At 35.0% G+C, this 59,913-nt stretch overlaps 2 protein-coding genes across 2 annotated transcripts in view; one reads left to right on the plus strand and one right to left on the minus strand.

Moving 5' to 3' along the window:
* Nucleotides 1-11,984: 11,984 nt before the first annotated feature.
* Smp_044060 (putative camp-specific cyclic nucleotide phosphodiesterase) lies at nucleotides 11,985-42,065 on the plus strand (the record flags this gene model as incomplete). Its single annotated transcript, XM_018796189.1, has 12 exons — nucleotides 11,985-11,997; nucleotides 20,218-20,291; nucleotides 23,662-23,835; nucleotides 25,524-25,590; nucleotides 26,783-26,906; nucleotides 28,259-28,457; nucleotides 30,387-30,517; nucleotides 32,618-32,704; nucleotides 34,609-34,752; nucleotides 36,907-37,075; nucleotides 39,549-39,678; nucleotides 41,864-42,065. 12 exons carry the CDS (start codon nucleotides 11,985-11,987, stop codon nucleotides 41,998-42,000), a joined length of 1,449 nt encoding a protein of 482 aa, XP_018650426.1. The 3' UTR covers nucleotides 42,001-42,065.
* An 8,249-nt stretch (nucleotides 42,066-50,314) lies between these two features.
* The window catches only part of Smp_212430 (putative nuclear hormone receptor), a gene marked incomplete at both ends in the record, with an annotated part of 21,035 nt that continues 11,436 nt past the window's right edge, over nucleotides 50,315-59,913 (minus strand). Inside the window, 3 exons of the mRNA XM_018796190.1 lie at nucleotides 50,315-51,376; nucleotides 54,897-55,378; nucleotides 57,482-57,548. Of these exons, the coding sequence (XP_018650427.1) occupies nucleotides 50,315-51,376; nucleotides 54,897-55,378; nucleotides 57,482-57,548 (1,611 nt within the window). The remainder of the gene's footprint in view (nucleotides 51,377-54,896; nucleotides 55,379-57,481; nucleotides 57,549-59,913) is intronic.

The following is a 59,913-nucleotide window of genomic DNA, read 5'->3' on the forward strand; positions in this document are numbered from 1 at the left end:
GGACGAAACGCGCGTCCTGGATTCCACTGCTAGCCACTATCCATCTTTGCTTACAATGCTTGTGAATTAAGGCTATATCGAGGCAATACACACAGTATGCACGTATACCAATTACAGACTGACCAGTTGAAGTCCTAACACATAAATGGGAAGATTCAAATAAACAATACTAAATGAATTTATATTATAATTATGATTATGACAAACTGAGAACGATAAAACTTCATATGAATACAGCATGACAGCATACATTCACTTTCAGTATGTTGTTAGGGTAAATCTAACACTTTCTTTGAATATACTACTACTACTTGAACAATCATAAACTTAACTATGAATCTCCTTTTGAAGTACTAAAAAAAAAAGCGAAACTGAATAAAAATTTTTCACGTCAATTTTTTTCCTCGAAGGGAGGTGGTGGTGATGAAATAGAACATAGTGAAAGTTAAATAAGAAGACAAAATCTGTTGTTTGCTTACCTTATTACAACCAGATTTTAAAGCTTTGTTCATTAGTATTTTTCTTTGATCATTAGAGCTGTAAAAACATCGAATATAATAAGTGGGAGGAAGAATAATTTATCTAAATATCGAATAGAATGTTAGTACACTACATATATATACATGTGTAGTTATATTAGGACTATAATCATTTGGACGCCGGCTCAGTGGTCTATCGGTTAAGTGCTCTGGTGCGAGACTGGTAGGTCCTGGGATGTTTCTTGACTAAGTATATATTGTTACTTCAGAGAATAAATAATTATCAGTATAGGGTTGTGGAGATTATCGAGTTTAAATTGATATTATGAATAGATCAATAATCTCCACAACCCTATTACTGATAATTATCATGTGCTCATTAGTGACTGGATTCAAGATGGATTTCCAGGAGTTCTAGTGTGAAACCATGACCAGTAGAGTTCAACCGTGTCGAATGTGAGGTAGCCGCTAACTGAAGACAATGTTAAACGATCGTTCAATATCGTGTATTGGTTGAAGTTAGACGTTAACACCAATGAATGTTGGCTCAGTGGTCTAGAGATTGAGAGTTAGCGCTCAGGACTGATGGTCCTGGGTTTGAGTCCCGCTTGCGGGATCGTGGTTGCACACTTCAAAGGAGTCTCGTACTAGGACGAAACGGCCGTCCAATGCCTCCAGCTTTTCACTGGTAGTCTAACACTGATCCATTCATAACATCAATCTAAACTTAATAAATAATTGAATAATTAGTAAGAACAACGCAACGTTAATGTTACGTCCCTGATCTGTCTATCCACTTTCGTGCCGAGTATAACTTGTCTAATGTAGATTAAAACCTTGACGCGATAGGCTGACTGACCTAACCTTGAGGCTAGTATGCGTGAGTTCGAAGTGGAGGTAGAGAGACGAAAACTATTCTACCCCTGATTAGCTGACAAGCACGCGTGCGCGCCAGAGAGAGAAGACAAGACAACTGGAACACCAATTGCTTTGTTCCAATCCCGATCCGGTACCCGAATTCCGAATTCAAAATAGTGTAAAAAGATATATGAATAAATAGATGACTAACCTGACCACAACATACAATAATTAGAAAAATACAATTATGTCCAAAACTGAGGGATTAGAGTAGAAAATAGAGTACAAAAGGTCACGTTTAAATTACAATAGCTCTGAAACAGAAAAGGCTATGCCAGTGAATCATACATCAAACGAAAGCTTACAATCTTTAGAATAGACTAGGGACAAAAGTAAATGTTACAGTTTTACAAGCTTTGAATTAAATGAAATAACGTCCCTAAAAAGAGCTTCCGTAGTTTGTCAAGGCTTCTTGTTACGCTGTTCACATCGGTTAATTTCAACTTACCAGTTTAAACCTTCAAAAATCATAATCAAATTCTCCTTTTAACTACAATCAATTCATGATAAATAATCAATAAACTTAATGATCCTTCATAAAAAGTTAAATTACAGAATTGAACAATGATTTAAATATTGGTCAAAATTCAATCAGACTTTATGTCTGTATCAGTGTTTCGGAAATGATCTGATAGATTATTGATTTATTGGATAAAAATCAATATGCTGTAATGAAATCACTATTGATATGATCTGATTATTAAATAAAGATGTTTAATTGGATAGTAATATTACAGCATAGAACAGTTTTGAAAAACAGAGATCATTAAATAATGTTACTACTGTTGTGTTAGTATCTGGAACGGTAATGTGCATATATAAGCCTATACATGGTATAGAAGACGGAACATTCAGTTTTTTGAAAAGGGAGATGGATGCTATTAAGCCTTTGAACTGGTAACTAACTGCTTAAAGTTTTAAGTCTATTCTACTTGTTATATTGTAAAATGTAATGAATCGAAGACTTATTGAGATTAAATTAATTTATTAGAATTGATATGACTAAAGGCCCTACGTATTGACCATAGGGTTCTTAAACCTTTTGTGGCTACAGCACGACAGTGTGCAGTAGTTTTTAAATCTTGACTAATGATGACTCCTAAGTCGTCGTGTGGCTGCACAACAGATAGCTCACTGTTATTCACAGTGTACGTATCTGTACCTTGGTGACCAATGTGCACCATAATCCACATGGAAGCCTTTATCGCCAAATGTCAAATTTTAAAACATTCAGATGATTTCCCCAGATCATTTGGAAGATCACATTTTATCGCTCTCCATATCTTAACATCGTCATCATATAATAAAACTGATAGTGATAGGTGACTAGAAGGGTCGTTTATAAACAGGAGGAACAGCACTGGCACTCCTCTAAGCACAGTTTCCCAGCTAGACAATTTTGAGTTCGAGATGGTGGGGAAGATTTGTAGATCAGGTGAGTGATTTTGATGGAGTTTTGTTCTCTGAGCTAAGAGAACATTTAACTGACGAGTTCCAAACAGAATGAAATGCGATTCTTTGATTTTACTTCCAATCACTAAAAAAAAATCACAAATGCTTGTGAAATGCTACCAATATCAATACAATCTGCTCTGTACAGACATATATCAATAAGGATGGATCAAATTTCTATTCCTACGGGAAGATTTAAACTTTTTCAAATAATTTTTCATAGTTGGAACCATGAATCAGTTGAAGCTACACCACCATAGAAAACCTGGAAGCACTGGACGGCCATTTCATCCTATTGTGGGACTCCTCAGCACTGCGCATCCATGATCCCGCCTCGCGAGATTCGAACTCAGGACCTATCAGTCTCGCGCAAGAGCGCTTATCCACTAGACCACTGAGCTGTCCGGCATCCAACGGTGTTAATGTCTAAATTCAACCAATCCACGAAATTAAGCAACCATTCACCAATTGTCTTCAGTGAGTTGTTATCTCCCAATAGACCTGGTTGAACTCCACCGGTCACTGCTTCCCACTAGAACTCCCTGAAATGTCTCTTGAATTCAGTCACTTGTGAGCATATGATTATAATCAGAAGGGGTTTTTATGTAGATTTCAGTATTTTTCATAGCTTCTGAGGATTCCCACAATAGGACAAAACGGTCGTCCAGTGCTTCGAGGTTTTTCATGGTAGTCCAGCTTTTTATATCAGTTAACAGAATCAAGATGAACAAATGACGTTCCTTTATGATAGTTGACTATTTCCTTAGTGGTACTACTTTAGCTTACCTTTATTATTGTTTCTGATTTCACCCATTTTATTAAGTATATATATGTATATTTCACCTTATTTGACCTAATTTTATTTACAAATTTATCATAGTAATTATTTCTCTCATCTTTCAGTCTCTTGTAAAAGTACAAACCAAAACCAAACTATCTCCATGATACCCCCTTCTGATAAAAAGTAGCGGTTCAGTTTGTTATTCTATTTACAGTTCTGTTATATTTATCTAAAAAATACTTCTTATCTACATTTAGATTTCGATAATGTAATAAGAAAACGAAGATTATCCGTACTAGGTGACATATATATACTGGCGCAATACATTTCGAACAATCTGATCACACCCCTCTTTGTGTATTCAAAAACAATTTGTTCTCACCTTAAACTTACCCCGGTAACATCAACTTATTATCCAGAGGGATTAGCTTACAAATTGTGTTCACATTATTATTATTATTATTATCCTTGTCTATTCTTGCCCCCCCTCCCATTTCCAGTCTAGTTGACCTTTTATTGATATATATAAATGTTCTTAACAAGTATATAAGGTGTGATCCGATTGTTCGAAATGTATTGAGCTAATATATAAATGTCACCTAGTTCTGATAATCTTCTTCTCCTTAATAACACTATCGAAATTTATCAAAGGGATTAATTGTTTTACATTTAGATTGTTCATTAATATAAATAAAATTATGGTTATATTCTGTCATAATCTATTTGTTAAAATCATGAGTCAATTGAAGCTAGACCACCATGGAAAACCTGGAAGCACTGAAAGGCCGTTTCGTCCTACTGTGGGAATCCTCAGCAGTGCATATCCACGATCCCGCCTCGCGAGATTCGAATCCAGGACCTACCAGACTCGCGCCAGAGCACTTAACCGTCTAGTACTTCCAGGTCTTCCATGGTGGTCTAGCTTCAATTGACTCATGATTTCAACCATGAAAATACTGAAATCTCCACAAAAACCCCTTCTGACTATTTGCTAAAGTTGATTCTGATTAATTTTATATGAAAAGAAAATTTAGTCTTTATAGTATATTGTAGTACTGTGCTTCGTTAATCGTTCAACTCGATAAGTTGCGTTATTTATGGCGTAGGCGAGATATCCGTCTAGCGAAAAAAGGATGGGTTTACTGTGCAGTAGTTCGTTCCGTCCTACTTTATGGTAGTGAAACATGGCCGATAAAAGTAGAGGATATTCGTAGGCTACTAGTATTCGATCATAGATTTCTTCGAAGCATTGCTCGTATATCCTGGGACCACCGAGTAGGTGATGTAGTATTAACAGGAATTAATGAAGACAAAGTCTTTGTTTATATATAAGTTACATCTATCTACAGTGCAGTCATAGTGCAGTCATAATAATCACTGGGTGGTGATCAGTGTCATGCATGCCAAGTCCGTCTTAGTGCTGATCGAATGATATCGATCAAGTTGCAATGTGACTACTAGTCTAGGTGGCTCAACACTGCGTGCACTATGTTGAGATAAGATGGTGGTTGGAGATGGTCAACAGGAAACCCTGGACCCGAGTTTCATGCTACTTGGTACTCGTCAGCAAGTTGTACCTGTAATTAAGTAGTGTCGACAATTGCTATGGTTTTGTGATAGTTTCTCTTTAACAAGTGATATTATTCAGTAACACATTGAAAACAAAGAATCAATGAACAATTGATGTTTTGAATTTATCACTCCACTAATAATCATCCGTGTTCCTGCTAGGGTTGTAACACAATAGCTTGAGGCTGCAAGATGAATGGTTTGATTAATGCTTACAATGTTGAATAAGGAGATTCACTTACAGTTTTATAACTTAGTTTTAGATGAGATTGTTTTGACCCTCATTTATTCGATAAGTTTGAATACAGATAAGCACCAGTCCTAGAACTTGTTGTAGCTATCAGCCCGGCAAATTATCACCTGATTTATTTGCCAATTGGAATATGACTCATAAAATTTCAGCACTATACCACAACAATGACGTATTGACCTGTACGAGCAGCCTAGTGTCCTTATTGATCCTTTTTCTGCCTAGCCCTGCTTATTAATTCCAGAATGCCAATATCAGCTCCCACTATACGGATCATTTATTTCAAACATACGTGGTTTATATGCAGGCAAATCAAACCAAATCATACTGTAGTGAACGAGAACACTGTTGGGGACAATCGAATGTATTTAAGCACAAATTACAGACTATCTCACTAAATTCTGATAACCATACAGTCAGCAGTTAATTTGCAAAATAACAACCAATTGTCTCAATCTTAACTGTTCCTTCTACAAATATCAGTCCTTCTTCTCTGATTTCATTGTTCATGCATTTTCGTACCGATCGCGCTTCATTCCTATTATTTCCTTATCGATCTTTTGCCAAAATACATTCTATGCCTGACTATCACCATATACTACTTATGTGGATATATAAGTAGACCACACTACAATACTATAAAATAGGAGATAACACGGCGAGACTAAACTTTATGGATGACCTTTGAACGAATCTGAAATGACGTTGAGAAATGTTAGCCAATCAGAGGACAGTTAGTATACAGTAAAAATATATTACACAAAACTAAGAAATTAAAGCGGATACTGTTCTTCTATATGGCTCAAAAACTTCTCAAGGTTAGATATAGGTTCAGAAGTTCTAAAGTCATAGTGCATACGGTACAGGAACTCATTCATATGGCTCCATAGTAGTCGGCCTCTGGAGCCATGATAAGGTCTCAAAAACTCTTTTTGTCTCGACCACATGGCTTCAATGTTGTTGGTGTGCACCCCAGTTGTAGGGTCCACAAAACGGCGCTTGTGGATGACAACTTCATACACGTAGCCAAGTCTACTTAGGCATCTATATGCTCTCCAATCATCTGTGTACACCGTAGTGCCCAGCTGCACATATTGCTGTATAATCGGTATTATTGTTGATGCTTGTCGGTTCCTAATTCGTTGGAAATGTCCTTTTTGTAATGATCTGTCGTAGATTCCAAGGACCTGTGAGGTATATTTATCGAAGAGGTACTTACCCAATCTTCTTCAATACTACGGCCACGGTTGAATTTCCGTTTCCTTACTACTGTTTCGTCTACTTTCCCTACTCTTCCATACATTTGGTGTAAGCTTGTCAATTTTGCTGCACAAATATCTCGACAATACTCGTACCACTGAACTGCCGAAAATTCACTTGCATCGGCAAACGTGGCAGCAAGTGTAGCAAGTGCTTATATTATCCAATTTGCAACAAGTATCATAATTTGTCTTAACCTTAATCGTGATCGAGCGAAAAAAGTTCCCGTTCGAGCTGATTTCTTCTTCCAACGTGAACAACATCGAAAGATAATCTCATCACCGTAGTCTGCACACTGTACAGCGGTCATTTGAGTACCACAGTCACAAGTATAGGAACTTCTTAATAATCCCTTCTCTTGTGGACGCTGAATTATCACGTCTTCTCTAAAATCCGCTGTAAACCGATCGTACGTAAGCATTAGGTACCGAACTTAGCGCCGTGACCTTGAAAACCCTCGAAAGCTTCTGATTGGCCCGTCCATAAAGTTTAGTCCCGCCGATAACACTTGTACAAGATCAAGTCAAAAAGTAGCTGTAAATGTTGGAGACTCAATAATAAACTGGGCATAACTTAAAGATAGAAAATCGTATAATAACAATCTATATGTCAAAATAAAGCTTATAATGAAGGAGATATGAATATACATAATCTAGGTACTTAACAACAAGAATATATGTGTCGTATTAGTCCATATATAGATCCCAACAGTTGCCATTCATTATTCTCATAGGAATATATAATAGAACTATGATTTAGGTGATTTTCTTTTGTGTTGTTGGTTAGTTTGTACTTGGATTCAATGTTAAATGGGTTTTACAAAAATTCCATCTTTTTAATTCAGAAGTTGATTAGTTAAAGAGGTAGTCAATATTCTTTTTTTATCGTTTTTTTCGATATACTACTGTTATATTACTGAATTCCATACCCAGAAGAAGTTAGAAAATCGCCTTCTTCACTTTAAGTTACTTTAGGCGAGATGTGACTAAAGGTAAAATCAGTTTGATTAGTTTTCAGCTAAATCAAGACAGTACTTCAGTTTCATTGTTAACATCATATAATGACCCTTGTTAAACAACCAACCGACACTGGAACTCTATGATAGTTCACATCCACAATTCTCCCATCAGAGGTTGAAACTTCTGTTTTGGGCGTAAATCCTTAACCTCTAGACCACTGAACTAAGCGATTCCAAAAGTCTCCATATCTCATTGTATTCAATAATTTACTTGTTGAGAAACGAAGTGAATCCTAACAAAATTTCATTTTCATTTTAGTTATGGATTTTATAACTAACTGGTGTATGATTACCAGTTGTTGGAACCATCTAAGGATTTGCTTGTTTAGTTATTGATAAACCATACAAGTAAATGAGCAAATGATTGTTTATAGACATTTAAAGAGTGTTTTATTCTTATTACATAAAATTTGGTTCTATCTAGTCGGTCAATATCACTAACGAAGGTTCAACAGGTAGATATAGACCACTAGGTATTATGTAGAACAATAATCAATTTGACTACAAACATTTATCCTCTGAGCTGGATGGTTTGATCGTGGAGCACAGACTTTGGAATAATGTCGTTCAGAAGGACGATGAAAGCTCTACGAACTAAACCATCCAGTTCAAAGAACAAAACTCTATCGAAATCATCCACCTGAACAACAAATCTTCTTTACCATACAAACATTTATTTCTATTTTTAGTAATGTAACTTTTATAGTTTATTAAAATTTACATTATACTGTAATGCATTGATAATGTTCAATATACATCTCTCTATATATATGTGTTTACCTTTCAGTGTATATTTGAAGCATCAACTGTAGATGATTTCTATGAAGAATTAAAAAATTTTGCTAATAATGAATGGAAATTATTAAATCAATTAAGAAATTTTATTTATACTAACAATATTACTAACAATACTACTAATAATACTACTACTTCTCCTCCTCCTACTACTAGTACTACCACGAATAATAACACAATAACAACCAAAGCAACAAACATTATTACTACCTCTAATAATAATGATTTCATTGTAGAATCTGAAAATAATCAATCAAATTTAGAATTAAATGAGGTAAGTTCATTAAGCTATAATAATGAATAATTTCTATTTTTGTTTACTTACTTACTTACACCTGTTACCCCTCGTGGAGGAGCATAGGCCGCCTACCATCATTCTCCATCTAACCCTGTCCTGAGCAATCCTTCCCAGATCTTTACAGTTGTTATTCATCCTTTTCATATTTGCTTCTATTTTCTGGTGTGATGTGTTCTTTGTCCTTCTTTTTTTCCTTTTCCCTTTCGGATTCCAAGTTAGGGCTTGTCTCGTGATACAGTTTGGTGATTTCCTTAATGTATGTCCGATCCACTTCTAACGTCTTTTTGTAATTTCCTCTTCAGCTGGAAGTTGGTTTGTCCTCTCCTATAGAAGGCTGTTGCTTCCATTCTATTTGCCTCAAATAAAATAAAGTTGAAAAAACAAGTTGTGTTGATCGTAAAAATGGGATTAAGGTATCGACTCAATCAGTCTTCACAACTTAACATTATAAATTCTTCGTTATTAACGTTGATTTGTGTAATCGGTCCGTATAATCAACTATTAAATGGATATGTTACCAAAAGAACTTAAACGAATACATCATTTGAGTGCGCATCCACGATCCCTCATTCGGGACTTGAACCCAGGAACTTCGGTTTCACGCGCGAGCTCTTAATTTCTAGACCACTGAACAGACATCCAACGATGTCAATGTCTAACTTCAGCCGTATTTGTAAAGTAAAACCAAACTGGGTAACATTTGACATTGATTAATCAGTAACTTAATGTATTAGTACAATATACAATATTGTAAAATCAAAATGTCACAACAAGCAAAGATTAATTATTTACTGAGTTGTATAATTACTCCCTGTTAACACTATTCTCCTTTGTCATTGAACTGATGTGAGTAGGCCTTTTATTGTGCATCAATTGGATGTGGTGTTGTTATTCGTTTCCTCAATCATTTCATTGATGTAAGTTGTTATAGCTTGAATTGATACGCTAACATCATGGATTATCCGTCATCAGTGAATAACTGATCAGCTAATAAATTTTTTTCCAATGACTTAAATATGTTAAGATCACCTTTTCAGTTATAAATGACTGATCATTGGATAATTGTTTGTGTCATGTATATAAAGTCCTTCTTCGTGCAGACCGAGTTCTATCGATCAAGTTGCAATATTGCCAGTAGTCTAGGTAACTCGACAGAGCGTGCACTCTGTTATGATGTAGGTGTGCGCCCCGTACAGCTCAGTGTTATCGTCTCCTGCAGTGAAGCTGGATGACAAAGGGTCGAATCTGCCAGGCACTATCACTTTCTCTCAAGCACACAGGTACTCCTTGCTGATGAATGCCAATTAGCATTAGGCATAGGTTCAGTGTTTTCTGTCGATTATCTTCAACCGACTACTCATAACTTGTTCATTTTATGTCTCTTTGATTGTTACATTTTATCATTTTTAATAAAAGAAACTGAACAACACACATGATCTAATGTGAATAAAACCGCGTTTCCATATTTTAAAGTTCATTCTGCATAGCACAATTCTTCATATTTATCATAAGAGGTTTTGTGGATATTTCAGTATTATTCATAGTTAAAAAATCATAAGTAAATTGAAGCTAGACCACAATGGAATACCTGGAAGCACTGGACGGCCGGTTCGTCCTATTATGGGACTCCTCAGCAGTGCTTCCAGTGCTTCCAGGTTTTCTATGGTGGTTTATCTTCATATTTAACTTACAAGGCCTTTATTATCACCAGTAAGTGCCCAAATATTGCAATTAACCTGCCTGTTTTAAATTTGTTTTGAATGAGTAACTATGGATACTAACTGTAAGTACGTACACAGTATTTAAAAAAGAGGCCACATATTGCTGTGACACTAAATACTAGAAACTTGAAACACTTTATATGATGAGAAAAAAGTTTAGTGTAGCAGCTGAACTGGTAGAAAACTTTCATGATTGTAATAGGGTCTTGGTTATTGAAAGATAAAAACAATTTTTAAGTATTAATTCATTTTGTATTGTTTGTTGGAATGTTCCCATCGATGTTTAAGATTGCAGTTGATCAGTTTCTTGTTGGCATATGTGCATCCTGTGCGGTTTGCCTCTATATTGCCTTAAGTCACAAGAATTATACGAAAAGATGGATGGTGGCTAGCAGTGAAATCCAGGATGTGCGTTTCTTCCTATTTGAAACTCGTCAGCGGAATGTTACTTACTTACTTACGCCTGTTACCCCTCGTGGAAGAGCATAGGCCGCTCACCAGCATTCTCCATCCAACTCTGTCCTGAGCCTTCCTTTCCAGTTCTTTCCAGTTGTTATTCATCCTTTTCATATCTGCTTCTATTTCTCGGTGTAATGTGTTCTTTGGCCTTCCTCTTTTCTGCTTCCCTTCCTGATTCCAAGTTAGGGATTGCCTTGTAATGCACATTGGTGATTTCCTTAATGTATGTCCGATCCACTTCCAACGTCTTTTCTTAATTTCCTCTTCAGATTGAAGCTGGTTTGACCTCTCTTATATTACGCTGTTGCTGATAGTATCCGGCTAATGGATGTTGAGTATTTTGCATAGAAAACTGTTTATAAATACATGTACCTTCCTGATGATAGTCGTAGTAGTTCTCCACGTTTCAGCTGCGTACAGTAGGACTGTCTTGAAGTTCGTATTGAAGATTCTGACTTTGAGATTAGTTGAGAGTTGTTTTGAGTTCCAGCTCCGGCGAGGCGGAGCTGGTGGGGTCAGCGGGATGTACCGGAGTGAATATCAAGTCTGAGATACAGGTGTATCCAGCTAACAAGTGATAAGCAGGACGAGACGTGCGTCCTTAATTTCACTTCTAGCCACCATTAACCCTTACTTGTAATTTTAAAATATGTGTTGAATAATTACACTTTGGATGTATATATTAGAAAATTTGCTGTAATATTTGTACAGAGTGGGTTGGAGAATGCTGGTCGGCGGCCTATGCTCCATTGGGAGTAACAGGCGTAAGTAAGTAAGTAAGTAATTTGTACCAAAGTTTATTGTAGTGAATAAAGGCATAAATATTAATTTTATATTTTGCATTTCAGATTTCACCAAAAGATGAGTGTAGATATCAGATGAAATCAGAGACTAGACAGCCGACAATTAAAGAGTCGGTAGACAATGAAATAACATCAACGGATGAACTGAAAGCCAATGTTATTGACTCAGTCACTGTGTTACATGAGCAAGGAAAGTAAGTATACTGTTATTACCAAATATTGTATAGTATCTTAATTGAGATAAATGTAATACAACCTTTAACAATAATAACCGATTCAGTTTTGGTTCATTTCATCTAATGCGTGTATCTTAAAAGTACTAATATACTATATGCAAGAAGTGGTATATACATATGAAGCACCTGTTTATCGAATTTCATTGAAATCATGAACTAATTTATGTTAGACTACCATTGAAAATCTGGAATCACTGAACAGCCGTATCGTCCTAATGTGGGACACTTCATCAATTTCCATCTACGACTCCTCGTGCAGGACTCGAACCTAGGACTTTCGATCTCGCGCAAAAACGCTTAACTTCTAGACCATTGATTCTAAATCAAACTGTGTTGACATCTAATTGCAATTAATTTAAGATACTGTGTGACCATCTATCATTGTTTTAGTTGGTTAATTGTCTCACACCCTACACAGATTTGCTCAACTGGTCACGGATTCTCAGTGGAACTCCAGGAATATCCTTTCAAGACTGGTCACTAATGAGCACATTATAAATGGCAATAAAGGGTTGCGGAGATTGTCAAATATCCTTGGCAATTTTTTAAAAAACGATTGGTAATTAGAAATAATATTGATATCGTGAAGCGACCATAGATGGTTATTGTTACGTCCTTGAATCTGTCTACCCACTTTTGTGCCGAGGATAACTTGTCTAATGTAGATTAAGACCTTGACGCGATAGGCTGACTGACCTAACCTTGAGGCTAGTATGCGTGAGTTCGAAGTGGAGGTAGAGAGACGAAAACTATTCTACCCCTGATTAGCTGACAAGCACGCGTGCGCGCCAGAGAGAGAAGACAAGACAACTGGAACACCAATTGCTTTGTTCCAATCCCGATCCGGTACCCGAATTCCGAATTCAAAATAGTGTAAAAAGATATATGAATAAATAGATGACTAACCTGACCACAACATACAATAATTAGAAAAATACAATTATGTCCAAAACTGAGGGATTAGAGTAGAAAATAGAGTACAAAAGGTCACGTTTAAATTACAATAGCTCTGAAACAGAAAAGGCTATGCCAGTGAATCATACATCAAACGAAAGCTTACAATCTTTAGAATAGACTAGGGACAAAAGTAAATGTTACAGTTTTACAAGCTTTGAATTAAATGAAATAACGTCCCTAAAAATAGCTTCCGTAGTTTGCTAAGGCTTCTTGTTTGGTGGTTCACATCAGTTATCCTCTAAAAACCAAGAAGCACTTTATAGCTGTTTTGTACTATTAAATAGTTCTCATCAAAGAGACTGGAGATCATTGGTCAAAATATTATCTATCCCGTAATTTATGGAAGCACTGGGCGGCCGTTTCCTCCTATTATGGGACTCCTCGACAGTTTGCATCCAAAATCCTGCCTCACGAGATTCAAACCCAGGACCTGTCAGTCTCGCGCGCGAGCGCTTAACCACTAGATCACTGAGCTGACCGGCATCCAACGGTGTTCATGTCTAACTTCAACCAATCCACGAAATTAAACAACCATTCATCAATATCTTCAGTGATTCGATATCTCCCAACAGACCTAGTTGAACTCCACTGATTACTGTTTCTCACTTGAACTCAAGGAAATACCTTATGGAGAGCCATTCACTAGTGAGAATATGATCATTATCAGAAGGGGGTGGGGGTGTTGTGGAGATTTATTTTCATAATTTTGCATATGAATGAATATCTTTTTTTTGAATTATGCACACTTATAAATATTACACAAATGTCATTTACTTTCATGTCACTATGTTATGTGAAATGAAAATTTTGTTAAATTTCATTTTATGATACCATTGTGGGTATTTTTTATTTGTATTTGTTTGTTACTATGCATGTTTGTGTGTTTACCCTCTGTGTGTGTGTGTGTAAGTGATTGTTATTCTTTTAAAAATAAAAAAAAAATCTATTCCATGTTTCACCTTTAACTGATTTATATTCATGAATGTAGGTGTATATGTATATTGATCTATCCTGAAAATAGATTCTTCATAAATTATACATAGCAAAGTGATATTTCTGAAAATAATTAAAGAAAACAAAAAAATATATATTCAGAAGGGGGTTTTGTGGAGATTTTAACTATTTTCATAGTTGAAAGCATGAGTCCATTGAGTTGGGTCGTGGATGCGCACTGATGAGGTGTCCCACAATAGGACGAAACTACCGTTCAGTGCTTCCAGGTTTTCCTTGTATGTCTAGCATCAATTGACTCATGCTTTTAACTATGAAAAAGTGTATTATCATAAATTCAATTGAATGGGTTTCAGAAAGGGGTTTGTGAACATTTTAGTAATTTTATATAGTTGAAATCATGAATCCATTGAAACTAGACCATCATGGAAAACATGGAAGCACTGGATGGCCGTTGTTTTCAGTTATTTTAGAATTAATATGCACAAAATGAGAAGAGTAGCTTAATTGTGAAATAGATGTTTTATACTGTCCATTATATTTTAACTGATATGAAACATTTTAGTCACATGTCAGTCAGTCAGTCAGCTACAACGTAGGACCAGGCACATTTATGCATCGATCCAAGTTGCCATACCTCGTTAGCACAACAAGATGAACACCGGATTCATAGAAATAGTTAATTTAGTGGTGGTAGTATATAAAAGATAGGTTGTAAATAAGGATATAGTATAGGAAGGAGAACGTTATGAAGCAATTTTAATCTCAAGGTTTAAGGGAAGATAATGAGTGTATACACCTACGCCATTGTGATCGATTCTGAGCCATGTCACACAGAGTCTCCAACCATTGGTTACGATAGTCACGCGGACCCCAACCAGGTAGTTTGCATCTGCCAACATGGCTCAGACTAGAAGTTAGTGACTTCAAGCACTGATGCCACGTTTTGGTTTGGCCGCCCCTAACTTTCTTCCAACCATACCCTACACTAGTCAGCATAGCGCGTCGTGGTAATCGGTGTTCAGGCATACGTAACACGTGGCCCAACCATCTCAGTCGATGAAGATTCATGACCTCATCAACTGATTTACCATCATTCCCTAATACCGTGTGTCTAACCTCACTATTACTTACCCGGTGATCCCAGCAGATGCGAGCAATATTTCTAAGACATCTGTGGTCACATGTATTAAATCTTATTTCCATAAATGTTAAGTTGTGTGGTGATAGACTCCGTGTTCAATGAGTAGCAGAATGTAACTATCAACTAGTTAAAGAAATAAAACTTCTGATGCTAACCCAATGATCTGAAGGTTAAACTCATACCGAATGACCTTGTGGTCATTGTTTTGAACACAAGTGAATAAATGGGTGCCCATTACTAAGAATTTCAAATTCAAGTTTATATGCATATATACACACATATATGTTACGTAATTTCCATCACTTCAAATAATCCATTCCTTGTCTTATTTCAGCGGATGTAGTTTGTTTGAATTCACATGATAGAATGTTTTTGTAACTATTAATATACTACTTATATAATGAAATTCAGTAGTATCATATAAAATGTTTTCGTTTTTATAATAAAACCTGTCTGGATAACACTTTTACTGTACTATAGTGAATATAAGAATAAATTGACTTATTTTAAAAATCATTTGTAAATGAAATATCCTTTTTCTTCTTTTAATTGACTATCATTTTCTAGGAAATTCAGAGAATTTATATCAGTACGAAAAAATCGGAACTCAGGTATGTGATTAAATGATTATTTTATAGTTATAGATTAATATTTTAGTAGTTGAGATCATCAGTCAGTTGAAGCTAGACCACCATGGAAAACCTGAAAGTACTGGAGGATAGGCGTTTGCGCGCGAGGCTGACAGGACGTGGGCTTAAATCTCGTGGGGCTAGATCATGGATGTGCACGGATGATGAGTTCCACAATCGGACGAAACGTCCGTCCAGTTCTTCAGTGTTTTCCATGGTGGTCTAGCTTCAATTGACTCTGATCTGAACTATTAAATTTTCTATAATGTCCATAAAAACCCTTTCTGATATAAATTACTATATTTCTGTATTTCATGTTAAACAATATTAAAATTAAGAACATCATTTAAATAAGTCTACAAATTAAATTTATTTAAAACATAAATTCATTTCACCCCATTGCACAACCAAGTGACTAGGGAGAATTAAGTAGCTGAATGCATAACACGATGGTTATTGAAGCGAACGGTACTGAGTTTGAGTCCCAGAGTGAACATCAACTATGAGATGCAGGTACATCCAGCCGATAAGGACCATTTAGGACGAAAAGTGCATCCTGAATTATTTCGCTAGCCATCATCCATCTTTGGTTATTTAAACCATATTTTTAAAAGTTTATCCTGAAAGGAAATTATCATAATTAATTTATTCATTTTAAATATTTCACAGAGCTAGCTGTTATGATATGTTCTTATTCAAGTATGCCTTATAAGATGGTAAAATGTTATTTGTTTAATGTACAACTGAACAATTGAACAACTCCAAACTGACTTTGAAAATGTCCACCTACTTACCAGGATTAAATAAGAGTTATAGTTTAGTGTGAAGAATTAGGATTAGAATTTTCAGTTGAACGTTAGGATTACAAATGATATTGAATGTTTTCATCACGAATTAACGTCAGCTATAATGGTAAAATGATAATTTGTAGTGAAGAAAAACACGAGTGAGAGACAATCAAACGTGTTATAGCCCAATATTACAGAATATCTCATTAGAATATGAGAACCATATAGTGAGCAGTTAATTTGCAAACTATCAATCAATTGTCTCAATTTCACTGTTTCTCCTACAAATATCCATCCAAGGTCTCCGATTAAATAATTGTTCATGCATTTTAGTATCAATCGCTTGCCGTTCCCGTTCTCTCTTTATCGATCCTCTATTGAAATACATTCAATGCCTGACCATCACCATATACTACTTATATGGATATATATGGATAAAATTCAAGACTTATTATCTTAAATCTGATTGGTTCATCTATCAATTATTATCATATAGACTGATGATAATTAGTATTTTCACAGTTGAATTCATGAGTCAATTAAAGCTAGTCTACTATGGAAAACCTGGAAGCACTGGACGGCCGGTTCGTCCTATTATGAGACTCCTCAGCAGTGCGCATCCACGATCCCGCACTAGCGAGATTTGAACCCAGGACCTACCAGTCTCGAGCCCCCCCCCTCTGATGATAATTAGTTTCTAACTAAAATAAAAATAATTGATTCCATAGGATTCTTTATTCTATATATATATTTTTTATAGTATTTCCAAAGATAGTTGCTAAGTGAATAATCTGGGTTTTTGTTTTGTATTCCCTTTTTATAAAAAAAACTTCATTTTAAATCGAATAATCGATTCATCTAAAAAAAATTAAATTCTATACACATAGAAACCAAAGAAGTTTATTTAAATGTTTTTTTAAACTTGTGCACAATTTATTGATTTACATTGATGTCATAAATAAAAAAAAACAAAAAAAAATTGGAATTCATAACAATCAAGTCTCAAAATTCATCCTAACTTTGTTGTTCAGTTTTACAGAAAAAGTTTTTTTATTTTTATTTTTTTTTTTAAAAAAAATTTTTTTCGTTTTGATTCTGTTTTTTTGTTTTAAAAAAAATGAACAAAATCACACTTTGATTTTTGAAATTACAAAAAAAAAATGAAAAAATAAAAAAAAACAAACGAAGTTAATTATTCCTACATTAGGTAAATAAAATGTAAAAAAGAAAAAAAAGAAAAGATTTATGGAAGGGGGTTGAATGTCAAACAAATTAATTGCTCAAAAATATTGTTACAAGTGAAAAATACAACAAAATAAAACAAAGGAAATATGGATAGTGGTTAGCAGTGGAATCCAGTACGCTCGTCTCGTTCTATTTTGGACTCGTCAGCTGGATGTACCTGCATCTCAGAGTTGATGTTCATTCAGGGACTTGAACCCAGTACCTTTCGCTTCAAACGCCATCGTGTTATCCACTAAGCTACTGAGTCCTGATAGCCACTTGGTTGTACAATGGGGTGAAGTTTACATTCACTTAGTATTGTGAATTAAGGCAATATCGAGGCAATACACACAGTACGCACATATGCCAATTACAGTCTGACCAGTTACAGTCCTAAACATCAATGGGAAGATTCAAACAAACAATACTAAGTGAATGAAAAAACAAAATTATGAAAAGTATAATTCATATTGTGAGGGGAATTGAAATTCTTTTTAGTTTCTAGTCTCATAATTTTTGTATTGATGAGTTCGGATTTTAATGTTCAACTAAGCTGGACACTGTAACGTGAAGATTTTAATTCTAGTGTGATGTGGGTTACTGATATCCACATAAGTAGTATATGGTGATGGTCAGGCATTGAATGTATTTCAATAGAGGATCGATAAAGAGAGAACGGGAACGGCAAGCGATTGATACTAAAATGCATGAACAATTATATAATCGGAGACCTTGGATGGATATTTGTAGGAGAAACAGTGAAATTGAGACAATTGATTGATAGTTTGCAAATTAACTGCTCACTATATGGTTCTCATATTCTAATGAGATATTCTGTAATGTTGTGCTAAAACACATTCCCTTGTCCCCACTTGTGATCTTGTTCACTACACTAGTTAGTTTTTATAACTGAATTTTGTAGGTTAACTTTACCTAGGAGTTAAGATATTCTATGATATCTATGATATAACATGAATAGTTTAAAATTATGGTGTATAAACACAAAGACTGGAAATAGTTTTGACTAATTTCTTCTAATGTCCCATGTTTCTTTGAAAAGCTAGAGTATAATTACAATTGACTGATCACTGGGTAGTGATTAGTGTGACGTATGTCAAGTCTTTCTTTGTGCTGATTGAATTCTCATTATAATTCACATAGACTAGTGACTACATCAAAACTTGATAGATAGAATTTGATCACCGCTAAAAAGGATCGGACAAACATGATATTGATCATTACCTAATGATCAATTAGTTGTAGATATATCTCAGTAGGTCAATCACTGCCCGATTAGTTCAGTGTTAACTTCTCTGAATGTGAGACTGAGTGACAAGAGATCGAATCCTCCAGGAAGCATAATCTTTATCACGATCAAAAGTACACATATCTGACCAGTGCTAAATAACATGAAGAATGGATTCAGTGTTTTTTGTCACCTAATACTAACCAACACCGTAAAGTGGGAATGAAAGAACACGAAACCTGGTTTGTGAATGTGAAGTATTTTGATTGATCCAAAAAAAAACTAAGACCACGAATTCCATATCGTTCAATACTAATAAGAAATCCCATTTAAAAATAAAACAACTGTGTTTTTCCCTGTACCTGAGAAGTTCTCCAAAACCACTAAGCTAATTGCTGGCCAACTGTAAAAATTTATATTCCCAATTTTCAATGACAAGAGTAAAATAGGTAATTGTAAATGACAATGAATAATAAAGTATTCCGATATGAATAAAATTAAAATATATTTGAACTGTAAGATTGTGAAAGACTATTTGAATGAGAATATACTAACTGTAGAGCATAAGAACTCTGGGTACTATCTGGTACACAGTCAAACAATGATAAAGTCATGTCTGCCAGTTTTTAGTTTTTTAATGATTGTTATTCCCAGAAGGGGTTTTTGTGAAGATTTAGTATCTTCATAGTTGAAATCATGAGTCAATCGAAGCTAGATCATCATGGAAAACCTGGAAGTACTGGACAGCCGTTTCGTCCTATTATGGGACCCCTAGGCGGTGCGCATCCACTACCTCGCCTCGCGAGATTCGAACCCAGGACCTACCAGTCTCGCGTCAGAGCACTTAACCGATAGACCACTGAGCCGGCATCTGATGATGTTAATGTCTAACTTCAACCAATCTACGAAGTTGAGCAACCATTTATCAATTGTTTTGAGTTGATATCTCACAACAGACGTGGTTTGAACTCCACTGGTCACTGTTTCTCACTAGAAATCCAGGAATTGAAGTCAGTCACTAGAGGAAGTTACTTTTGCAAATTAATTTAGATAAATACTAGTAAGACAGTTTGAGAGTATATCAAAAGGATGAAGTGCTAGTCTGTATAGTTTTTTTAAGATTAATAATGCTTATCATTAGTCATGTTTTTAAACATTTTTAACTTGCATCAGTACTCTTTCTATATTCATTATGAAAACTTTGTTGCAATATTAACTTTATTGTAATTTGTTTTATAGATACAAACAATATTGTTAGTTTAAGTGCGTTATTACATTCAAGATGTCCTGATTTTTCATCACCAATGTGTAAAGTAAGTCTTATAAGATTGTTCTTAGTTATCATTTGTATAATTCCAAAGTTTGTATTGTAGTTATATTGTTACTTATAAAATAATCACTAACCTAACTTTTTAATGGGTAAGTCTCTATGTTCGATGGCATTCGATCAGCACTAAGAAAAATTTGACACGCATGACATTGGTCACTACGCAGTGATCAATCAATTGTGATTACATCTCAGTCCTACAGGAGGTTGGTCGCGGCCCGAATAGCTCAGTGGTAACGTCTCTGACTGTGAAGCTGAGTGACACGGGATCGAGTCCTTCAGGAAGCACTAGTTCCCTCAAGATTACAGGTACATCTTGCTGACGAGTGCCAAGTAGAACGAAACCCGGGTCCAGGGTTTCTTGTTGACCACCTCCAACCACCATCTTATCTCAACATAGTGCACTCAGTGTTGAGCCACCTAGACTACTGGCTACATTGCAACTTGATCGATAGCATTCGATCAGCACTGAGAAGAACTTGACACGTATGACATTGATCACCACCCATTGATCAATCAATTGTGATGACGTCACTATCAGTGTCAATAATTCATGTATAAAAGATAAAATTTTCAGTGAATCTGCGAACGACCTCGGGTTATATTTCGTCTCTCCTTTACATAGATGTAATTATCAGTGTACTTGAAATTATTCTCTAGGACAATTAGTTTCTTTTCATGACGTTATAATTTCTCTTATTTCGACCAAGCTACTCTTATTGCTTAGTAGTCTTGGATACTGCTTCACTCGGCAAGTCCTTGAATCAGAACACAGTTGAACAGGAACGTAATTGTATTCCAAATAACAAGGGCTGATTGAAGTAGGAATCATAGTAAGAAAAACGCTAGTACATTTTTGATTTTTAAATCACAATATTCTAGAGTCTCTCCCAAGTCTCCACTAGCGCTGATTGGTTGTGAAATAGCAAATCAATGTGTTTCGACACAATCCTGTATGGAACATGCTTTAATTCAATCTTTACCCCGCCAACATGTAACCATAAATGTTTCGTTGTAAGAAGGATGTCATCTCAGGCATTAACTTCTTAATCCACTCAAACTGCATAGAATGATCTTCGTATCTCATTTTAAGCTACGTTTATTGATCATGGATCGGTTGAAGTCAGATATTAAAACCGTTGCATACCGGCCAGCTCAGTGGTCTAGTGGTTAAGCGCTCGCGCGCGAAACTGATAGGTCCTAGGTTCGAATCTCGCGAGGCGGAATCATGGATGTGCACTGCTGAGGAGTCCGATAGTAGGACAAAATGGCCGGCCAGTGCTTCGAGGTTTTCGAAGGTGGTCTAGCTTTAATTTATCCATGATCCCAATTATTAAAATTACTATTTGTATTGAGTTTCCTCTAAAAAACTTAACTCATAAGTAGTAAGTTATACCAATATACAAAATAGTTTTACGTACCTACTGTTTAAATATTTTACCTTAATGATAAATGAATCTGCAGAGTGAAATTATAGTTTTTGATACGCCTGTATGCCATACAAAAGACGATTATACTCTATCCCTATTTCTGATATGAAAACGCGAATTGTGTGCACAAAGTAACTAAACCAACCATTGAATAAAAATCGTTATTTACCCGGAGAAATTGGTGGTGGAAGGCGGGGTGTATTATTTTACTAAAATGTACAAGCTACTGTTAATTGTATAAGTAGTATGTTTTGATTATTTAAAATCAACGCATTTCGGATGTAAACATTTCTGAAGTTAATGCATGAACGTGAAAACACACGAACCGATTAGTGCTGATAAAGGTAACTATTGAATTCATGTTAACACATTATGTAAATAGTCGACTATTCTTGAATACCATCACTGTCTTTTTCTTGAATGTTGGTATTTTTCACTTGATAATGTGTTGCGGTCTAGAGATTTTTAAAAATTTTTATCTGTATGTCAATGTAGCGTCCACTTAATCATTTGTGCCTCGGTAAATTTCGGTGTTTCAGTATCTAATGGAGAAATTTACTGGACAAAGCACCTTCTATTATAAAACATGAACTGAATATAACATTCACTGCAAGTTTTTGCAGTGAATTTTCAGATACACTATTTGTTGGCAGACTAATGATACGATTAAGCTGTCTAATATATAAGTCATAATATACCAATAAGAGACTGATCGATTGCAGTCCTAAACATCAATGAGAAGATCCAAATAACCGATACAAAAATGAATCAAACTAGGCCACATTGCAAAAGCCAGTAGTTATATGGACTCAGTAGCTAAGTGGATAACGCAATGACGTTTGAAGCGAAAGGTAATGGGTTCGAGTCCCAGAGTGAGTATCAACTCAAATGCGGGTACATGCAGCTGACAAGTCCCAAATAGGATGAAATGCGCTTATTAAATACCAGTGCTAGCCACCACCATCTCAGCCTATAATTCATATATATATATAAAATAAAAACTAAATTGAACGAAACTTCTTTGCTCCGTTCATCAGTTTATTAAATATGTAAAAGGGGATATTCATTATACCAACTATTAGTAAATAATACCTCAATAATAGTTAGTGTAATCATTGAACATAATATTTTATGCAATTTCGAAAACGTATCTTACCAATGAATAATGATAAGTGTAAACAATTGATTTATTTGGTAAGCAAAGATGGATAGTGGCTAGCAGTGGAATCCAGGACGCGCGTTTCGTCTTATTTGGGATTCGTCAGCTAGATGTACCAGCATCTCAGAGTTGATGTTCACTCTGGGACTCGTACCTTTCGCTTCAAGCGCCTGAGCGGTTGCAGTCCTAAAGCATCAATGGAAAGATTCAAACAAACAATACTAAGTTAATTTAATTGATTTAATTTATTTCTGCAAATCTTTGTAATTATTCGATAGATATAAACACGTCTTTGTTTTAATAAGCCTCTAACTATAAAATGACCTTTTGTTCTCCTAATTAGACAGATAAACCAATCACTTCAAAGTTCAGTCATTAATATTAGACTTTTGCATGTTAATATCAGAAATCATTTACTTTGGGTCTCTCTCAACTCACATCACTCACTAACTTGACTTGGACAACCAACTAGAACTGAACAGCTATTTTATCCTGATATGGAAGAGTCATATTGTTTATTATCTTTGACTAGTTTCTTGGCCGACCATATTGTGATTTGAAGGACAGTTACTTTTCTCGATTCGCTGGATCAGTCGTCTACATATACATTTCTAATTTCTTAATCCTACTAGTTTAAACGTTATACACTAGGCGGTTGTTCTAAAACTGAAAAGAAATCAGGTTCACTAGTCATAATATTGAAAACAGTTGAAGAATCGGTCAATCATTAGCATAAAGGTAACTTTTTTTCTGTTTTGTTATTTCAGGTCATCGGAATTTTGAACTCAGCACGTGTACGTAGTCCATTACCAGTGGCAAAAGACTTACAGAAAGCTATTAATTTAATATGTAGTTCAAATGTATTTGTTGATCAAATAATGAAACCATTAAGTCGGACAAATGATCCTATCACAGCAGATCTAATTGAAGGTTTGATTACTGTAAGTCATAATCATTAATCCTAGGAGATTCAATCCATTTGTTTTACAGATCTTTCTGTGAAATCAGATTAGACCCTTTTCTTTTATTATGAATAACCAATAATAGTCAACTTTCGCTTATATTATGTATGAATCTTTCAGTTTGACATTACGAGAGAGATGGTGAAGAAGATTTGTAGCTCAGATGGGTGATTTTGATGTAGGTTTGTTCTCTGAGCTGGATGGTTTGGTTATGGAGCTTTCATCGTCCTTCTAAACGACATCATCAGCACAAACTTCAGGTAGAAGTTTACGAGAGAGAATTTTAAGGCGTTCAGTTTTACGTGTTTATCGTTTTAAGGTTTGTTTATTTAGGTTTGACCTACTTCCTATGTTTAAATATTGATTAGGACTTAGTTATTTTATAGTTGAAATTATGAGTCAATTAAAGTTAGACCACCATGGAAAACCTGGGAGCATTGGACGGCTTTTTCGTCCTATTGTGGGACTCCTCACCAGTGCACATCCATGATCCGGCCTCGTGAGATTCCAACCTAGGAGCTATCAGTCTCGCACGCGAGTGCTTGACCTCTAGACCACTGAGCCGGTCGGCATCCAACGATGTTAGTGTCTAACTTCAACCAATCCATGAAATAGAACAATCGTCCACCATTGTCTTCAGTTATTTCATTATTCTTATTATTAGTTCATCTGTCCACTTAATATCAATTGTATGTTGTACCTAACAGGTGTAGTTACTGGATTTATTCCATTATGATCATTGACTAAGAAATTGCATTGATTAGCTTGATGCATTCATATATCTATATAAATATTCCTGTACATCTTGGTAGAGTTTGATGACGATCTAATCAAATACAGTATTGCTCACTTATATATATTTTCTTTATAGTTATGTTCTTTTCATGTAATTCAGTTAGTATTGTTTGTTTGAATCTTCCCATTGATCTTTAGGACTGCAACTGGTCAGTCTCTAATTGGCATATGTGCATACTGTGCGTATTGCCTCTATATAACCTAAACATCAATGGGAAGATTCAAACAAACAATACTAACTGAATTTACAATTCACCGCATTGCACAAGCAATTGGCTATCAGGGCTCAGCAGCTCAGTGGATAACGCGATGGCGTTTGAAGCGAAAGGTACTGGGTTCGAGTTGCAGAATGAACATCAACTCTGAGATGCAGGTACATCCAGCTGACGAGTCCCAAATAGGACGAAATGCGCGACATGGATTCCACTGCTAGCCACTATCCATCTCCTAATACAATTGTTTATCCGAGAATTTTCCCTTTTAAATATGTCTATTATATTATGTATCTGATATGCCTTTTGCTTATATAGCTGTTTTGTAATCAGATTCCAGATGCTCTTAGTCAGGTCGTATGTAATACATCGCTTTGCAGTCACTATAGTAGAAGAAAAATGCTTTTATGTAGCGTATTATTATGAAAGATTATTCTTTTTTTACCTCATTGGAGGACCTAGCTATGTTTAAGACCACTTTGGTCGACAACAGCCAACAATACAAGAATAGTAAGAGTACCACAAACCACCTACTAACCAAACTTTTGCTCTAATTTTCACAATGGGAATCTTTAATATTCTTCATTATTATTATTATTATTATTATTATTATCATATGATAAACTGGATTTGTAAACACTAACCCTTTTTTATTATTAGGGATCAAATCTAGCTAGAGAACCAGAGAACTTATTAAAACTTCGATCTTTGGCTAAATCTCTAAAAGGTAAGAAAGAATACCCATTTAATAGGATAATAGTGATATAACTAAATTGGTTTCTTTAAAAATATTACACAATACTGATAACTACTTCATGACTTGGGGGTGTAAACAATTTCATCTTGATAATGGTCAGTTACTACCCTAGTAACAAACTGATAATGTCTTTTACTGAGATAATGGAATATAGGTTCTATTCGTATTTGAACAATAAGTTTTGTTAAGCGTATGGATGTGGTGTGGGTTACTTATATCCACGTAAGTAGTATATGGTGATGGTCAGGCATAGAATGTATTTCAGCAGAAGATCGGTAAAGAGAGAACGGGAACGAACCGCAATTAATATGAAAATGCATGAACAATAATAATCGGAGACGATGGACTGGTATTTGCAGGAGGAACAGTCAAGGTTGAGACAATTGATTAATAGTTTGCAAATTAACTATTCATTGTATGATTATTAGAATTTAGTGAGATAGTCTGTAATTTGTGCTTAAATACGTTCGATTGTTCCCACTAGCGTTCTTGTTCACTACGCGGATACATCTTACGAATGTGCTCCAACCCCCAAAATCACACATCTAGGACATCCTTTCAATTACCTAACTATGTTTTTACTTTGTTTTTTCTATACCACGAACTTTGGAACAATAAGGAATTCTCAGAAGCGGCCCATCAAAATATTTCTTTCTAGTGTATGTTCGAATAGTAATAGTTTAATTTTGTATTTTATGTCTCACACCTATTCTTAATTGGAAAGTTTATTCTCTCGTTTCAGTGGCTGAAACTATTTTCTCCATCCATAAAATATTAATTCCATGAATTCCGATGAAATTCCACTTCGTTTATTCATAAGATAAACATGAGGGAGGTAGTCAATGGCTGCACTGCCGAGGTCCAGGCTTCCCAGTCTGTAACATTGTGATAGAATGCTAGCTTTTAGTGAAAGCTTGTGAATATATACAGTCAACATTCATAATTCATATGCTCGAAAAAAATCTGTAACAGGAAGAATAATTGCGATATTTACACAGTTATGAAATGGACGTTTTAAATGTTTGAGAAAGCCTCAAAGCACTTCGACGACAAGTCGTCTTGACCCTGGCGAAAACTGAAACTTAATGGACAGAGTTCAGTCAGTATTTATTCGTATAGTGAATTTAAATAATTTTTATGTGATTTTGATTCTCTTTTTCAGGATCCGAAAATGCTTCAACAACACTTTCAACTCTAAAAAATAGTCCAGAAATTGAAGCTTGCCTATCAAATTTTGATAAATGGGACTTCAATATATTTGATCTTGAACGGATAACTAATAAAAAGTAAACATTATAGAATTTTTAGACTTAGAATAATATGATATAATGAGTTATAATCAGAAAGGGTTTTGTGGAGATTTCACTATTCTTCATAGTTGAAATCATGAGTTAATTAAAGCTAGATCACCATGGAAAACCTGGAAGCACTGGACGGACGTTTCTTCCTATTGTGGGAGTCCTCAGAAGTGCGCATCACGACCTCGCCTCGCGAAATTCGAACCCAGGACCTACCAGTCTCGCGCCCGAGCAATATTAGTCATGAAGAAGATCAGTTTCCCCAAAGATTGCAAATGCACTTTGTTAATTGAGTTTCTGAAATCATTAAGTATTCATATAATTCAACGGAAGGTTATTCATTTGAGAAGTGAAAATGAGTTGAAAAACTATAGTCATATAATAGATGATTCGTCAATTGCACAGAATCTGTTTATTGAAGCACTCACCACAGAAAATTAAGTAAACTCATCCTTAGTTCAAAATTCAAACTCATTTAGTCTTTAAATTCACTTGGTATTGTTTGTTTGAATCTTCTCATTGATGTTTAGGACTGCAACTGGTCAGTCTCTAATTGGCATATGTGCCTCGATATAGCCTTAATTCCCAGGCATTATAAGCAAAGATGGATAATGTCTAGCAGTGGAATCCAGGACGTGCGTTTCGTCCTATTTGGGTCTCGTCAGCTGAATGTATCTGCATCTTTGCCTTAAGTCTATGTAAAATGAAAAAAGATGGAAAATGTGTTTTGGATATCATTGTTGCAAACCACGAGATTCTGATTATCTGAAAGTTGTGGTTAGAGTTCGTGAAAAAGTTTTAGTAATGGTTTGCTCTCAGTGACTTTTATGGATTCGTTATGCAAATTACTTAATATTTTAAGTGACGTAGTTATTATGTTATTATACTTCCCGTTTTTAACTTCACCTTGTTAAGTTCCTTACTAATTGTGGTCAGATGATATATAAAGTTTATTTAAATCAACTCACGCGCTGGTTGTGACCGACCGACGATTCTTATTTGTACAACAAAAAGTATATAATTATAAACAGAGATGGATGGTGAGGAGCAATGGAATCCAGGACGCGCGTTTCGTCCTATTTGGAACTCGTCAGCTCGATGCGCCTGCATCGCATAGTTAACGCTCATTCTAGGACTGAAGACAATCCTCACAGGATGCACATATTTCAACGAGAGACTGATCAATTGCAGTCCTAAACATCAATGGGAAAATTCAAACAACCAATAGAAAAATGAAAAAACGATACAAGTTGATTTCATATGAGCTCAACTTTACTAATTCATTGGCAACATAATATTTTCTAAAAATAGATCCACTATCTGTTTATCCTTTTTTTCAGACCGCTAACTTGTTTAGGTATGAAAATATTGGACAGTTTTAATGCTCTTAGTGTACTACGTATACCTAGTCAAATATTAGTCGGTTGGTTAACAGTCATTGAAGAACATTATCATGTTGATAATCCATACCATAATGCTACACATGCAGGTGATGTTCTACAAGCATCAGCTTATTTTCTACAACATAGTTTAATAAGAGTGAGTTTAACAGTGTCATTTAAAAATGTAAAGAATAACATTCATATGACTTCAGTGTGAACTTTCGGTTAGGTTTCTTGTATCTGAAACTGTATACACATAGTCGTCTGTTATCAACAATGAGAGTTGTTTTGTTGTTATATGTTGGAAGCGTTGGGTCATTTGAACTGTAAGCTACATAGTCATGCAATGAACATTTGGAAATGAGATGGTTTTGAATTCATCATTTCATATGCACTAAATCTTTCACAGTCAGTCAGTCACAACGTAGAACTTCGTACCTACGTACATCAGTTCGAGTTGCCATACCACATTAACATAGAGATGCAGTTGTCGATTCAAATCACACAGTGGTAGTAGTGAGAGTATAAGCATTATTGTGAAAGATTAGGGTTTGGAGATTTTATTGAAGGAGTATAATCCAGTGAAATAAATTTGAAAAGAGAAAAAAGATAGTAACATGTAGAATTTAGAAAATTAGAATTTGACAGAACACAAAGAGTGGATACACCTTCTCCATTGCAAACGATTTTGAGCCATGTCATTCAAAGTCTCTAACCATCGGTTGCTATCATCTCGCGAATCCCAACCAGGTAGTCTACAACTGCCAACATGGCTCAGTCCACTTGTCAGTGACTTCATGGATTTGTGCCATGTTTTGATCTGGCCGCCCCTAACTTTCTTCCAACCTACTCCTACACCATGAAACATTGCACGTCTGGGCAGTCGGTGGTTGGGCATACGTAACACGTGTCCCGACCATCTCAACTGATGAAGTTTCACTACTTCATCAATCAATTTCCCATCCTTATCTAGTACCCGTATCCTAACAACTGTATTACTTACTCGGTGGTCCCAGGATACACGAGCAATGCTTCGAAGGCACCTATGATCAAATACTAGTAGCGTACGAATATCTTCTACTCTTATCGGCCATGTTTTACTGCCATAAAGTAGGACGGAACGAACTGCTGCACAGTAAACCCATCTTTTGATTGCTAGACGGATATCTCGCCTACGCCACAAATACTCATAAAAACTAAATTTGTACAAATCATGACATAAACAGAGATGTTGATTTACATTGTAATGTGAGCAGCAATATATGAGGTATCGATGACTATAACCCAGTGGTAACTTATCAGTTCGGATGAATATTTATGACAACTGAACATATTGTTGATAATATCAAATGTTTGAATACAAGTATATAGTTTAATAATCGGAATGGATGATCCTATCAATACAGAGAAGCTCTATTCATTATCTTCTAGGACTTTGCAGTATTGCACACCTACAATTTTATACAAGATGAATCAAAAGATATCAAGAGGTTCAATGGTCGACAGTTTGGACATTAGTTGATTTGCTAATATAAGTCATGAGATTGAATAGTATTCACCATGGTATTCTACCATGGTTAAATAATTGTATTTTTACTGTAGACTGATTCCTTGAGGTAAGTCTACGAATTCTAGTAAAAAACCGTAATAGGTAAAGTTTAACCAAGTAGAGTGTGAGGTAGTTACTCATCAATTTAATTGGAATATGACGGCAAAATATCTCAAATGGACTAAATTTATAGTTGTAAAACAATGGATGTTAACTCAGTGTTCTAAATGTTAAGCGTCAGCCACTTAATTTAAATGTGGGTCGATTATTACAGTGCTGAGGAGGATTTTTACTTTTAAAGTCTTTCAATGTGACATACATCATTGTTGTTCACACGTTTGCTATTTGGACTTAACTTCATCACGAGTGGTTTTAGGGCAATTCGCTGAATAACTAGTTGGCACTATCGACTTCCTGACATAACAAAAGAATATGGTTTAAAGTCGTTGATAATATAAATGTACTTATAAGACTTTCCTTTTCACAGACATTCTTAAATAGCTGTCTCTGTTCTTGTTGCCTATTATTGAATTCCAGTCAATATGCACAAATATCGATGAAGTTGCTACACTTTTGGCTGCAATAGTACACGATGTAGACCATCCGGGGAAAACAAATCCATTTCTTGTGAACAGTAATGATCCGTTAGCCATCCTATACAATGATATGTAAGTGCTTTAGTGAAATTTACTGTATGGTTTATTTATTATCGTTTGTTTATGAAATGATTGAACCTATGATTGAGTAGTTTTTGATGAAAGAAAATAGTTTACACGGATTTGAACACTGGTTGGATGTCATTCAGAATATTTGTGCAGATGTCCTTTCAGTTAATCTGGAAATCGACTTAATGACGTGTTCAACATTAGTTAAGTAGTTGAAGTAATTATCCTTCGACTAGTAAGCGGTAATTCAAAGACTACTTTATTTGGCTGGATTTGGACAGCTGGACAAGATCACATAACACATGTAATCCAAAATTACCATGTATTTAATGGCTAAGATGGATGTGAGTGTATTTTTAGCAGAGTTTGTCTCGTTCAAGTTTCTAGAAATTTGGAAAATGCGGACGCAACTGAAAGTGACATTGAATGAATCGAGGAGAAAATGATCTAATCGTTACTCTATTTTCAATGTTAAATCCTGTATTATAGTGCACTGCTGAAAATAACATTAATAACTTACTTACTTACTTACGCCTGTTACTTCAAACGGAGCATAGGCCGCCGAACACCATTCTCCAACCCAATTTGTCCTGCGCCTTTCTTTCTAGTTCGATCCAATTGTTGTTCATTCTTCTCATATCTGTCTCCATTTCTCGGCGTAATGTGTTCTTTGGTCTACCTCTTTTCCTTTGGTCTTCAGGATTCCATATGAGGACTTGCCCTGTGATGTAGTTGGGTGATTTCCTCAAAGTGTGTCCTATCCACTTCCAGTGTTTCTTCCTGATTTCTTCCTCCAGCGAAATATGGTTTGCTCTCCCACAGTAGAATGTTGCTGATAGTGTCTGGCCGATAGATCCGAAGTATCTTGGGTAGAGAACTGTTAATAAACACCTGTATCATCTAGATGATGGCTTTCGTAGTTCTCCAGGTTTCCGCCCCATACAGTAGAACTGTCTTGGCATTTGTATTGAAAATTGTGATTTTGGTGTTGGTTGACAATTGTTTTGAGTTCCAGATGTTCTTCAATTGTAAAGATGTTGCTCTTGCTTTGCCGATCCTCGCCATCACATCTGCATCAGATCCACCGTGTTCATCAATGATACTGCCCAGATATGTAAAGTTTTCCACATCCTCTAAAGCTTCTCTGTCAAGTGTGGTTTGATTGGTGCATATTGTATTGTATTGAAGAGTCTTGCTTTTCCCTTTGTCTGTATTGAGACCTACTGCTGCTGAGGCTGCTGCTACACTGGTCGTTTTCTCTTGCATTTGTTGTTGCGTGTGTGATAGGAGAGCCAGATCATCTGCGAAGTTTAAATCGTCCAGCTGCACCCTAGCTGTCCAATGTATCCCGTGCTTCCCTCCATATGTTGACGTCTTCATAATCCAGTCGATCACCAGGAGAAAGAGGAAGGGTGAGAGTAAGCAACCTTGCTTAACACCGGTCTTTACCTCGAATAAGTCGGTGAGTTGTCCTCCATGGATGATTTGGCAATTTAATCCATCATAGGAATTCCGTATGGCATAGTAAAATATAATTTTCTCAGTATATTACATAATATATTGACGACTATTCATAGTGACTAAGTATAAGAGGGTTATTACCAAAACTGAATATTTAAAAAGCTACCTAAATGGATCAATCTACCTTTTTTAGTTTATGTTGTTTATTTGGATCTTCTGATTGGTGTTCAACATTGCATTGACTGGTCTCTTTTGGCATACGTGCATCCTGTGCGGACGGGCTCGATATTGCTTTAAGTCAAAAGCATTATGAGCAGAGATTTATAGTGCCTAACAGTGGAATCCAAGATCCGCGTCCCGTCCTATTTTGGACTCGATAGTTCAACATGTCTGGAACCTAGAGTTACTGTTCACACCCAGCTGATGAGTCACAAATAGGACGAAGCGTGTATCCTGGATCCTAAAGCTAGCCACTCTACATCTGTGCTTAAATTCGTTATTCTGTTTTTGGTACGCTTTTATCAATCAGTAAGTCGACTTTCTTCAACATATATTCCAATGCTTATTTAGTGAATCCAAACTGTTAAGCTATAATTATTCAATCGTCATAGATGTACCTTTTTTCTTTTGTTTTTATTCAAGTGCTGTATTAGAAAGTCATCATGCGGCAGTTTCATTTGAATTAACTCTTCGATCACCTGACATCAATATTTTTCAGAATTTGACACGGTATGTGATGCCTTTAAAATTCTTGTGGTATATTTTATGCACTCATATTTTCTATAAGTTGATCATTCACGCATCAAACTCACCGTTTCAATGAACGTTAGCAAGGCCTCATCTTATCTTAAAAAAATTTTATTGTGTAGTCGCACATGTATGAGAAGTTGTAGTTACTTCTTTCATGTGGAAAAGGTATTTCCACAACACCAAGAGTATTGAAAAAAATGCTGCTACATCAAACGGAGTCTGTAGATGGCAAGTGTTCACTCACGGTAATTGTTACTTGCTGATTACAAAGTCGAGGTTGATACAGCACCAAAATCGTAGAGGAATAATTAGCTTTTCAACCTATTTTGACAGTAACAAGAGCTCACTTATATAGCGCTTTACTTTGATTACAGTATGAAGTTCTCCATTCAAAATTACCAATATCACAAGAAATTCCCGTTGCTTATACAGTTATTTAGTGAATATTGAATTATATGTATAATAGGAATCAATGACCTACTCCAAACAAACCACCCAATCAATATGATAAAATGGCCGAGGCCTTAACGCTCATTAGGACACAAACCCTTTCAATCTCAGTGTCTAATCAGAAGACGAAGTTAACAAGGAGATCTCTGATATTGTCCTTCTGTGCCTTACATCTCAAATCCTCACAGGGGTGGTATACAGATCATACCACACCATCAATCAGAAATCGTAGTTTGTACATAACTAAGCCAGAATTAACACAAATTAACAAATAATTAAGAGAAGTTGAAACATATAACAACAGCTCACGGCTATTGGCTAGGATGATGAATAATACATGGCAGATGGAGTAGGTTTTAGTACTCGACCAGCATCATATTATTTGTAATAATCAGGCCAATCCCAATGATGGGAGTTCCAAGAAGTTGCGATAGTGTTTGTAAAGTAGAATTCGTAAGTGCATGATCTGTTGATGATTGTGCATTTCATCAGATAGATTTTATATATACGTATTACACAACAGATACGATATTGTAGAAATAATCTTCTATAGCTCATCATTCATTAGCTTCTAAATATCTATTTTAGAAGTATCATCAAGTCAGTGGGATCATCATAACTGTTAAATTATTCATTCTGTACGATATATGGGTCCTTACATTACCACCTATATAAAACATCTATTTCATTTACTTTGAGCTAGACGCTTCTTATGCGTTTCTAATTGAGAAAGGTTATGTAGAGTGTTTATTTAGCCTAATGGACTGCGTAATCCATCAAGAATTAATAAACAGAAGTGGTGAATAATTCCACTTGGTCATTTTTAGAGGAAAAACAGTTATCCATCGATATCATGGTGCAGTTTTCACACCATACCATAAACAAACAGAAGTCAATTATATCAATATAAATGAAAAACAAATCGTCAGCTCATAGGTAACTCAGAACATCTGATGGCCCTATAAGTGAGTGTTGTATCTCGAACTTCGAATTTCTTAGTCTATCGCACGATACTTCAGCACTCGAACGCTAGAACCCTCCCAAGTCACAAATCAGAAGACAGAAGACAAGTAGAAGGAGTGTTATTCGAAACAGTCTCGATTATGGTACAAAATTGTCAGGTATTTATAGTTTTTAGTAGAAACAAAATCATCATTATAGTTGTCCAGTCCGCACACAGGGAGTTATCAGCATTGTCCAATAGGGAAGCTCCATGTAGCAATTCTAGAATATTCTTCCCAAAGCTGATTGGATGGAATATGTCAGGCTCCTTCTGGGCTTCTTAGAGCTTCCTCGACTTCACCTGTGGACCATCCTCACAGTGAGTACTCTCCATAATACACAAAACAGGATCACAACCTTTTCAGTATACCTTCAGTTTTTAACTTAGTGTTTCATTAGATGATTATTTTTTATCTTTATTCACTATACAGAGAAGAATATCGTACAATGCGTAGCTATATTGTTGATATGGTATTAGCTACTGAAATGGTACGACATTTTGATATTGTTACAAAATTTGTAAACACATTGAGTAAACCAATGCTTGCAAAGAATCGAGTAAGTTATTATTATCTGTTTTAATATTATTTAGGTGATAATCCATTTGATGTTTACTTTAGTTTTCCATTCTTCTAATCATTCTTTACTGAGCAAAGATTGTTGGTGGCTAGTAGTGGGATATAGGACGCGCGTTTCGTGTTATTTAATACTCGTCAGCTGGATGTAACTGCATCCCAGAGCTCCGGGATTTAGGTACATCCAGCTGACGAGTCCCAAGTAGAACGAAACGCGTGTCCCGTTGTTTCACTGCTAGCCATCATCCATCTTTGCTTATAAAGCTTGTGACTTAAGGAAATATCGAGACAGTCCGCACAGGATGCACATATGCCAGTAAGAGACTGATCAATTGCAGTCCTAAGCACCAATCTGAAGATACAAGCAAACAATTCCAAGTCGTTATTTATTAAGTCAGTTCACTGCTTGTCTGTATTTCAATAAACGAAAATATGACTGAATCTTTGATTGATTGTTCTCAAATTAGTTGACAATTTAAATCCCTTATAGTTGACTAAGTGGTTATTAATTTTCTAGACAGTGTTCTATGATATCAGTTAATTATCTCAATCTATCATTTTGAAACAAGTCAACAATGAACATATTACATTAGATAGTTGATTCTATGAACAAATCAACATTTATATTCACTTGGTACTGTTTACTTGAATCTTCTCATTGATGTTTAGGACTGAAATTGATCAGTCTCTTATTGACATATGTGCATTCTGTGCATATTGCCTCAATATTGGCTTAATTCATAAACATTCTAAGCAAAGGTGGATTCGGATCCCAGAGTGAACATCAGCTCTGAGTTTCAGGTACATCCAGCTGATGAGGTCCAAATAGGACGAAACGCGCGTCCGACCTGTCTGGCATGGTAGGACCTTGAGAAACGATTGTTGCAGCCAGTATAGCTCGATTGGTTCATCACGATAGGCAAGCCCAACCACCAAGTCAAGGTAGCATCAACGGTCGAGGGATTCCACTGCTAGCCACTATCCGTCTTTGCTTAGAATCTTGTCGTATAGCCTAAATGTTAGTAAGGTCTATCACGTGTAACTCTCAAATTAGTGCTGTTTTCGATCACTATTATTATTATTGTAAAGGTAATTAGTGATTAGGAGAAAAGCATGTTAACGTCTTTTAAAACTACATACAAATATAATGACAATGGTAAAAAATAGTCAGTCTTAAATGTAAGCTTAATATATATACTGAAACTGAAATTAGAGTGGGTACTTTTTCGATGATCACCTTATGGTTTAAATCTGACTAAGTCGGTATTATTAAAGTTGAAAGCTAATTAAAAGCAAACTCTGAAGGGATGAATTCATTATATGAAAACATAATACTTAAGATGACTAAAAAAATTAGGAATTAGGTGTTAATTGTGAATACCCCAGTCTTACAGAAGGTCAGTCACTACCTGAATAGCACAATAGTGAAATCTCAGATTGGGTGGCTTAGATCCTAGTTTCATATGAAGTATCAGTTTCCTCAGGATTTTAAGTAAAATTGGATGTATACACCAGCTTAGATTAAACTCAAAAATAATGTTTCTTGCTGACTGCTTCCAACCACTAACTTAGGTGAAAACATAGTGTATGTTACATTGATTCACTTAGACCGTGATTATATTACACTTAAGTGACACGATTGAATCAAAAGTTATCATTTGATGTAGCGCTACAGAGTATCTTACATTTATACTTCATAAAAGTATTTTAAATCAATGTTATCTTCATAGTTGAAAGCGTGAGTCAATGGAAGCTAGACCACCAAGGAAAACCTAGAAGCACTGGACGGCCGTTTCGTCCTAATGTATGACTCCTCAGCAGTGCCCATCCACGACCTCGCCGCGCGAAGGTCGAACCCAGGACCTACCAGTCTCGCGCCAGAGCACTTAACTGATAGACCTGGTGATCTAGCTTCAATTAACTCACGCTTTCAACTATGAAAATACTAAATCCACACAAAAACCCCTTCTGATAAAGTTATCTTCCTTCAAACTCATTTTATAACATAAATATGTCAGGTTCAAAAAAATGCGCTAATCTCAAAAAATTCTACTTTTTTTCAATACAGCACCATGACCGTTCATCTGTTGGTAGTATGAGTTCTATGGAATCATGTTCCATGGGAATGACAATATCACATTCTACTTCACCAAGTCCTGGACAAGAACGTATATCTAGTACATTAGAAAATTTATCAACTGCAGAAAATAGAACATTAATTAAACGTTTAATTATTAAATGCTCCGATGTTAATAATCCTACAAGACCATTATCTATATGTAAAGAATGGGCAACAAGAATAGCTGAAGAATACTTTTGTCAAGTTAGTAAATTGGGTTTTTTTAACTAGACAAAAATTTATATCATGATTCCTTCCACGGTTCCATCATAAGACAGGTTTGTGCTGATGATGTCATTCAGAAGGATGATGAAAGCTCCACGACCAAACCATCCAGCTCAGAGAACAAAACTCTATCGAAAAGATGTTTAAATTCAAAATTTAGTGACAGAACTCTTACAATCAAGACGTTAAGGTGACAGGCAAATTAGGGTATCATACTAAGTTTTTTTGATATGTCAGAGAAATAGCTTAGTAGTACTCTATAGAGGAGTTTGTGTTTATTGATATTTTTTTACATAGTTTCTGTGAAAGCATGATGAAAAGTATACCTTCCTTGAAACTGAATTGATATGAGAGAGAGCATTAAACTCATTGATGTTGCTGAAATTATAATTATTTATTCTTTAAACCCATAAATATTGGTACAAAGGACCACCAGATACATATGCGTCACACAAATCTTATTTGATTTGTGTGAGGGTTGTAATACTGTCCGGATGCCCAAACCAAAGCAGGTGGTTTTCTTAGGGGACCACACCCGGAGCCTTTGACCTAAAGATCTGATCCACAAGGCAGTGGAACATCGTAGGTAGATGCAGTCCCATGGTAGCCAGTGACCAACGATTGATTCATACACCATTTTTTCCCTCAAGATACTGGAGCCCATGTGCACGATTGGTTTGGAATGAGGGTTTTCCAACTCCCCTAGGTGGACTTTCCGTATCCACCAACTCGGTTAAAGTGCTGGAAATTCGCTTATCATCCTCCCAGTTTCGTAAAGAACAATAATGCCGCGAGAAGGCAGTGAGTAGGACTTCCCTAGCAGAGGCTGTATACGCGTGGTCGTATGAGAATATTTCGAGAGGGAAAGCGGACTCTCCCCACTCGCGATCGTAACAGGGCATTTGGGGGAAACTGGTCATGTAGTATTTCTCAGTTTTATAAGCTTCATTTAAAAAAATAATTTGTCGAACTATTTAGGTTCTTATTGGTTTATCTGATAACAATGTGGAAACCTATGACTCAAAGTAATAGCTATTTTCCATATTTTATTTTTAAAAGAAATAAAACTTAACACCTAAATGGAATACTAAACATACGGAATGAAATACGGTTTCTATCAAGGAATTGATTTCACCTATAGAACCGTCCAAATCTAAAGGAGAACTGAACATCCATTTCATTTAAGTACATATCTCTTCACCAGTGTATATGCACTACATCATGATGAAATCAAAGTAGAAAATTCAGATTTAGTGAGATAAGTTGATTAATCAAAGAAGGACTTGACACGCATGACATTGATCATCACCCAGTGATCAATCAATTGTGATTACATCTCAGTCCTACAGGAGGTCGGTCGTGGCCCGAATAGCTCAGTGGTAACGTCTCTGACTGTGAAGCTCAGTGACACGGGATCGAATCCGTCAGGGAGCACCAGTTCCTTCAAGATTACAGGCACACCTTGCTGACGAGTGTCAAGTAGCACGAAACCCGGGTCCAGGGTTTCCTGTTGATCACCTCCAACCACCATCTTATTAATCAAATAATGTTAAACGTAACTGAACGAGTTATGTATTCGAAGTTTAGTCAACAGGATCATCATTCTACGACACCGATGTTTAACTGGTTTACCCATGACATTAAAATCATAACCCTCATTATTATTTATTATTTATTTTTACTATTGATCCTCTCAGTTCTAGTCCCACCCATAATCTGATTTCATAAAAGAAATCCATTTACTTTTCATAACTCACCAATTCCTTGCATTGGACTAACGATACCGTCGTAAATCTGATGATTTGTACGATATTATTGATTTAACTAAATCGGTTACACTAATCAGTACTTTTTAAAATGTGATTAGATTCTCGTTCGAATCCATCTGCTGAAAATTGTTTAACGAATGACATTTATCACAAAGGGGTTTTTATGGACATTTTGGTAATTTTATATAGTTAAGATCATGAGTTCAATTCGAAGCTAGACCACTAGGAAAAAACCTGGAAGCTCTGGACGGCCGTTTCGTCCTGCTTTGGGACCGCCTAGCGGGATTCAAACCCAGGACCTACCAGTCTGGCGCCAAAGCACTTAACCGATAGACCACTGAGCCGGAATCCAGAGGTGTTAATGTCCAACCTCAACCAATCCACGAAATTGCGCGACCAACTTCTATTGCACTGAGGTAGATACTTGTCTCTTACTGACATGGACTAGCTCCATTGGGTTCAAATCCCACCAGGCGGGATCGTGGATGTGCACTGTTGAGGAGTTCCAAAACAGGACGAAACGACCGTCCAGTGCTTCCAGGTTTCCCACGATGGTCTAGCTTCAATCGACTTATTATTTTTAAAATATAGACTGACATTTATGTTTAGAAAGTAAATATTAAAGAAAGGTTTTCCAAAATATACATATACCTACTCTCTTCTTTTAACCTTTTACAATTTAGACTGAAGAAGAGAAACGACGTAATTTGCCTATTGTTATGCCAAATTTTGATCGACAAACGTGTAATATTTCTCAGTCACAATTGTCATTTATTGATTTCTTTCTAAAAGGAATGTTTTCAGGATTTGACTGTAAGTCAGCTGTATATTTTGGTCAAATGTGTTTCAAAATTAGTCACACTGGTTTAATGTATCAATAGGAAACTAAGAAGTTAATGAACTGTGCAACATTACTTACTTACGCCTGTTAATCCCAATGGAGCATAGGCCGCCGACCAGCATTCTCGAATCGACTCTATCCTGGGCCTTCCTTTGTAGTTCTATCCAATTTTTGTTCATTCTTTTCATGTTTGTCTCCATTTCTCGACGTAATGTGTTCTTTGGTCTTCCTCTTTTCCTTTTTGGCCTTCAGGATTCGATGCGAGGGCTTGTCTTGTAACGCAAATGAGTGATTTCCTCAAAGTGTGCCCAATCCACTTCCAGCGCTTCTTCCTGATTTCTTCCTCCTCTGGAATCTGGTTTGTTGTCTACCACAGCAACTTGTTAGCTGTGCAACATCGACGACTATTTTTAAAATTGAAACTCCAGTTGGCTCCCTCTGTGTCTAGATAACCCAAGGGAGTTTAGATGGTTCGACGTTAAAAGAAATAGGCAAGAAAACTTGAACCACAGTCTCTTCATAAATGAAACATGTCAGAATCGTCCATCTGCAATGTTGAGGGATGATACATACCTCATAGGATTGGAACTTATGTCACACATTGTCACAGTCAGGCATGTTACTACCGAACTGGTTGAGCTAACGGGTTTTTGGTTGTTTATTACTATTGGAAAAAGAATTTTAAAAAATTTCTTTAGTTAAATGCAGCTTATGTATATATGCAATTAATCAGTCATGGTATATCGGTGATTACTCAGATATTCACCAATGAGTAGCTACTTTATGGTACTCATAGTAAGGTTGTATATAGTGTTATTTCCAATGACCTTGCCAACTGATTCTCCAGGAGGTGGTCCGTGGTAATACCCATGGATTTCAGTTAGTAAAAAGAAGAACAGAGCAAAGAAGTATTTTATTACAATTAGTGTTTCATCATACAGATATATATGTTTTACTACAATAAAATAATACTAATAGAGTTGAAGTGCTTCAGAAAAAGAGGCATACATCGGAAAGCAGTGACCGGCCACTATACTCAGTTCGGTACGAATCAGATAGGAATAAAATTGACAAGTCATAATCATGCAACAATGGTTTGTACCAATGGCGCTATCAAAGATTAATTCAGGAGTGTCAATAGCCTTTTTTTAGTAAAACTGGTTATTTGGCTAAATTCATCAACACGTGAAAGTAATTAAAATCACGTCGATGATAAAAACCTTTCAGAAGAAGATAATTTTCTTGAACTGAGTATCTATAAACCAGTTACATTAGACGTACAAATCGACAAATCGGTAATCTTATCGCCGAACATCATTCAACATGATGGAGAAAAGCCTAATTAAGGATGATTCTGGGTTTTATTCTCGATAACGTGGTAGACAACAAGCATTAGGTTGACTCAGACAAAGATTTGAGGTTATTTATCGTATGACATCATCTTTAACCTATCACTGAATTTATCGGAATCCATATTTATAAGCCCAATTTTTCAACTTAGAAAAAGCTTGGTTAACTCCTCTCTAACTTGGTCATCACTATAGAAGTCTGTTAGAAACGAAAAAATTCCAAGTTCCTTAGTTCGATTCCTTGTTAAAGAGTTGTAAACAGACACCCCTTAGAAGTTCCGAACCAAGGTGAAACGACCGTCCAATGCTTCCAGATTTTCAATAATCTAACTTGGATCAGTTCATGATCTGAATAAAATTCAAAATCCCCAAATCTACATACTGATAATTATTATATGAATTATAAGCAAACATGGATAGTGGCTAGCAGTAGAATCCAGGACGCGCGTTTCATCCTATTTGGTCCACATCCGCTGGATGCACACGAATCTCAGAGTTGATATTCACTCCGGGACTCGAACTCAGTATCGTTTAGTTCAAACGCCATCACGTTATCCACAAAACGCGCGTCCTGGATTCCACTGCTAGCCATTATCCATCTTTCCCTATAATGCTTATGAATTAAGGTTATATGGAGGCAATACGCACAGTATGCACATATGTCAATAATAGACTGACCAGTTACAGTCCTAAACATCAATGGGAACATGAACTGTTGAGAAACTAATTTGAGCTGAGCTGAAATAGTTTATATTAACATAATGACACATATCTTATTGCTTTATTTCTCTGTTTTTTATGTCTTTAGGTGTTTTTCCTATACCTGAACTAATGAATAATCTAGAAAATAATACAACTTACTGGGCTAGTAATATTGACAGAGAGAAGAAACAACATGGAACTTGTCCAGTGGAATTAAAACCAACAACCATTCATCAAGAATAAACTTTCTTTTTCTTTTTTTCTTTTTTTTTGACTTCAATACTTCAAGTTTATTGGTTTCTTCGTTACCAGGTTACAAACTGATAAAAGTACACATATTACGTCATACATATATATGTATATACATCAACAGATTGATATAGAAGAAAGGAAGATCTAACAGAATCATATCGATTGTATACCCATCAGTTATTAGTGTCGTTGCTGTTAATGTTTTTGTTGGATCAGTTCTTCAATTGAATACTCATGAAATAGTTAATTCCATATAAAGTACATACATACTTACTTACTTACGTACGCCTGTTAACCCTCGTGAAGGAATAGAAAGTACATAGTACACTTGAAAATGAAAAAAAAGAAGAGAATATAGGGAATTCTTTCTAGTGTTTTTAAATTATCGATTTTTTTTTCCGTTGGTTGGTTTTGTATCCTAACTAATTGTTCAGTTCAAGTCCTTGGATCAGTTTTTGAAATGATTGAGAAGAATGATCTCGGATTCTATGATCCATCTTTATCTCATATTCATACTGTTATTCCCATTTGTCATGTTGTTCATTCTTTTTCTTTTAAATTGAAATACCAAATTATGTTAATAAACAAGTTTTGGTTGTTGTACAAAAAGTATTGAATGTTTATTAGTTATATAATTATCATTACTACTGATATAGAATGATAAGTAGTATAAATCCTTTGTAATTAATTAATTCTGCTTATTTAGATACATAGATTCATTGTTAGTAGTAGTGATTAACATTATTAGTAGTATTTTTAATTGATTCATATTTTATTTTCATAATTGAAAGCATGAATCAATTGATGATAGACCACCAAGGAAAACCTGGACGGCCATATTGTGGGTCTCATGGGTTCGAATCTCACCCACGAGGCGAGATCATGGATGGTCATTGCTGAGGAGTCCCATAATAGGACGAAACGGCCGTCAAGAGGTGCTTCCAGGGATTTCCTTGGTGGTCTAGCTTCAGTTAGCTCATGCTTTCAACTATGAAAATACTGAAATCTTCACAAAATCCCTTCTAATATTTTATTATTATTATTTTTCTTTATCTTCCTGTTCTATATTACTGTTACATCTACCTCGAATAGCAGAATCATATTGACTGTGTGTTATTGTTCATTTATGATTGTTTTATTGATATCTATAACTATCTATATACATAGATGGATACAAATGTGTTCATGTATGGATAAGCTTATATTTCTATATTTACATATCTATATATTTCTTTTGTTGGTACCGTTAAATACATTGTGAACATCTTCAAGGAACTGTTCTTCCATAATAGAACATTCAACGTTTATTATTATTACTACTGTGAATATGGTTATTCCTTAGAAACTTCCTCAATGGTATTGTACAGTCACATTTTACTGTTATGATTATTATATTCTGTTGTATTTATATATTTATAATGTTGGACCTTTCAACAGTTAATTACTCTATGGAAATGTATACACTTGAGTTCAATGAATGAATATGGATCATTCAAGCAGGGGGATTAAACGGAAATAAATGTATATTCAAGAAGCTTATGATGTTATAATCCATGTGATAGTTCTTTGGTGTATGTGACTATTGTAAATCAATCATTGGGAAAATTGTTATGATTAAAGTATTCTGAATGAATATACATATTCTCGTCATTGTGTATTCTTCTTATACTATGGTGTATTTGAAGTAACCCTTTGATATTTTGACGCTGATTATCTTTTTCGTGGCCAATTATCTGACTTCAATTTGATCGTATGTTGATGGTTATTGCCGGCTCGGTGTTCTATCGTTTAAGGGCTCTGGCTCGAGATTGGTAGGTCCTGGGCTCGAATCTCACGAGTGCAGGATCGTGGATGCGTACTGCTGAGGAGTCCCATAATAGGACGAAACGGTCGTCTAGTGCTTCCAGGTTTTCCATGGTGGTCTAGCTTCAATTGACTCACGCTTTCAACTATGAAACTAATAAACCTCCACAAAACCCCTTCTGGTTATTAAAATAGACATATTGCTGATTCTAGTATATAATTATCGACTTAACTTGCATTAGTGAATAATGGAATGGAAATCAGTAAAATATGAGAATGAAGTTTTGTACAATCGCTGATTAGAATAGATAATCAATCAGAAAGATCGAGCTAAGGAAGCGATGCGAAATGGATTGAGGAAGGCATGTAAGCCAACTCGATTTATCCAAGCATTACCCACTATTTATAGTTAGAAAAAAATGAGTTACATACATGTGATGAGTAAGATAAGAAATCCTAACACATACATTCACAGTCAAAGTTGATAAGCGAAGAATGAACAAGATCAAAATGTGACTCAAGAAGAACGAATAAACTGGTCTATTCGAAAGCTAGAATAAGTTATGTGGACTTGGCATGACCCCCGCTTACTACATCCTTATGAAATATTGTCGATCTGAACAGCTGAACAAAATTACTTTAGACGGAACCTAATAAACGAAATTGGGACATCGTTTCATGTTCTACACACAGTTTTATCTTCAAAAACATTGTTCATGGTGATTATGTAAGGGACATAGTGTTAAAATTGACAAAATTTTAGAATGTACTATCATATGCAGAAGGTCAATAAAGTTTCCAAAGTTCTTATAGGGCTCAGTTCACAAACAGGATGCAAAATTAATCAACATTTTTTATAAAAGATTTATCCACACAAGATTAATTTTCTAACCCCCTTTGAGATAAGTAAGATAGGTGTACATCTTATCATCATGAGCAATTTTACTATTATTATTATCCTAGTTAATCTTGTAAGCAAAGTTGGATAGTGGCTAGCAGTGAAATCTAGGACGCGCGTTTCGTCCTATTTGGGATTCATCATCTGGATGTACCTACATCTCAAACTTGATGTTCACTCTGAGACTCGAATCCAGTACCTTTCGCTTCAAAAACCATCGCGTTATCCACTTAACTATTGAGTCCTGATAGCCACCTGCTTGTGCAATGGGGTGAAGTTTAAATTTACTTGTCTTTGTTTACCTGTATCTTCCTTTTGTTATTTGCGACTGCTATTGATCAGTCTCTTGTTGGCATATGTGCATCCTGTGTGGACTGCCTCGATATTGCCTAAAGTCACAAGCTTTATAAGCAAAGATAAATAGTGGCTAGCAGTAGAATCCATGATGCGAGTTTCGTCCCATTTGAGACTCGTCAGCTGGATGTATTTGCATCTCAGAGTTGATGTTCATTCTTGGACATTTGCCAACAAGAGTCTGATCAACAGCAGTTCTAAATAACAATGGAAAGGTGCACGTAAACAACACCAAGTGGATCTAGTTAATCTTGATTTAAAATTAATGATGTTTTAAATCGTTTTCATGTAGACTAACGATTGATAAGGTTGTTCTTTTTAATTATACACACATAATTCACAATAACATATGATAACGTGTATGTAATACTAATAGATTGAATAATTCTAGAACAAATCCATTTTTCGATCGCTTCAGGTCAAATGATGGACTGATATTATAAGTTAGTACTTGAAGTACTTATTAACTGTTGTTTTTATCAAGTTTTATCCTTATTCCTAAACATATGTAACTGGTAAGATGGTGGTTGGAGGTGGTTAACAGGAAACCCTGGACCCGGGTTTCGTGCTACTTGGCACTTGTCAGCAAGGTGTACCTGTAATCTTGGGGGAACTGGTTCTCCCTGATGGATTCGATCCCGTGTCACTCAACTTCACAGTCAGAGATGTGCGTGTCAAGTCCTTCATAGTGCTGATCGAATGCTGTCAATGTTGTTGTTTATCTTACTAACACTGATACATTTGTAAACTTTATAGTTCTGTTTTTACAGAATATACCAAATATCAAATCGAATTACATTCAGAGACAGTGATATAATCGCTACTAATAACAAACAGAAATATCACTATACAGAATAGTTAAAGTGGTTAACACATTTCTTTTATAAATCTTTATTAGGTCTTTCACGTTTCTTTGGGTCTCTCTCTTGAATGGCTCATAAAGAAGTGTCCAGAAATAGCTAATTGTGTTTAAGAAAATGGGTAAACTCAAAAGCTTATAAAAATATAGTACTGAATACCGTGATAAGAAAGAGAAATCTACAAACATGAATAAGAATATGATTCGAACAGACCGACTTTTAAAGAGGATCAACTTGTAAATTAAATAAATTAGTAAGTAAAGTCTGTTAGAAAAAAATATTCCCTCAGAAAAACGTTTCACTGTACAAACTGGAATGCTCAAGAATGCAAACGTAGATATAAAAACACCCATCACATGTCACTTTCAACTACCTATATGAATATACATGTAAGTAGAAAAGCATGTACATTAGACAAGTTAACAGACGGATATCTGGACTTTCTATTGAGCAAATTTCCAAGAGATTGTGCCTCCGAGGAAGAATTTGTCTTCTTCCATGATACAGTAAACAAAAAGGATTTAATGAATGTAATGAAAGTGATTGATAACTTATCTGGTTTCATCTTATAAAGTTTCATGAAACCAACGGAAATTAAACCATTTAAATGTCATTTCGGTATTCTAGAAGAGTCAGTAGTTAATCTTTATTCGCCTTTGTGACCAAAGCAAATGGACCTCAATTCTCAGTTTTATGCTTCAGTTAATCGTCATCAAACTGTAGTGAGCAAACATATCATTTTTTTTCAAAACCAGCTCTATGAAAGTTTTAGCCAGTTTGATGATCCATCCATTTGTTTTACCAATTTTTGCTAACTAAACTCCATGATTTCCATCCATGTATGGATGGATTTGCAGGACCATCCCAACAGATACTACCATTTGAAACCAGTTAATCATATTATCTCATTCAAATATGATTGCTTACCTTTTGAAAATAAAATCATGAAAATTAAATTAGCCTTCACCGAAATACTTGTTTTTTTTTCAATGTTTCCATAGGTTACCCATATCGTAGAAAGATAATCAAGTTTTAACAAGTGGGTTACTTATATCCATATAAGTAGTATATGGTGATAGTCAGACATAGAATGTATTTTGGCAGAAGTTTGATAAGGAAATAACAAGAACGAAGCACAATCGATATGAAAATGCATGAACAATGAAATCAGAGAAGACGGATAGATATTTGCAGAAGAAACAGTTAAAATTACGACAATTGATTATTATTTACTGTATGGTTACTGTATGGTTATCAGAATTTATTGAGATAGTCTGTAATTTGTGCCTAAATACATTTGATTGTCCCCACTTGGGTTGTCATTCACCACAAAACTAGGTCAAGTAATGTATGTTTGGTTTGTGATGAAAAATGGAAGCTCTTCTTCAAAGTTACAACTTATAAACTTAACAATTACCAAGATGAACTCTATGTTAACCGATCTTATTGAATAGTATATCATAAATATACCAAAAAACTTGAGGGCTATAAGGTTTCAACTCATTAATAAAATTCTATATTCATTATTGGTTATATGTTACATATGAAATCTGTTTAGAAGTAGTAAATTAAAACGAATCTCTTAAACAATATACTTTGGGTTTTAATCTTTGAAATAGTTAAATACGTCAATAGTGATTGTTTAGTAAACTTCACTTGATCTTAATTTACTAATAACCCTATGTTACCTAAAGTTACAACTAGTGGTAGTCTCAGCGAAACTTCCACCGGTATTACACAGTCATTACTATTTATCTATCCAGAAATGTATCTATCTACCTGTACGTCCATATATCTATCAGTCTATCTTTCACCCAACTGTGTCACAAGACAAGCCATCACATGGAATCCTGAAGGCCAAAAAGGAAAAGAGGAAGACCAAAGAACACATCACACCGAGAAACGGAGACAGACATCAGAAGAATGAACAAAAATTGGATAGAACTACAAAGGAAGGCCCAGGATAGAGTCGATTCGAGAATGCTGGTCGGCGGCCTATGCTCCATTGGGATTAACAGGCGTAAGTAAGTAAGTAAGTAAGTAGGAAACATTTGGTTGAAGAGGAAGTTAGATCAATGTAACAAATGTGGTGTGGATTACTAATATCCACATAAGTAGTACATAACCATGGTCAGGCTGAGAATGTATTTCACTAGAAGATCTATAAGGAAAAAACGGAGACGAAACGCATTTGGTATGAAAATGCATGAACAATAATAATCGGAAACTATGGACTGGTAGTTGCAGAAGCGATGGTCAATATTGAGACAATTTTTTAATAGTTTGCAAGTTAACTATTTACGGTATGGTTGTCAGATTTTAGTGAGATTGTCCCCACTCGTGTTCTATTCACTGCACAATAACTAGTAGTTTCCGCTCCATTGAGAGTAACAGGTGTAAGTAAGTAAGTAAGTAAGTAACTAATCAATCTATCTTGTTAGCTAGTGTGCAAGTTACCTAGCTTACTTGTTACCATAGTAACTAACCATTCAATAAAAAAAAAAGAAATATCCAAATTTATTACAAACGTTTTTTTTATTGATCGAAATTCTAGTTTTTTTTCTTTCCATTGATTTATACAAATTAATTTGTTTGTTTGTTTTTCTCTTTTTTTTTTGAAAAATTAACATGGCGCGACTTTAAAATGAAACGTCGCTCATTTGAATTGTTTAACCAATAAATAAACTATAAACCAGAATGAAAAAAGAGAAAAAAAATTTGATCATTTAACTTATTCAATGAATTGACTATACCAATAATAAAGTAGAAGTACAAGGAAGACACATACAATCATAATAATAATGAATTCAATTGTAAAGGCATCATTATAAAGAATTCTTGAATATATCTATATATGAGGCAACAAAAGCTGTGTACAATGGGGATGATTCCTTGAGGAGGAAAAGAAAGTTACCGAGGACACTGTTTTGTTGACATGGTTTCAAAAATGTACTCATACTGTACTCATTGAACCCAATAAAAGGTCAATACAATATTTATTACCTTAGATACTACTACTGCTAATAATAATAATAGTAGTAGGTAATAATGATAATCGCGATAGTGCTTAAATAGAGACGGTTGATTTCAAAACAAAATAACCATGGTAACCAAATGCAAAATTTTGAAATAACAGAAAGATTATATTTATATGTTTATATATACCTAAACGTCGAAAGGCACTTAATGGGTATCAAACAAAAGAAAACATAATGTCATCGTTAGTTCCCCGGAGAAACCATAAGTTAGACAAACCTATTCATGCAACTACAGCCCCCCCAAATCGAAATGAACTGAATACCATTTTTTATAGCATTTACATCAAGTTTGAATAGATAGAGACGCTTAACATGGTTGTGACCATTCACAAAATGTCTCTACCTCTTCTACGAATACACATCTAACATGATAGAAACAAGAAATTGTCATGGTCAAAAAGTCAAAGTGAGGAACAAAAATACAAGAAGAAGATCTGATAAATAAAGAAATAAATACACATACGATAGTTCAAGTATTTCAACTATTGAAGGCACTTTGATAGATTTAAATGTTCAGGGGACAAGGTGACAACTTTTCATGTTTTATAGAGCAATCTATTCTCTGTCTTGTCCTATGAAGAGATTGAAATTTGTACAAAAAGAAAACTTTTTTCATTCAAACAAAATGCAAAACAGACATGTAGATATCAGTGTAAACGAAGCAAAATGTACACTGTTCAAGAAAAGAAGAAAAAGGTGATTACCCATTCATGGACAAACGTATCAACAAAACAATACATTGTTTTCCATTGAGCAATTACTAGAACAATCATTATTAATGTAGAAGAGTTCAGTGACTATGTATGTTTGTGTGGGTGTGTGAACATAAGAGTACACATAGAAACGATACAAAGGTGGGGGAACAAGAAACACTATCCATATGCCTTATCTATTTTGTGTACTGAAAATACTGAGTTTGTAAATTGCAACGTATTCATTGTACTACCTCAGGTCTTTACTCTATTTCTGGATCATGCATATGAATGTAAAAGGAAGAAAAAATAATAGAAAAACTTTTTTTGAATCGTGTTTGGTTTGAATGCTCTATTATAAATTATACAAGCATATATATGATTATGATTGTTTATCTGTACAATAATATAAATGATTCTCCCTTAAGTTATGATCTTCCTCTCGTGTCTTTCTCTTTCTCTCTCTCTCTCTCTCTCTGTGTGTGTATTTCTCTCATTCATCAAACTTTAGCAGAATATTGCTTTATATTGAAGAAGATTAATTCAAGGAATTCTCTTTCATAAATGAAAATAAATTAGATTTGGAAGACGTTTTGATCATATGAAATTTCGTCATCATCCTCATCAGTATGGTACAACATAGTTACCGATGGTTCATCTTTACTGACTTACATCGGTTACCTCCAATGGAGTATAGCCAGCCGCCGCCGACGCCGATGATGACGTCGTCGACGACAAACATTCATTTTTAGCATCCCATAATATATTTAATAAATCATTTTCTATATTATCATCAAATCTTAATTGTTTATTATATAATATATTTAATCCTTTTGATATTTTATATTCTAAATGATGTTTCATGGATTCATTCCATATATCTTGTTGAAAATGTGACCATGTTTGATCAAATTCACGACCCCATTCTAAAAATTCTGTTAACATAGTACGTCGTGAATTAGCAACAATTTGCTCTTGTGATATGTATTGATTATTATTATTATGATTATTGATTGATTGATTATTGATTTTTAATTGTGTTGTTTCTATGGCGACATAATCAATGGCTTCATTAAAAATATTTAAAAAATATTTATGTAAACGTTGTAAACGTTGATTTCTATGAATGATAAATGGATTCCATTCATATTGATGATGATGATGATGATGATGTTGATGATCATCCATGAAATGATCATGATATTCTTCATTTCCCACTATTATTGGATCCGTTAATTTTAATGCCATGTAAGCACTTAATAATATTGGATGATAAGCTAAAAAATTACCTAATTGTGATATATAAGCATCAAGATATTGTAATATTGGATAAGTAGATTGGTTATTATGATCATTACTACTATTATTAGTAGTATTGGTAGTAGTAGTAGTAGTAGTATTATTAAGTGAATATTCTTTACCTATATCACCTAATGCATTACTTAATTTGGTCAAATCTATAAAATGTACACAATTAGGTTCTGTCTGAAAAGAGATTAATTTGGTACAAGATTTTTTAGTTGGTGTCGTTGTTATGATTGACGACGACGATGATGAGATTGAGTATTGATGATGATGGTGATGATTAATGGAACATTGAAATGATAGTTTGTCTAAATCATCAGTGGATTTATGGTGACCATTTGAATTTTTAAAATCTGACATGGTTTCTTGATTTAAACTTGTTGATAGTGATGGTAATGGTGACGATGGTGTTATAGTCTTATTAACAAATGAAGAACAACTAATTAATAAAACCGGGACACAATCTGTAAAACGATTCTGAAAGAAAAAGAAAAGATTTAAAAGAATAATATTTAAAGCAATTAATCCCTTTGATAAATATCGATAGTGTAATAAGAAGACCAAAATTCAAACCCCCTTTGTGTATTGAACAACGGTTTGTTCTCACCTTAAACCTACCCTAGTAATATTAGCTTATTAGCCAGAGTGATTAGGTGTCAAATTGTTTTCACATTATTTTTATTGTTATCCTTGTTTATTCTTACCCCCCCTCCATTTCCAGTCTAGTTGACCTTTTATTTTTATATATAATTGTTAATTATCAGAAGGGGTTCTGTGGAGATTTAGTATTTTCATAGTTGAAAGCGTGAGTCGATTGAAGCTAGACAACCATGGAAAACCTGGAAGCACTGGACGGCCGTTTCGTCCTATTATGGACTCCTCAGCAGTGCTCATCCACGATCCCCTCACTCGCGAGATTCGAGCCCAGGACTTACCAGTCTCGAGCCAGAGCCCTTAACCGAAAATACTAAATCTCCACAAAACCCCTTCTGATAATTAATATAATCATATGATTACTGGTGAGTGACTTCGAGAAGTACATCCAGGAGTTCTAGTGAGAAGCAGTGACCAGTGGAGTTCAAACCACGTCTGTTGTGAGATAGGAACTCACTGAAGACACTTGGTGAACGGTTGCTTAACTTCGTGGATCAGTTGAAGTTAGACATTAACACCGTTGAATGCTGACTCAGTGGTCTATTGGTTAAGTGCTCTAGCGCGTGACTGGTAGGTCCTGGGTTCGAATCTCGCGAGGTGGGATCGTGGATGCGCACTGTTGAGGGGTCCCATAATAGGACGAAACGGCCGTCTAGTGCTTCCAGGTTTTCCATGGTTGTCTAGCTTCAATCGACTCACGCTTTCAACTATGAAAATGTATAAATGTTATTAACAAGTATATTAGGTGTGATCAGATTGTTCGAAATGTATTACGCTAATATATCATCACATAATTCTGATAATCTTCGTCTTCTTATTACACTATCAAGTTAATATTTACTCAGTAACTAGTTCAGTATTATGGAAAATCACTAGAACTATTGCGTACATTAACTGAACAAATGTTCTATGTGTGCTTAGTTGTTAACCTGGTAATGTGGATCATAGTCGTTCATGAACAAACATTTTTTCAACCTATAAGCAAGCATCTTAATTATTTATCTAAGATATTGAATACTTGATTAAATATTTTGAAGCTACTATAGTTGTATACCTTATCTTTAAAACTTATTTCACTTTATTTACTTACTTAAGTCTATTACTCATTGTGAATCATAGATCAAGATTGTTCAACCTATGTCCCCTACTACTTTTTCCAGTTCTTCCTAATTACTATCCATTATTTCTATGTCTGATTTCAATTTCCGGCGCAAAGTACTATTTGACCTGTCTCTTCACCTTTTCCCTCAACAATTCCAGATTAAGGCTTGCCAAACGATGCCACTTGATAGTATCTGTAATGTATGTCCTATGCAACTTTACAGCTGGAAGTTGGTTTATTCTTTTCCACATTAGGTTGTTGCTGATAGTAACTGGACAATGAATCTGGAATATCTTGCGTAAGCAATTGTTTATGAATACCTGTATATTTTTGATGATGGTTGTTGTAGTTTTCCAAGTTTTAGCTCTATACAGAGAGCTGTGTTGACATTCGTATTGAATATTGTGACTTCGATATTGGTAGGCAGCACCTTCCAATATGACTCGATAAAGAGCAACGTGAAAGTATAAAATATTCTTTTCTACAACATATAGTTGAGCATCACGATGCACTATCAGTGTGAATATTAATGATCATTGACAGGAAGGTAGCGAATACACCTAGCAGTATACATATACATGTACTTTGCATCATAGAATAATTAGGGTGATGCAATACATAATCAGATATGCATGTTCAAAAACGTTTGTAAGACCGCCTCTTTTGACACAGATTCTAGTCTTTTGTACTGAATAATTCCAATCTGTCGAATTCTTGATAAGACGACTAATTTACACAGTTTTCTGATTCAATCAGCCATTTAGTCAGCAACAACATAGGACCTATACGTTTCTATATCGGTTCAAGTTTCCATACTCCATAAGCACAGAAAAAAGAAGTTATCAAGCCGAATCCATGAATAGTGGAGGTAGTATCAGTGGTAATAGGAAAAATTGAACATCGAACATACGACTCGAAAAAAAATGAATTAAAGAAATAAAAATAACAAACGTAATGAGTAATTTGTAATCTCAGAATTCAGTGAAAGACAAAGAATGGATGCATCTGCGCCATTGAAAACTATTTTGAGCTATCATCCAGTCTCTAATCACCGGTTGCGACAAGCACGTGGAACCAATCAAGGATGAAGACCTACTATCTTATCAATCAATTTCCTATCTCTGGTTAGAAAACAGATATCTGGCCCACGCCACAAATCATGCAATTTAGCAAGAATCAATCGAACCCTCTAAATATGCGCCGAGATTTCTTCAGACACCAGATCATTATTACTGATGAAACTCCCAAAATAAGTGGGATGTAGTCAGTTGTATTTCAATACTATTATATACGATGAAAAAAATCATTCTTTGGGTGTCCATTGTAGGTATTATACCGTCCGATCCTCAACAAAAATGAAATATTTATGTCACTGAAAAAGTACCAAGGTATACAATAGGTCACTAGGAAACGTTTGATTATAGGTGTTTATATAGAGATTGATTATAATATGTTAGCAATTTTTATCACATTGTTCCGAATGGAAATATCATTATAAACTAGGGGTCATTAAACATCCGTTTTGCCTAAACATCTATCCTACATTTTAATCACCATACTATGAATAAACTTTAAATCATTGTTTATGATGTCATCTGTGCATCTCTGCCTAACTCTACTAGATTTCTCTTGCAAACGAATGTGTACAAAACCAAAAAAAATATTTTACGTTGCATGCCGAAGAACTTTTCTGTACACAGTTCTACTTATAAAATCAACTCCGTTTTAGTTTAACAAAACGTCAAGGAAATGCGATTTGTTATTAGGTTCCTCATCATGCATAAATCTGATAGCTGATTTTATACCATTAAATTGGACTAGAAATACTTTTTTTTAATATTCTGATTGATGCTGTTGTTGCTGCTGCTGCTGCTGATGATGATGATGATGATGATTTGGATGATGATGATTTGGATGATGATAATGATGATGATGATGATGATGATTTGGATGATGATGATGATGATGATGATTTGGATGATGATGATGATGATGATGAAATGATCATGAATATAAAGGCAAAAAAGTCAAGCTCATAAGTAATCTTTTGAAGAGGTTCCAAAAGATCATCGAATAATCCATCCCTCTTTCCTTTTTAATTAAATCAATTAAAGTTAATTCATCATCATAAGATGAAGTATCCTAGATAAGTATCTTATTTTCATTCAATGAATAACTTACTTTTGCTATCCATAACATATCATCCCATGTTAAGTATAGATCATTAGTATCATTGAATGCATGATCTATATTGTTTTCTTCATCTTTCATTGGATCATTTTGAAATATGCCATGAACTTGATTCAATTCATTAAAATATTCATTCATATTTGATTCATTAATCTTTTGATTAGCATTCTTATTTTGATGATGATTATTGTTGCTATGACAATTAGATAAATATCCAGTTTTATAATCATCATCTTGTATAAGATCACCTAATAATGACATTGCAAATACTGATATACGACGTAATAATAAATCACTCCATATATTAGCTAATGTAAGACACCATTTTAATGCAGGACGTTGTGTAATATCTAAATTTAATTCAATTTGTTCAGGATTTGGAATGAATCCTGTTTGCCACATATTTGACCATGCCTTATTGATTTTATTCAAATTGATTGGGATTGTTATGGAATTTTTATTGTATAATTGACCTAATATAATTAGTAGATAAGAAATTTTGGTTAGAGATTAGTTTTGATAGTGAACTGTAAAAAGTGAATTTCTTAAAAATGTAATATCATTATCATTTCTCCTTCTAGCTTGAATCAACTTTGCTTGTAGCCCCTCTGGGGGCTGCTATCGATTCCAAGCAGAAGGGTTGGGCATGGGGTCAGCGACCCTATACCGTAGAAAACTAACTCGCTAAAAAAGCGCTAACAAGAAAAAAATGATTCAAACCGTTTAAACTCTGCCCTGGGAGTTGAAGGAAGAATTATGACACCTCATAATGAAAGCAGAGATTTTGTGGAAGTCACGAGACCGATGCCCTTTCTTCCAGCTTGAATTACAGACAGAAAGTTGTAAAGTAATAAAAAATGGTACCTAGTTTTAAATGTGATGCACATGTAAACGTAAATTTAAAATAACGCATTGAGTAATTGAATCGGTCTATGCTCCAGCGTGGGGTAACAGGCGTAAGTAAGTAAGTATGTATCATCGAATACAAATAAAGAGAATTCGACGTTTAAATTTTTGTTTTCGGGGAAATCATATACTTAAGCTATACTGTGTAACTATAAATGCGAATGAACAGCTTAAGTAAATGATTTAGTCCAAAAGAAAATTTTCTCTAAATTTTCTTTAAGTGTCAATTTATTGTTAAAAGCTTTGCTTACTAATGAGTAGTTAGAAGGAATAAACAAAATATTATGGTACCTTGACATTCTGTTTTACTTTATCCCGAAATAATGTCATAGGCTTTGGTCATCCGTTAGAATTGCAACGCTTATAAAATTTATCATTTTTTAGTCTAAGATTGTGTTCTACCAATTAGGGTGTAACGTCTGTTAAAATCTCCATTTCAAGCCTTAACATTTAAAGTACTAATAAATATTAATTTTGTAGTGTTGGTTGCTAGGTTAAGCCCACACAAGCCAATCTATTCATTCTTCTTGGGTCACATTTAACATTGGTAATTATTCACCTATCAACCTTGACTGTTTTTATATGAGCGTGTGTGTGGACAATTTTTATCCCATTCATTACATGTTTGTAACTTATTTTTGTTCGACTTTCAGTATCGATTAGCGCTTAATTAAATTGAGTTGTCTTACACACCTTCTCCACTGCGTGTCATTTCGCTTCGCTCTGTTCTTTTCGCTTTATTTCTTCGATCGTTTTTATGGATCAACGATTGTACGAATTACACATACTCGCAATTCATTCTTGTATTTGACTTATTTAATTCTGTTATACACTCACGCGAGTTAAGTCAATGATTGACGACGAACATATTTCATCAACACTCATACGACCCAATTGAAGTTAGATACCACGCCACCAAAATTTAACACGTCTCGAGATACTCCATTGGACATGTTAGCTACAGATTGTTGTGGATAACCTCATTCTCTTGTATTTGATAAAATTTACACTACAATACTCATCACTTACCTACTGGTTAAACTGAAATGAGACGGTCAATATTTGCACTAGAAACTTGCTTTTTAGAGAAGTATTATTACTTTTTGGATCTAATAAAAACAACTCCGTTCATCATCTGATCAGTTAGCTATTAGATACTAATTGAACTTGATAAATCTTTACATCGAGAATTTACGTTATTCGGAAGTGCGAGATAAGAACATTTAGATAATAATTTAGTTATAGATTATTACTATACTGTAAGACCATGAATTCGATTACATTTGGAGTTATGAGTATAAACTATTAATAACATTCAAGTTTTCATCTAAATATCTAATTTTTGTTTGGTATATTATTCATAACCCCGTCTGTAACTCCTTCGGGAGCTACTGCTGGTCCCAAACCCGGGTAAAGGAGGAGGGTTGGGCATGGAGTTAGCGACTCCATCCCGCAGAAAACCAACTCGCTAACCATAAAAAATTATATTATTCATAATCACTTGTAGTCTCATAGTTATTGATTGATTATATTTATGTGTGATAGTAGTCAGGAGTTGATTTGAGTAGTATTAGATTATACATGATCTTAGTTTCACAGAGCAATCTGATCTGAGATTAATTTGAACCTGTACAAATCACAATATACTGATTGATAATAACGTGACTTACTTTTATTCTGTAGAATGCCTGACATCACATCAATTTCATTATCGTTATGGTTTAGATCAGTGAAAATCTAGAAAAAGTGAGAAAATAGGTTGGGTTTTTTTACACTCACTTCGATGATGAGCTTTTAATTGATTAGTAACCACTTAGTATGATACTGATCGAAACTGTAAAAAACATAATGACATTAGATTAACTATGCAGATAAAGATAATCATGGTTTGCGGCTAGCAGCGGAATTCCGGCTGTGGCTTTGATCCTCTGTGGGACTCGTCAGCTGGATGTACCTTGATCTCAGATCAGATGTTCTCTCCGGGACTCGAACCCAGTACCGTTCGCTTCAAACTCCATCGCGTTATCCACTTAGCTACTGAGTCCTGGTAGCCACTTTCTTGTGGAATGAGGTAAAGTTTGAATTCATTTGGTATTGTTTGTTTGGATCTTCCCATTGATGCTTTTAGGACTGCGACTGGTCAGTCTCTTATTGGCATATGTGCATACTATGCGTATTGCCTCGATGTAGCACAAGCAAGTGGCTATCAGGACTCAGTAGCTGAGTGAATAACACGATGGCGTTTGAAGTGAAAGGTACTTGGTTCGCGTTCCAGAGTGAACATCAACTCTGAGATTCAGTTGCATCCAGCTGACGAGTCCTAAATAGGACGAAACGCGCGTCTTTGATTCTACTGCTAGTCACTATCCATCTTTGCTTACAATGCTTGTGAATTAAGGCTATATCGAGGCAATACGCACAGTATGCACATATGCCAATTAGAGACTGACCAGTTGCAGTTCTAAGACATCAATGGGAAGATTCAAACAAGTAATACTAAGTGAATTTAAGCCGATTAAGTTATATGTTGTAGGATCCAGTGCAAGTATTGAGACTATACTTTCCAAACATTGTGTTTATTCAAAGAAAAAAGGGGGTAATGATGATTGAAGCTAACAAACGAAACAGTGAAAATAATAATAGTAATAGTAAAAGCTGCAGTTTATAATAAACACGTTTTGAAGTTTACTTCTAAAGATTGATTTAGATTACAAATGTAAAAATATAGGATGAAGACACCATTCACATAAAGAGTTATTGATTTTAAAGGACTAATAACTCATCCATGTTTGGTCTAGACTTTTTCAACCTACCCCGATACTAGACAATGTTGTAGGCCAGAGTAAGATGTAGTAGAATATGCATAAAGTATATCTTCTTTACAAAGGTAGGATAAATTAACAAACTGTATTGATATGGTTTTATTAGCCATCAGTACATGACGAGACAACTTTGAAAAGTGCTGTGATCAACTCGGCGCGGCTTGAAACTAAAAAAATATATATATATATATATCCCCCCTTTTATAAAAATTGACTAAACTGTACCAAAGCAGCTAGTTCGTCAGGTGCAGTGTAAACAGCGTGCACTATAAGGAGACCACCAATTTGCAGGTAGTCTCCCAATGTGCAACACCAGGCAATCCCTAACTTGGAATGGTGAAGGGAAGCGGAAAAGAGGAAGGTCAAAGAACACATTACACCAGGAAATAGAAGCAAATATGAAAAGGATGAATCAAAATCGGAAACAACTGAAAAGGATTGCCCAGGACAGAGTTGGATGGAAAATGCTGGTGAGTGGCCTATGCTCCTCGACGAGGGGTAACAGGCGTAAATAAGTAAGTAGGTGATCAAGTCACTGGTAACATTTCTGTAACAGTCCTGAACAAGGATTCCAATCTCAAGTGAATCAACAACTACTTCAAAATTGTAAATATATCTTGTTGATAAGCCACATGTAATATAAAACCTGGGTTAGGAAAGGGTTTACCTATCGATTTCTTTAAATCACTTAACAAGTTACAGTATATGACTAAAACATTGTAACAGTACTATACACAATGATACTTTCCTATCTAAAAAGCACTGTTTTCTATGTATACAGACCTACTTTTTCAGATTAAAGGAAAGAAAAGAGAATAGACAGTCAGAAAAGTGACTTTCTTTTTTATTGATAAGAATATTGATACATAAACTAATTGATTCTTGAAATAAACATAGAACCCTCCCCCCCTGCGTTTTTTAGTCATAAAAATTATCATACTAATATAATAAGCAGGTTTTCTTTTACTTTATTCATTCATACAGTTGAAATTTGCTATTGATGATTTAGAAGTTTATTTTACAATGAAATGAGTAGTATTACTGATTGATAGATGTCATTCAGAACGATAAGCTTATCAATTATCACCCAATTATTGAAACGTTTATACAAATATACACTCGTATGATTTTGAGATGGTGAAGAAGATTTGTAGCTCAGGTGGGTGATTTAGATAAAGTTTTGTTCTCTGAGCTGGATGGTTTGGTCGTGAAGCTTTCATCGTCCCTCTGAACGACATTATCCTGAAGTTTATGCTGATGATGTCGTTCAGAAGGACGAT

Source organism: Schistosoma mansoni, chromosome 2 (genome assembly GCF_000237925.1).
Source record: "Schistosoma mansoni strain Puerto Rico chromosome 2, complete genome".
Classification (NCBI taxonomy): domain Eukaryota; kingdom Metazoa; phylum Platyhelminthes; class Trematoda; order Strigeidida; family Schistosomatidae; genus Schistosoma; species Schistosoma mansoni.